General features: G+C 44.4%; 7 protein-coding genes across 14 annotated transcripts; all 7 read left to right on the forward strand.

The window, feature by feature from the left end:
• The first annotated feature begins 654 nt into the window (after window positions 1-654).
• LOC122690682 (EKC/KEOPS complex subunit LAGE3-like) lies at window positions 655-2,028 on the forward strand. Of its 2 annotated transcripts, none has more exons than XM_043897583.1 (3): window positions 655-1,062; window positions 1,389-1,505; window positions 1,716-2,028. In XM_043897583.1, the coding sequence occupies exons 1-3, from the start codon at window positions 722-724 to the stop codon at window positions 1,852-1,854; spliced, it is 597 nt and encodes a 198-aa protein (XP_043753518.1). In that variant the 5' UTR covers window positions 655-721; the 3' UTR covers window positions 1,855-2,028. The 2 variants fall into 2 exon arrangements, with proteins under 2 accessions (XP_043753518.1, XP_043753517.1); XM_043897582.1 differs by having other exon boundaries at window positions 656-1,062; window positions 1,389-1,514.
• Window positions 2,029-11,445: 9,417 nt separating this feature from the next.
• LOC122690673 (EKC/KEOPS complex subunit LAGE3-like) lies at window positions 11,446-12,819 on the forward strand. Of its 2 annotated transcripts, none has more exons than XM_043897567.1 (3): window positions 11,446-11,853; window positions 12,180-12,296; window positions 12,507-12,819. In XM_043897567.1, exons 1-3 carry the CDS (start codon window positions 11,513-11,515, stop codon window positions 12,643-12,645), a joined length of 597 nt encoding a protein of 198 aa, XP_043753502.1. In that variant the 5' UTR covers window positions 11,446-11,512; the 3' UTR covers window positions 12,646-12,819. The 2 variants fall into 2 exon arrangements, with proteins under 2 accessions (XP_043753502.1, XP_043753500.1); XM_043897565.1 differs by having other exon boundaries at window positions 11,447-11,853; window positions 12,180-12,305.
• A 9,415-nt stretch (window positions 12,820-22,234) lies between these two features.
• On the forward strand, window positions 22,235-23,608 carry LOC122690791 (EKC/KEOPS complex subunit LAGE3-like). 2 transcript variants are annotated; one of them, XM_043897734.1, is made up of 3 exons: window positions 22,235-22,642; window positions 22,969-23,085; window positions 23,296-23,608. In XM_043897734.1, exons 1-3 carry the CDS (start codon window positions 22,302-22,304, stop codon window positions 23,432-23,434), a joined length of 597 nt encoding a protein of 198 aa, XP_043753669.1. In that variant the 5' UTR covers window positions 22,235-22,301; the 3' UTR covers window positions 23,435-23,608. The 2 variants fall into 2 exon arrangements, with proteins under 2 accessions (XP_043753669.1, XP_043753668.1); XM_043897733.1 differs by having other exon boundaries at window positions 22,236-22,642; window positions 22,969-23,094.
• Window positions 23,609-33,020: 9,412 nt separating this feature from the next.
• Window positions 33,021-34,394, forward strand: LOC122690677 (EKC/KEOPS complex subunit LAGE3-like). 2 transcript variants are annotated; one of them, XM_043897574.1, is made up of 3 exons: window positions 33,021-33,428; window positions 33,755-33,871; window positions 34,082-34,394. In XM_043897574.1, the coding sequence occupies exons 1-3, from the start codon at window positions 33,088-33,090 to the stop codon at window positions 34,218-34,220; spliced, it is 597 nt and encodes a 198-aa protein (XP_043753509.1). In that variant the 5' UTR covers window positions 33,021-33,087; the 3' UTR covers window positions 34,221-34,394. The 2 variants fall into 2 exon arrangements, with proteins under 2 accessions (XP_043753509.1, XP_043753508.1); XM_043897573.1 differs by having other exon boundaries at window positions 33,022-33,428; window positions 33,755-33,880.
• A 9,420-nt stretch (window positions 34,395-43,814) lies between these two features.
• On the forward strand, window positions 43,815-45,188 carry LOC122690681 (EKC/KEOPS complex subunit LAGE3-like). 2 transcript variants are annotated; one of them, XM_043897581.1, is made up of 3 exons: window positions 43,815-44,222; window positions 44,549-44,665; window positions 44,876-45,188. In XM_043897581.1, exons 1-3 carry the CDS (start codon window positions 43,882-43,884, stop codon window positions 45,012-45,014), a joined length of 597 nt encoding a protein of 198 aa, XP_043753516.1. In that variant the 5' UTR covers window positions 43,815-43,881; the 3' UTR covers window positions 45,015-45,188. The 2 variants fall into 2 exon arrangements, with proteins under 2 accessions (XP_043753516.1, XP_043753515.1); XM_043897580.1 differs by having other exon boundaries at window positions 43,816-44,222; window positions 44,549-44,674.
• Window positions 45,189-54,605: 9,417 nt separating this feature from the next.
• LOC122690674 (EKC/KEOPS complex subunit LAGE3-like) lies at window positions 54,606-55,979 on the forward strand. Of its 2 annotated transcripts, none has more exons than XM_043897569.1 (3): window positions 54,606-55,013; window positions 55,340-55,456; window positions 55,667-55,979. In XM_043897569.1, exons 1-3 carry the CDS (start codon window positions 54,673-54,675, stop codon window positions 55,803-55,805), a joined length of 597 nt encoding a protein of 198 aa, XP_043753504.1. In that variant the 5' UTR covers window positions 54,606-54,672; the 3' UTR covers window positions 55,806-55,979. The 2 variants fall into 2 exon arrangements, with proteins under 2 accessions (XP_043753504.1, XP_043753503.1); XM_043897568.1 differs by having other exon boundaries at window positions 54,607-55,013; window positions 55,340-55,465.
• Window positions 55,980-65,395: 9,416 nt separating this feature from the next.
• On the forward strand, window positions 65,396-66,769 carry LOC122690672 (EKC/KEOPS complex subunit LAGE3-like). 2 transcript variants are annotated; one of them, XM_043897564.1, is made up of 3 exons: window positions 65,396-65,803; window positions 66,130-66,246; window positions 66,457-66,769. In XM_043897564.1, exons 1-3 carry the CDS (start codon window positions 65,463-65,465, stop codon window positions 66,593-66,595), a joined length of 597 nt encoding a protein of 198 aa, XP_043753499.1. In that variant the 5' UTR covers window positions 65,396-65,462; the 3' UTR covers window positions 66,596-66,769. The 2 variants fall into 2 exon arrangements, with proteins under 2 accessions (XP_043753499.1, XP_043753498.1); XM_043897563.1 differs by having other exon boundaries at window positions 65,397-65,803; window positions 66,130-66,255.
• The last annotated feature ends 662 nt before the right edge of the window (window positions 66,770-67,431 follow it).

The following is a 67,431-nucleotide window of genomic DNA, read 5'->3' on the forward strand; positions in this document are numbered from 1 at the left end:
ATCTAGCGGATGTTGGCAATTTGATCTCTGGTTCCTCTGCCTTTTCTAAACCCAGCTTGAACATCCGGAAGTTCAGCGTATGGACTGTAAGAAGTATTAGCTCTCACTACAGATGAAGAGCACAGGTACGGATGTGGAGTGGGCAGAGGGAGGACACTGGTGGGTCGTTTGGCTTAGCCCCTTGCCCTCTAGTCCATTTTAGGTCTAGTGAGCTCCCTTCTACAGCATGACTATTCTTACAAATGTCCCCCCAACCTGACAGAGGGCCCCTGAGGGAGAGATGTGTCCAGGTTCCCTGCTTAGACTGGAAACAGTCACATGCCCTGAGGAGTGGGGCAGGGTCTTTTTGAGCACGCACACTGAGGAGCAGCCCCAACACTGAAGAGTGGAGCGCCACCCAGAGGCCTCACGGTTGAGCCATTTACCAGGTTTCTGGCCTGAGGCAGGGTTGACTTAGAAAGCCCAGACCACGTGGGTGTGTGCCTGCGCACGCACATTGGGGCGACATGGCTCAGGAACACGTGAAACTTCAGCAGGGGGCGCCCACTGCCCTAGAGCCTGCATTCAAGGCGGGAACCAATGATTGGTGGGAACTGATCGTGAGGCAGGACCAGGGTGTGTGTGCGCAGGCGCTCTGCCGATCGGGTCGCATTACAGGGCTGGGATTTGTAGAGACGGTTCAGTCTTTCCCACCGCTGAGGGAGGAGGAGAGCGGTTCAAGATGGAGTCCGAGGCACACGGTGGAGGAGCCATGAGGGCAGCCGATGAAGACGCAGGCGCCGTGGCCTCTGCAGCAGGCACAGCACATGGCCCCCAAGGTGTGCCGGGTGGTGCTGGTGGCCACGATGGCTCTGGCCACCCAGCTGGCCCTGGTGACACCGTCAGTCGAGAAGTCCCCGCCGGCTCCAGCGACATGGCTGATTCCAGAGACCCCAGCACTGCCGGAGAGTCAGGTGGCGCAGCCGCTGCCATTCCGCAGATCCCGGGGGCACGTCACGTTCCAGGGCCTGGTGGAGATGCTGCACCCGGAGCCGGAGTTCTGAGTACCCGAGTCTACCACTTGTATCCTATTCCAGGAGCCCCAGTGGGCCAAGCAGCCACAGAGGTCGGGGTGTGGGCTAGGGGTGGTTTGGGGGGATGCAGGCAATGGGGCTTAAACTGTAGGAGGAGGGTAATCTGGGAGGCTGGAGGGTATGGGTCAGGGGTTGTCTGGCTGCCAGGGTATGGTGGTGAGGGAAAGCAACCCGAAAGGATCCAGAGGGTCGGGAGGTGATAACCAGGGTGTCCAGTGGCGGCCTTGTAGGAGAAGGTGGGTCTCCGTGAGCAGGGAACCTGACTTACAGGCAAAATGACTAGTGTGAATGGTACCTTAACCGTATCTCCACCAGCAGCCTCTCAGTGCCTTTCTCATCACATGCGGAGGCGGACAATGCCCGCCACCTCCTGACTCGACGTACTCAGCTAAGATTGCCGGTTCGGAGGGACCTCTACCTTAGTGGCCGCATGTTGGTTCTGTCAGTACTAAAGGGAGCTGGGGCGAGGGAGGGAGTGGTGAGTGGTGACCAGTCTAAGCTCGGGAAGAGCCATAATGGAGGGTTAAGCCTAGAGGAAAAGTGTGGTGCTCTGGGCTTGTTGGTGTGCGTGGACAGAGGGAGGACATACTCCTCTTCCTCCTTCTCCGCAGGAATTTGAATTTCATTTTCCTTCCCTTTTAGCCGATTGACTGCTGAAGACCCTGGCCTCCTCCAGACGGCCGTCGCCTTCTTTCAGGAGCAGCTTTCCCTGGTGATGCAGACCGTGGAGCATTCTGGGCCCCCCCTTTTCGATCAGTCTCGGAACAGGAGAGGGCCTTAAACCTAGCCTATGTGCCCTAGCCTCAAGTGTCCTTCCCGAGGGCATTGCTTTCTGCAGCAGTTTAATGGGGCTTCACCTTGTGCCTGTGCTGCTGTTTGGGGGCTCAATGTCCACACAGTTTTTTGGTGATTGTTAACTGCAGAAAATAAAACTGAGCTACTATGCTGTCTCTGACATTAGTTTTAGTTTGTTCACTTCTGAATACTGTGTTCATCTTCAGGTTGGAAGGGAGATTCTGAGATCCCAATATTCAAGGAGTACAACATAAGTGAAGACAATGTCAGAAATGGGGGAATAAGAATGTTGTGTACTGCCATTCAGTATTGATTTTGGAATATTTTGTCAGTTTTATAGTTACATTTATATATTAAGATATAATACCAGAACGTTGTTGTTGTTGTTCAGTCTCTGACTTGTGTCCAACTCTTTGCAACCCCATGGACTGTAGCAAACCAGGCTCTGTGTCCCTGTTGTATCTTGGAGTTTGCCCAAGTTCATGTCCACTGAGCGTGTTATGCTGTCAAACCATGTAATCCTCTGTCCTCCCATTCTCCTTTTGCCTTCAATCTCTCCCAACATCAGGGTCTTTTCCAGTGAGTCAGCTTTTCACATCTGCCGGCAAAAGTGTTGAAGCTTCAGCTTCAGCATCAGTCCTTCCAATGAAAATTCAAGACTGATTTCCTTTAGGATTGACTGGTTTGATTTTGCAGTCCAAGGCACTGTCAAGAGTATCCTTGTATCCTGAAACCATGCTAAACTCATTAGTTAATTATAATAGCTCTTTTGTAGATCCCATTGACCTTCCTACATAGACAATCATTTTGTCTGTAAATAAATACACATTTACTTCTTCCTTTCCAACTGATGCATTTCAACTGATTTCTGTTAAAATGAACTCTCCAACACTTTGGCCACCTGACGCGAAGAGCTGATTCATGTGAAAAGACCTTGATGCTGGGAGAGATTGAAGGCAGGAGGAGAAGGGAATGACAAAAGACGAGATGGTTAGATGGCATCATGACTCCTCGGACATGAGTTTGAGCAAGTTCTGGGAGATGGTGAAGGACAGGGAACACTAGTGAGAAGCAGTCCATGGGGTCGCAAAGAGGTAAACTCAACTGAGCAGCTGAACAACAGCACACTGATTTCTGTTACAATGGATTGGAGTTTCCTGCTTCTTTGCCTCCTGATAATTTGACATTTGATGCTAAGCATTATCAAATTTCCCTTGCATGCTTGATATTTTTCTATTCCTAAAAGTATTCTTGAGCTTTATTCTGAAATCATGTTAAGATGCTTGGAAGCAGTTTGATCCTTTTGGGTCTTACTTTTTAAGATTGGCTCTGTAGGACCAGAGCAGATCTTAGTGTAGGATGAACTTAATTAACTGAAATAGTCAATGTCTGAGAAGGCTGTAGTTGGAAACAAAGACTCCTTTTAAAAATTTTATTCATGAAAATTATTTGTTTATTTTTGGCTTTGCCACCTCTTGTTATCTGTGTGCAGGTTTTCTGTGCTTTCAGCCAATGGGGGCTACTCTCTAATTGCAGTGCTCAGGCTTCTCCTGTGTTGGAGCATGGACTCTAGATCAGGGTGAGCTCAGTAGATGTGGCACATGGGCTTAGTTGAGCCAGGCGTGTGCTGTCTTCTTGGCCCAGGGATCAAACCCGTGTGCCCTGCATTGGCAGGCAGATTGTTAACCACTGGACCACCACAGAAGACAAAACAAGGAGTCCTATACAGTATCAGAGTGATAGTAAAATCTATCTGGACATTTGATTGGCACTTTCTATTACAAGATGCTCATATCCTTTGACCCAGTTTTGGGAATCTATTGTAGGAAATTTCTTGTATATGTGAGCAAGGCAGAATCAACCACAGGATAATCACTGCACTGTTTGTCATTGTGAAAAATTGGTAGAATGCAAATCCAGGGGGAAACATTGACTAAATCATGGTAATTCCATCCTGCTGGAATAATATATGGCAATCAGAGAGCAAACCAGAGAGCTGTGAACTAATATGGAAAGAAATGAAAGCAAACTGTAGAATTCTGGGTCTGGCATATTCCTGTCTTTCAGGACTTTCTGAACATATGAACATGTGGGACAATGCTGAGTATAACCACCCAGAATAAGTGCCTCCCCCTCCAATGTCATCACCAGACATTAGGGAGAATCATTTCAGTATTTAGATTTCCATGTTGCCTTAGCTATCTTCATAAAGAATCATGACTTTTGAAATGATGTTGCTTTGGAATAGAGTGGTTTGCTCCATTTCCCCATTGAAAAAAAGCACTGACTTAGAAACTCTAATTCAGCAAAGGTCTGTGAGGGGGCATTGTGAAGAGGACATCCCCAAGAAGTGGATGTGGAACCCCAGCATCAGAGGATGGAAGCTGATGGGAGGGTCAGAAGCAGGGCTGATGCTCACATTAAAGAAGAATCTTTCCTACCTTGGTTTAAAAATATATATATATTAGAAATTGATTTTTAATTTGATGAAAAGTCTATACCACCATCAAGGACATCTATGGGTTTTTTCACCTGGCATCCATTTCCTTCTCTTGGTTCTGGTATCCTCCTGTCACCCTGGGAAATCACCCCTTTCTTTTTCTCTCGCCCATTATGATTATGATAGAGTTGACTTCACCTCCAATTCCAGGAGTGGGCATGTGGCTCAGGCCTGACCTATCAGAGCACTTCTTTCCTCCAGCTGTGGTGATCCCATCCGACCAGTGACACTTTGGGAGTTGTAGGGGAGGCAGGCTGGCAAGGGACAGAGGGGGAGCTGGAGCGAGAAGGCAGATCTCAGGGAACCAAATGTTGGATCCAGCCTTGCCTGAAGAAAGAAACTACCTCTATATCTTGTAGTTACACAGACCCAGAGACTCTCCCTGTGACTTAAACCAAGGTGATTATTTTGTATTCATTTGTTCCTTTTTTCACTTGCAATAGCAAAGTCTTTATTATTGAATTGAGGTAGCACAGTTTTATTTATTACTTAATTTTCTTGCTAAGGGATTGTCTCTTAGGTGAGAAACCACCAAGCCATATTGCTAGGAAAGGAGACAAATGAGAGTTTTTGTGGGTAAATCGCCAAAAAGGGAGGGGAGGGTTTACAACAGGCAGCTGGAGAAAAGGGCAAAAGCTGCAGAAGGGGCACTGGGGATAGCCCTTTCTAGACAATGCTCCCCAAACTGGCAGAGAACGGTGAAGTCAGTTCACCAGGGGGATGGGACTCTCATCTGATTCTCCCTCAGCCAGGAAACTTGGAATCATTCAGCTACTTTGATCCCATACATGGACTGCTGAAGCTGCTAGGTTGCTTTAAAACCTGTCCGGTCCTGTAATTATTCAGTTCCAAATCCTCCAGCGGGCTCCCTCTCAAGAGTTCAAGCCACAGCCTTTCAGTGGACTGTAAAGACCTATGTGGTCCAGCCTGCATCTTTTCTTGTTTCACAACTTCCCTTTCCAGTATCCCTTTGCCTAGTTGGATCCAGACACACAGGGAACCTTGCCCTTTATGAAACATCATGGTACATTTAATAAAACTTGTCATACACAAATTTGTGTGTGAAAACAATGGGAGAAATTGAAGGAAACCTAAAAATATAGAGACACATCACATGCATATTCTTCAATCATGTCTGATGAGAAGATATTGTTCAGGGATCAGTTTCCCCCAAACACATCTATAGAGTCCATGAAAATGGCAGGAAATATTTTTGGAGAAATTGATGAGCTGATTTCTTAAACAAATTCTTACTTTCTTTTTTTCACTGCATCCGGTCTTATTTGGGGAAAGTGGAAACTTCATTGTGTCCCGTGGGATCTTTTGTTGCAGTGCACAGACACTCCAGACACAAAGCCCAGTCTCAGTAGTTGCTCCACTGCATGTAGGATCTTAGTTCCCTGACCAGAGATTGAAGCGACGGCCCCTGCATTGTGAGGCAGGTTCATTTTTAAAAGATTCATTTGTTTGTTTGTTTATGTAATTTTGGCTTGTCTGGGTCTTTGCTGCTGCACACATGGGGTCTTTTTAGTTGTGGTAAGTGGGGGCTACACTCTAGTTACAGGAGATAAGCTTCTCATTGCGATAACTTCTTTTGTTGTGGAGAACAGGCTCTAGGCGCTCCAGCTTTAGTAGTTGCAGCTGGTGGGCTCTAGAGCACAGGATCAGCAGTTGCGGTGCTCTGGCTTAGTGGCCTTTCAGCTTGTGGGATCTTCCAGGAGCAGAGGTCAAACCTGTGTTCCCTGCATTGGCATGTAGAATATCAACCACTGGACAACCAGAGAAGGCCCTGATGAGCTGATATTGAAATTTATGTGAGAACACAACCCTGACGATAGCCTAAAGAATTGTAACTATGCAAAAATAAAGAGACTAACACAGCCTAATTTCATAGCTTACTCTACATGTCCAGTACTGGAGCTGTGGATCCATGGGACAGGACTGACAATCCAGAAGCATTTCCAGACATATATGTGTGGTCAATGGATATTCAGTAGAGGAGTTTAGATAATTCAATGGAGGGAGGATAGTCTTTTTTTGAACAAGTGGTTGTGGAATAGCCATATGGGAAAAAAACAAACCTGTATTTCCTTGTGTACTTACCTTCCATCATTCACAAAGACGTTTAGACCAGTGTAGAACAATTTTTTTGAATAAACAACCAAACCCAAGAAAGAAGCTTCTTGTGCCTTGTGCACTGGATGCTCCCAACCCTAACTGTTACGTATGTGCCAGCAAGCCAGAGGTGACTGTGCAGCTGAATGTTCATAAAGTGACTGTTCTCACCTTACAAGATAAGATTGTGAAAGAAAAATTTGCTATGGTAGCACCAGATGTCCAAATTGAAGATGGAAAAGGAACAATCCTAATATCTTCAGAAGAGGGAGAGACAGAAGCTAATAATCACAAGAAATTGTCAGAATTTGGAATTAGAAATGGGAGCCGACTTCAAGCAGATGACTTCCTTCAGGACTACACTTTATTGATCAACATCCTTCATAGTGAAGACCTAGGAAAGGATGTTGAATTTGAAGTTGTTGGTGATGCCCCAGAAAAAGTGGGGCCCAAGCAAGCTGAAGATGCTGCCAAAAGCATAACCAATGGCAGCGACGACGGAGCTCAGCCTTCTGCATCCACAGCACAAGAGCAAGATGATGTGCTCATAGTTGATTCGGATGAAGAAGGTCCCTCAAATAATGCTGATATCAGTGAAGACGAAAGAAGTCGCAAGAGGAAGCTAGATGAGAAAGAGAGCGTCAGTGCGAAAAGGTCACGCATAGAGCAGGCAGAGGAGCTTGATGAGGTTATAGCATTAGATTGAACAGAACTGCCTCTGAACGGAACCTCTTACTCCATTAAGGCCTTCTGGGCAGAACCAGGTTATTTGTTACGTCCTTTGTTCCAAAGGGAAAAAATTGACACCAGTGACTTGAAGATGATTCTGCTCCCTTTAAAGCATTCATTTTGCTAGAACTATTAGAAACATTGCAGTGTGCTGTACTGAAAGTAGGAATATAGTTTTAAAACCCTTTGAACAAAGTATGTGCATAACCAGTCCATGAGATGAAACAACACAATGCATGTTGCCTTTTTAATGTAAATACCCTTAGGTATCATTTAACAGCTTTAAAATATTGTGGTTTAGTAAAGTTGATACCTGGTTATAAATATTATGCCTTTATTTTTGGTTAGAAGAAGAATTATTTTTAGCCTAGATCTAACCATTTTCATACTCTTAACTTACTGAAACAGATTCAAAGAAGTATCAAGTGCTATGCATTGAAACTTGTTTTTAAATGTTAACTGGCACTATGTATATTAATGTAAAACAGTTGTTAATCTACTCAAGTTTTCAGCTTGCACTGCCTGGTACAAGAAGGCAATTTTTGTGTATTGTTACAGTTTCAGGTTATTTATATTTGATGTTTTGTAAAACTCAAATACAACTATACTGTACTTGCGGACCAAATAAATGACATCTGCATACTTGTTATACATGCCTGCACAGTTCATATTTCTGCTGCCTTACTGGGTTTATACATTGTATTTGCTGCAGGCATACTATATTCTTTCCTTTTAGAAAATTAACTCAGAAATGGATTACCATAGATGAGTACTGTTTACCACAGATGAGTACTTTTAAAAAGACAGCTAGCTTTTAAAGGCATGTTGCTTTTTAAATGATTGTAAACTGTTGGCCTTCTGTTGAGAACATTCAAGTGATCTTTGCTCAGCCCCAGTAACTTGGAGTCGTGGATTTGAGATTCCACATGGCAGGTCTCCTCCACTCTGGGTGTCCCCAGGTCATCCAAGGCCCTTCTTGCATGTACCCTTCCGGGCCCAACTCTGACCAGCACATGTGGCCAGGCCAGGCCGATGGATCAGCACCCACATCTCCTGGACCTCCGAACACCTTGGCCCCTAGGCTGCTCTCCTGCAGATGTGCCTGGAGTTTTCAAATAACAGAAACCCATGAAGCTGTTTTCCCTGTTCTGTACCTCTGCCTTGGTGTTTTTGGCCACAGTCAATGAAATTTCAACTTGGTAATTCATTATGTTGTTCCCCGTTGTGTAATTCTTACTCTGCCATCCAGCTTACGAAGGTTTCATTTTCCTCCAGAAAAGAATTTTTTTTGAAATTACAGAACTGTGTTACAGATAAAAGTGGAATATCCTGAAATACCCTCTCAGAAGCAAATTTTGGTTAACTGGTTGGTCGCTGATGGTTATCTCCGGTTTTGAAATTTTGAAATCTGAAGAGTTCTCGAGAGAATCTGAATTTTGGAAGTCTCCCCATTCCTTAAAACCTCATCCACCCTGCCTTTTTCGACACAGTTATCAACAGTGTATTTCCAGCATTTTATGTTCTTTTTTTTTTTTTTCTTATGTGAATGTATAGTGGCATTAAATGCCAGTGTGATTTGTAGAATGTGTTTCTCTCCTGGCAGCGGTTTTCAGTTTTGCAGCAACTCTATTATTACTTTTCCAGCCGTTTCTGTTTTTATAAAAATCTGGGTTTATCAGCAAAGCAGGCATGGCCACAGTGGTCTTGTTTAACTAGACTAAGATCCAAACTGCAACTATGTCCCTGGAGTGAGTGTGGAGGTACTTTAGATCTGGCCTTTGTATTCATGGTTTTCCCAGGTGAGTCTTCTCAGTTTATGGAGCTGGAAGCAAGGCTCAACAAGCATGTTTCCCCAGCAGCTCCAGCCTGAAACAGTCTGACAAACCATATTCCAGCCTCATTGGGAGCAGTCTGGTGACTCAAGTTTACCTAGACAGTCCCTTCTCCCAAAGATCATGCTGCATACTTGGCAGGTACCATGAAAGGATTCCGTGTTTTAATGAGAGCCTGAACCATTAACGGAATAACTGATCAGGCAAAGATCATCAGTGGATGCAAAACCTAAAAGGCTACTAAGGAGCAGAATCTTTGTGGAGTGCTCAAATGTTGCTATATAAACTTGAAAAGTGTAAAGCTCTTTGTCTTGACAATAGACTGATCTATCATCATTGTAATCAAGTGATCAAACCAGGCATCACTAATGGGACAGCCTGGTATGTGCTTCCTGATAGGAGATGATGATTTGAAGGATCCAACACCTAGGCCCCTCCCCACCCCAAAAAGGTAACTTGAATTTAACATCTAGACTTCCAACCAACAGGAAGCAGAGGAGTAGAGAAGCGAGTTACACATTAAGGGGAAATAATTGGGTGAATATAGAATGTGTGACATTCTAGAACTCAAGTGTAAAATGATTCTTGTGACAATTGGAAATTTGAAAGTGGAACAAATTGGGTGATAATGGATTTCTTAGCTGTGGTATTGTTCTTATAGTTATGTAGGCCATTGTCCTTGAGAGAGATTAGAGATGAAGCTCACAACACCTACAGCTTCTAAATGGCTCAGCAAAATAAAAAATACAGGAAGAAAAACAAAATTAACATTGGATTTCAGTGGAGCCTATATATATTGTTTATTGTGCCATCTAACTTTTCTCTGAGAACTTTAATAAAAGTGGAGATATATTTTGTATTTTCCTTTAGTGCCTCTGTGACTTTTTCAAGTTTTGTACTGAGTATATATCCTGTGATTGGAATCAGAAAAGTAATAAAGATTATCAAAAATGCCAAAAAAAAAAAAAAGAGTCTTCTCCAACACCACAGTTCAAAAGCATCAATTCTGTGCTCAGCTTTCTCTATAGTCCAACTCTCACATCCATACATGACTACTGGAAAAACCATAGCCTTGACTAGATGGACCTTTGTTGGCAAAGTAATCTCTCTCCTTTTTAATATGCTGTTTAGGTTGGTCATAACTTTCCTTTCAAGGAGTAAGTGTCTTTTAATTTCATGGCTGCAATCACCATCTGCAGTGATTTTGGAGCCCCCCAAAATAAAGTCAGCCACTGTTTTCACTGTTTCCCCATCTATTTGCCATGAAGTGATGGGACTGGATGCCATGATCTGAATGTTGAGCTTTACGCCAACATTTTCACTCTTCTCTTTCACTTTCATCAAGAGGCTCTGTAATTCTTCTTCACTTTCTGCCATAAGGGTGGTGTCATCTGCGTATCTGAGGTTATTGATATTTCTCCCGGCACTCTTGGTTCCAGCTTGTGCTTCCTCCAGCCCAGCATTTCTCATGATGTACTCTGCATATAAGTTCAATAAGCAGGGTGACAATATACAGCCTTGATGTACTCCTTTTCCTATTTGGAACCAGTCTGTTGTTCCATGTCCAGTTCTAACTGTTGCTTCCTGACCTGCATACAGGTTTCTCAAGAGGCAGATTGGGTGGTCTGGCACTCCCATCTCCTTCAGTGTTTTCCACAGTTTATTGTCATCCACATAGTCAAAGGCTTTGGCATAGCCAATAAAGTAGAAATAGATGTTTTTCTGAAACTCTCTTGCTTTTTTGATGATCTAGCGGATGTTGGCAATTTGATCTCTGGTTCCTCTGCCTTTTCTAAACCCAGCTTGAACATCCGGAAGTTCAGCGTATGGACTGTAAGAAGTATTAGCTCTCACTACAGATGAAGAGCACAGGTACGGATGTGGAGTGGGCAGAGGGAGGACACTGGTGGGTCGTTTGGCTTAGCCCCTTGCCCTCTAGTCCATTTTAGGTCTAGTGAGCTCCCTTCTACAGCATGACTATTCTTACAAATGTCCCCCCAACCTGACAGAGGGCCCCTGAGGGAGAGATGTGTCCAGGTTCCCTGCTTAGACTGGAAACAGTCACATGCCCTGAGGAGTGGGGCAGGGTCTTTTTGAGCACGCACACTGAGGAGCAGCCCCAACACTGAAGAGTGGAGCGCCACCCAGAGGCCTCACGGTTGAGCCATTTACCAGGTTTCTGGCCTGAGGCAGGGTTGACTCAGAAAGCCCAGACCACGTGGGTGTGTGCCTGCGCACGCACATTGGGGCGACATGGCTCAGGAACACGTGAAACTTCAGCAGGGGGCGCCCACTGCCCTAGAGCCTGCATTCAAGGCGGGAACCAATGATTGGTGGGAACTGATCGTGAGGCAGGACCAGGGTGTGTGTGCGCAGGCGCTCTGCCGATCGGGTCGCATTACAGGGCTGGGATTTGTAGAGACGGTTCAGTCTTTCCCACCGCTGAGGGAGGAGGAGAGCGGTTCAAGATGGAGTCCGAGGCACACGGTGGAGGAGCCATGAGGGCAGCCGATGAAGACGCAGGCGCCGTGGCCTCTGCAGCAGGCACAGCACATGGCCCCCAAGGTGTGCCGGGTGGTGCTGGTGGCCACGATGGCTCTGGCCACCCAGCTGGCCCTGGTGACACCGTCAGTCGAGAAGTCCCCGCCGGCTCCAGCGACATGGCTGATTCCAGAGACCCCAGCACTGCCGGAGAGTCAGGTGGCGCAGCCGCTGCCATTCCGCAGATCCCGGGGGCACGTCACGTTCCAGGGCCTGGTGGAGATGCTGCACCCGGAGCCGGAGTTCTGAGTACCCGAGTCTACCACTTGTATCCTATTCCAGGAGCCCCAGTGGGCCAAGCAGCCACAGAGGTCGGGGTGTGGGCTAGGGGTGGTTTGGGGGGATGCAGGCAATGGGGCTTAAACTGTAGGAGGAGGGTAATCTGGGAGGCTGGAGGGTATGGGTCAGGGGTTGTCTGGCTGCCAGGGTATGGTGGTGAGGGAAAGCAACCCGAAAGGATCCAGAGGGTCGGGAGGTGATAACCAGGGTGTCCAGTGGCGGCCTTGTAGGAGAAGGTGGGTCTCCGTGAGCAGGGAACCTGACTTACAGGCAAAATGACTAGTGTGAATGGTACCTTAACCGTATCTCCACCAGCAGCCTCTCAGTGCCTTTCTCATCACATGCGGAGGCGGACAATGCCCGCCACCTCCTGACTCGACGTACTCAGCTAAGATTGCCGGTTCGGAGGGACCTCTACCTTAGTGGCCGCATGTTGGTTCTGTCAGTACTAAAGGGAGCTGGGGCGAGGGAGGGAGTGGTGAGTGGTGACCAGTCTAAGCTCGGGAAGAGCCATAATGGAGGGTTAAGCCTAGAGGAAAAGTGTGGTGCTCTGGGCTTGTTGGTGTGCGTGGACAGAGGGAGGACATACTCCTCTTCCTCCTTCTCCGCAGGAATTTGAATTTCATTTTCCTTCCCTTTTAGCCGATTGACTGCTGAAGACCCTGGCCTCCTCCAGACGGCCGTCGCCTTCTTTCAGGAGCAGCTTTCCCTGGTGATGCAGACCGTGGAGCATTCTGGGCCCCCCCTTTTCGATCAGTCTCGGAACAGGAGAGGGCCTTAAACCTAGCCTATGTGCCCTAGCCTCAAGTGTCCTTCCCGAGGGCATTGCTTTCTGCAGCAGTTTAATGGGGCTTCACCTTGTGCCTGTGCTGCTGTTTGGGGGCTCAATGTCCACACAGTTTTTTGGTGATTGTTAACTGCAGAAAATAAAACTGAGCTACTATGCTGTCTCTGACATTAGTTTTAGTTTGTTCACTTCTGAATACTGTGTTCATCTTCAGGTTGGAAGGGAGATTCTGAGATCCCAATATTCAAGGAGTACAACATAAGTGAAGACAATGTCAGAAATGGGGGAATAAGAATGTTGTGTACTGCCATTCAGTATTGATTTTGGAATATTTTGTCAGTTTTATAGTTACATTTATATATTAAGATATAATACCAGAACGTTGTTGTTGTTGTTCAGTCTCTGACTTGTGTCCAACTCTTTGCAACCCCATGGACTGTAGCAAACCAGGCTCTGTGTCCCTGTTGTATCTTGGAGTTTGCCCAAGTTCATGTCCACTGAGCGTGTTATGCTGTCAAACCATGTAATCCTCTGTCCTCCCATTCTCCTTTTGCCTTCAATCTCTCCCAACATCAGGGTCTTTTCCAGTGAGTCAGCTTTTCACATCTGCCGGCAAAAGTGTTGAAGCTTCAGCTTCAGCATCAGTCCTTCCAATGAAAATTCAAGACTGATTTCCTTTAGGATTGACTGGTTTGATTTTGCAGTCCAAGGCACTGTCAAGAGTATCCTTGTATCCTGAAACCATGCTAAACTCATTAGTTAATTATAATAGCTCTTTTGTAGATCCCATTGACCTTCCTACATAGACAATCATTTTGTCTGTAAATAAATACACATTTACTTCTTCCTTTCCAACTGATGCATTTCAACTGATTTCTGTTAAAATGAACTCTCCAACACTTTGGCCACCTGACGCGAAGAGCTGATTCATGTGAAAAGACCTTGATGCTGGGAGAGATTGAAGGCAGGAGGAGAAGGGAATGACAAAAGACGAGATGGTTAGATGGCATCATGACTCCTCGGACATGAGTTTGAGCAAGTTCTGGGAGATGGTGAAGGACAGGGAACACTAGTGAGAAGCAGTCCATGGGGTCGCAAAGAGGTAAACTCAACTGAGCAGCTGAACAACAGCACACTGATTTCTGTTACAATGGATTGGAGTTTCCTGCTTCTTTGCCTCCTGATAATTTGACATTTGATGCTAAGCATTATCAAATTTCCCTTGCATGCTTGATATTTTTCTATTCCTAAAAGTATTCTTGAGCTTTATTCTGAAATCATGTTAAGATGCTTGGAAGCAGTTTGATCCTTTTGGGTCTTACTTTTTAAGATTGGCTCTGTAGGACCAGAGCAGATCTTAGTGTAGGATGAACTTAATTAACTGAAATAGTCAATGTCTGAGAAGGCTGTAGTTGGAAACAAAGACTCCTTTTAAAAATTTTATTCATGAAAATTATTTGTTTATTTTTGGCTTTGCCACCTCTTGTTATCTGTGTGCAGGTTTTCTGTGCTTTCAGCCAATGGGGGCTACTCTCTAATTGCAGTGCTCAGGCTTCTCCTGTGTTGGAGCATGGACTCTAGATCAGGGTGAGCTCAGTAGATGTGGCACATGGGCTTAGTTGAGCCAGGCGTGTGCTGTCTTCTTGGCCCAGGGATCAAACCCGTGTGCCCTGCATTGGCAGGCAGATTGTTAACCACTGGACCACCACAGAAGACAAAACAAGGAGTCCTATACAGTATCAGAGTGATAGTAAAATCTATCTGGACATTTGATTGGCACTTTCTATTACAAGATGCTCATATCCTTTGACCCAGTTTTGGGAATCTATTGTAGGAAATTTCTTGTATATGTGAGCAAGGCAGAATCAACCACAGGATTAATCACTGCACTGTTTGTCATTGTGAAAAATTGGTAGAATGCAAATCCAGGGGGAAACATTGACTAAATCATGGTAATTCCATCCTGCTGGAATAATATATGGCAATCAGAGAGCAAACCAGAGAGCTGTGAACTAATATGGAAAGAAATGAAAGCAAACTGTAGAATTCTGGGTCTGGCATATTCCTGTCTTTCAGGACTTTCTGAACATATGAACATGTGGGACAATGCTGAGTATAACCACCCAGAATAAGTGCCTCCCCCTCCAATGTCATCACCAGACATTAGGGAGAATCATTTCAGTATTTAGATTTCCATGTTGCTTAGCTATCTTCATAAAGAATCATGACTTTTGAAATGATGTTGCTTTGGAATAGAGTGGTTTGCTCCATTTCCCCATTGAAAAAAAGCACTGACTTAGAAACTCTAATTCAGCAAAGGTCTGTGAGGGGGCATTGTGAAGAGGACATCCCCAAGAAGTGGATGTGGAACCCCAGCATCAGAGGATGGAAGCTGATGGGAGGGTCAGAAGCAGGGCTGATGCTCACATTAAAGAAGAATCTTTCCTACCTTGGTTTAAAAATATATATATATTAGAAATTGATTTTTAATTTGATGAAAAGTCTATACCACCATCAAGGACATCTATGGGTTTTTTCACCTGGCATCCATTTCCTTCTCTTGGTTCTGGTATCCTCCTGTCACCCTGGGAAATCACCCCTTTCTTTTTCTCTCGCCCATTATGATTATGATAGAGTTGACTTCACCTCCAATTCCAGGAGTGGGCATGTGGCTCAGGCCTGACCTATCAGAGCACTTCTTTCCTCCAGCTGTGGTGATCCCATCCGACCAGTGACACTTTGGGAGTTGTAGGGGAGGCAGGCTGGCAAGGGACAGAGGGGGAGCTGGAGCGAGAAGGCAGATCTCAGGGAACCAAATGTTGGATCCAGCCTTGCCTGAAGAAAGAAACTACCTCTATATCTTGTAGTTACACAGACCCAGAGACTCTCCCTGTGACTTAAACCAAGGTGATTATTTTGTATTCATTTGTTCCTTTTTTCACTTGCAATAGCAAAGTCTTTATTATTGAATTGAGGTAGCACAGTTTTATTTATTACTTAATTTTCTTGCTAAGGGATTGTCTCTTAGGTGAGAAACCACCAAGCCATATTGCTAGGAAAGGAGACAAATGAGAGTTTTTGTGGGTAAATCGCCAAAAAGGGAGGGGAGGGTTTACAACAGGCAGCTGGAGAAAAGGGCAAAAGCTGCAGAAGGGGCACTGGGGATAGCCCTTTCTAGACAATGCTCCCCAAACTGGCAGAGAACGGTGAAGTCAGTTCACCAGGGGGATGGGACTCTCATCTGATTCTCCCTCAGCCAGGAAACTTGGAATCATTCAGCTACTTTGATCCCATACATGGACTGCTGAAGCTGCTAGGTTGCTTTAAAACCTGTCCGGTCCTGTAATTATTCAGTTCCAAATCCTCCAGCGGGCTCCCTCTCAAGAGTTCAAGCCACAGCCTTTCAGTGGACTGTAAAGACCTATGTGGTCCAGCCTGCATCTTTTCTTGTTTCACAACTTCCCTTTCCAGTATCCCTTTGCCTAGTTGGATCCAGACACACAGGGAACCTTGCCCTTTATGAAACATCATGGTACATTTAATAAAACTTGTCATACACAAATTTGTGTGTGAAAACAATGGGAGAAATTGAAGGAAACCTAAAAATATAGAGACACATCACATGCATATTCTTCAATCATGTCTGATGAGAAGATATTGTTCAGGGATCAGTTTCCCCCAAACACATCTATAGAGTCCATGAAAATGGCAGGAAATATTTTTGGAGAAATTGATGAGCTGATTTCTTAAACAAATTCTTACTTTCTTTTTTTCACTGCATCCGGTCTTATTTGGGGAAAGTGGAAACTTCATTGTGTCCCGTGGGATCTTTTGTTGCAGTGCACAGACACTCCAGACACAAAGCCCAGTCTCAGTAGTTGCTCCACTGCATGTAGGATCTTAGTTCCCTGACCAGAGATTGAAGCGACGGCCCCTGCATTGTGAGGCAGGTTCATTTTTAAAAGATTCATTTGTTTGTTTGTTTATGTAATTTTGGCTTGTCTGGGTCTTTGCTGCTGCACACATGGGGTCTTTTTAGTTGTGGTAAGTGGGGGCTACACTCTAGTTACAGGAGATAAGCTTCTCATTGCGATAACTTCTTTTGTTGTGGAGAACAGGCTCTAGGCGCTCCAGCTTTAGTAGTTGCAGCTGGTGGGCTCTAGAGCACAGGATCAGCAGTTGCGGTGCTCTGGCTTAGTGGCCTTTCAGCTTGTGGGATCTTCCAGGAGCAGAGGTCAAACCTGTGTTCCCTGCATTGGCATGTAGAATATCAACCACTGGACAACCAGAGAAGGCCCTGATGAGCTGATATTGAAATTTATGTGAGAACACAACCCTGACGATAGCCTAAAGAATTGTAACTATGCAAAAATAAAGAGACTAACACAGCCTAATTTCATAGCTTACTCTACATGTCCAGTACTGGAGCTGTGGATCCATGGGACAGGACTGACAATCCAGAAGCATTTCCAGACATATATGTGTGGTCAATGGATATTCAGTAGAGGAGTTTAGATAATTCAATGGAGGGAGGATAGTCTTTTTTTGAACAAGTGGTTGTGGAATAGCCATATGGGAAAAAAACAAACCTGTATTTCCTTGTGTACTTACCTTCCATCATTCACAAAGACGTTTAGACCAGTGTAGAACAATTTTTTTGAATAAACAACCAAACCCAAGAAAGAAGCTTCTTGTGCCTTGTGCACTGGATGCTCCCAACCCTAACTGTTACGTATGTGCCAGCAAGCCAGAGGTGACTGTGCAGCTGAATGTTCATAAAGTGACTGTTCTCACCTTACAAGATAAGATTGTGAAAGAAAAATTTGCTATGGTAGCACCAGATGTCCAAATTGAAGATGGAAAAGGAACAATCCTAATATCTTCAGAAGAGGGAGAGACAGAAGCTAATAATCACAAGAAATTGTCAGAATTTGGAATTAGAAATGGGAGCCGACTTCAAGCAGATGACTTCCTTCAGGACTACACTTTATTGATCAACATCCTTCATAGTGAAGACCTAGGAAAGGATGTTGAATTTGAAGTTGTTGGTGATGCCCCAGAAAAAGTGGGGCCCAAGCAAGCTGAAGATGCTGCCAAAAGCATAACCAATGGCAGCGACGACGGAGCTCAGCCTTCTGCATCCACAGCACAAGAGCAAGATGATGTGCTCATAGTTGATTCGGATGAAGAAGGTCCCTCAAATAATGCTGATATCAGTGAAGACGAAAGAAGTCGCAAGAGGAAGCTAGATGAGAAAGAGAGCGTCAGTGCGAAAAGGTCACGCATAGAGCAGGCAGAGGAGCTTGATGAGGTTATAGCATTAGATTGAACAGAACTGCCTCTGAACGGAACCTCTTACTCCATTAAGGCCTTCTGGGCAGAACCAGGTTATTTGTTACGTCCTTTGTTCCAAAGGGAAAAAATTGACACCAGTGACTTGAAGATGATTCTGCTCCCTTTAAAGCATTCATTTTGCTAGAACTATTAGAAACATTGCAGTGTGCTGTACTGAAAGTAGGAATATAGTTTTAAAACCCTTTGAACAAAGTATGTGCATAACCAGTCCATGAGATGAAACAACACAATGCATGTTGCCTTTTTAATGTAAATACCCTTAGGTATCATTTAACAGCTTTAAAATATTGTGGTTTAGTAAAGTTGATACCTGGTTATAAATATTATGCCTTTATTTTTGGTTAGAAGAAGAATTATTTTTAGCCTAGATCTAACCATTTTCATACTCTTAACTTACTGAAACAGATTCAAAGAAGTATCAAGTGCTATGCATTGAAACTTGTTTTTAAATGTTAACTGGCACTATGTATATTAATGTAAAACAGTTGTTAATCTACTCAAGTTTTCAGCTTGCACTGCCTGGTACAAGAAGGCAATTTTTGTGTATTGTTACAGTTTCAGGTTATTTATATTTGATGTTTTGTAAAACTCAAATACAACTATACTGTACTTGCGGACCAAATAAATGACATCTGCATACTTGTTATACATGCCTGCACAGTTCATATTTCTGCTGCCTTACTGGGTTTATACATTGTATTTGCTGCAGGCATACTATATTCTTTCCTTTTAGAAAATTAACTCAGAAATGGATTACCATAGATGAGTACTGTTTACCACAGATGAGTACTTTTAAAAAGACAGCTAGCTTTTAAAGGCATGTTGCTTTTTAAATGATTGTAAACTGTTGGCCTTCTGTTGAGAACATTCAAGTGATCTTTGCTCAGCCCCAGTAACTTGGAGTCGTGGATTTGAGATTCCACATGGCAGGTCTCCTCCACTCTGGGTGTCCCCAGGTCATCCAAGGCCCTTCTTGCATGTACCCTTCCGGGCCCAACTCTGACCAGCACATGTGGCCAGGCCAGGCCGATGGATCAGCACCCACATCTCCTGGACCTCCGAACACCTTGGCCCCTAGGCTGCTCTCCTGCAGATGTGCCTGGAGTTTTCAAATAACAGAAACCCATGAAGCTGTTTTCCCTGTTCTGTACCTCTGCCTTGGTGTTTTTGGCCACAGTCAATGAAATTTCAACTTGGTAATTCATTATGTTGTTCCCCGTTGTGTAATTCTTACTCTGCCATCCAGCTTACGAAGGTTTCATTTTCCTCCAGAAAAGAATTTTTTTTGAAATTACAGAACTGTGTTACAGATAAAAGTGGAATATCCTGAAATACCCTCTCAGAAGCAAATTTTGGTTAACTGGTTGGTCGCTGATGGTTATCTCCGGTTTTGAAATTTTGAAATCTGAAGAGTTCTCGAGAGAATCTGAATTTTGGAAGTCTCCCCATTCCTTAAAACCTCATCCACCCTGCCTTTTTCGACACAGTTATCAACAGTGTATTTCCAGCATTTTATGTTCTTTTTTTTTTTTTTCTTATGTGAATGTATAGTGGCATTAAATGCCAGTGTGATTTGTAGAATGTGTTTCTCTCCTGGCAGCGGTTTTCAGTTTTGCAGCAACTCTATTATTACTTTTCCAGCCGTTTCTGTTTTTATAAAAATCTGGGTTTATCAGCAAAGCAGGCATGGCCACAGTGGTCTTGTTTAACTAGACTAAGATCCAAACTGCAACTATGTCCCTGGAGTGTGGAGGTACTTTAGATCTGGCCTTTGTATTCATGGTTTTCCCAGGTGAGTCTTCTCAGTTTATGGAGCTGGAAGCAAGGCTCAACAAGCATGTTTCCCCAGCAGCTCCAGCCTGAAACAGTCTGACAAACCATATTCCAGCCTCATTGGGAGCAGTCTGGTGACTCAAGTTTACCTAGACAGTCCCTTCTCCCAAAGATCATGCTGCATACTTGGCAGGTACCATGAAAGGATTCCGTGTTTTAATGAGAGCCTGAACCATTAACGGAATAACTGATCAGGCAAAGATCATCAGTGGATGCAAAACCTAAAAGGCTACTAAGGAGCAGAATCTTTGTGGAGTGCTCAAATGTTGCTATATAAACTTGAAAAGTGTAAAGCTCTTTGTCTTGACAATAGACTGATCTATCATCATTGTAATCAAGTGATCAAACCAGGCATCACTAATGGGACAGCCTGGTATGTGCTTCCTGATAGGAGATGATGATTTGAAGGATCCAACACCTAGGCCCCTCCCCACCCCAAAAAGGTAACTTGAATTTAACATCTAGACTTCCAACCAACAGGAAGCAGAGGAGTAGAGAAGCGAGTTACACATTAAGGGGAAATAATTGGGTGAATATAGAATGTGTGACATTCTAGAACTCAAGTGTAAAATGATTCTTGTGACAATTGGAAATTTGAAAGTGGAACAAATTGGGTGATAATGGATTTCTTAGCTGTGGTATTGTTCTTATAGTTATGTAGGCCATTGTCCTTGAGAGAGATTAGAGATGAAGCTCACAACACCTACAGCTTCTAAATGGCTCAGCAAAATAAAAAATACAGGAAGAAAAACAAAATTAACATTGGATTTCAGTGGAGCCTATATATATTGTTTATTGTGCCATCTAACTTTTCTCTGAGAACTTTAATAAAAGTGGAGATATATTTTGTATTTTCCTTTAGTGCCTCTGTGACTTTTTCAAGTTTTGTACTGAGTATATATCCTGTGATTGGAATCAGAAAAGTAATAAAGATTATCAAAAATGCCAAAAAAAAAAAAAAAAGAGTCTTCTCCAACACCACAGTTCAAAAGCATCAATTCTGTGCTCAGCTTTCTCTATAGTCCAACTCTCACATCCATACATGACTACTGGAAAAACCATAGCCTTGACTAGATGGACCTTTGTTGGCAAAGTAATCTCTCTCCTTTTTAATATGCTGTTTAGGTTGGTCATAACTTTCCTTTCAAGGAGTAAGTGTCTTTTAATTTCATGGCTGCAATCACCATCTGCAGTGATTTTGGAGCCCCCCAAAATAAAGTCAGCCACTGTTTTCACTGTTTCCCCATCTATTTGCCATGAAGTGATGGGACTGGATGCCATGATCTGAATGTTGAGCTTTACGCCAACATTTTCACTCTTCTCTTTCACTTTCATCAAGAGGCTCTGTAATTCTTCTTCACTTTCTGCCATAAGGGTGGTGTCATCTGCGTATCTGAGGTTATTGATATTTCTCCCGGCACTCTTGGTTCCAGCTTGTGCTTCCTCCAGCCCAGCATTTCTCATGATGTACTCTGCATATAAGTTCAATAAGCAGGGTGACAATATACAGCCTTGATGTACTCCTTTTCCTATTTGGAACCAGTCTGTTGTTCCATGTCCAGTTCTAACTGTTGCTTCCTGACCTGCATACAGGTTTCTCAAGAGGCAGATTGGGTGGTCTGGCACTCCCATCTCCTTCAGTGTTTTCCACAGTTTATTGTCATCCACATAGTCAAAGGCTTTGGCATAGCCAATAAAGTAGAAATAGATGTTTTTCTGAAACTCTCTTGCTTTTTTGATGATCTAGCGGATGTTGGCAATTTGATCTCTGGTTCCTCTGCCTTTTCTAAACCCAGCTTGAACATCCGGAAGTTCAGCGTATGGACTGTAAGAAGTATTAGCTCTCACTACAGATGAAGAGCACAGGTACGGATGTGGAGTGGGCAGAGGGAGGACACTGGTGGGTCGTTTGGCTTAGCCCCTTGCCCTCTAGTCCATTTTAGGTCTAGTGAGCTCCCTTCTACAGCATGACTATTCTTACAAATGTCCCCCCAACCTGACAGAGGGCCCCTGAGGGAGAGATGTGTCCAGGTTCCCTGCTTAGACTGGAAACAGTCACATGCCCTGAGGAGTGGGGCAGGGTCTTTTTGAGCACGCACACTGAGGAGCAGCCCCAACACTGAAGAGTGGAGCGCCACCCAGAGGCCTCACGGTTGAGCCATTTACCAGGTTTCTGGCCTGAGGCAGGGTTGACTTAGAAAGCCCAGACCACGTGGGTGTGTGCCTGCGCACGCACATTGGGGCGACATGGCTCAGGAACACGTGAAACTTCAGCAGGGGGCGCCCACTGCCCTAGAGCCTGCATTCAAGGCGGGAACCAATGATTGGTGGGAACTGATCGTGAGGCAGGACCAGGGTGTGTGTGCGCAGGCGCTCTGCCGATCGGGTCGCATTACAGGGCTGGGATTTGTAGAGACGGTTCAGTCTTTCCCACCGCTGAGGGAGGAGGAGAGCGGTTCAAGATGGAGTCCGAGGCACACGGTGGAGGAGCCATGAGGGCAGCCGATGAAGACGCAGGCGCCGTGGCCTCTGCAGCAGGCACAGCACATGGCCCCCAAGGTGTGCCGGGTGGTGCTGGTGGCCACGATGGCTCTGGCCACCCAGCTGGCCCTGGTGACACCGTCAGTCGAGAAGTCCCCGCCGGCTCCAGCGACATGGCTGATTCCAGAGACCCCAGCACTGCCGGAGAGTCAGGTGGCGCAGCCGCTGCCATTCCGCAGATCCCGGGGGCACGTCACGTTCCAGGGCCTGGTGGAGATGCTGCACCCGGAGCCGGAGTTCTGAGTACCCGAGTCTACCACTTGTATCCTATTCCAGGAGCCCCAGTGGGCCAAGCAGCCACAGAGGTCGGGGTGTGGGCTAGGGGTGGTTTGGGGGGATGCAGGCAATGGGGCTTAAACTGTAGGAGGAGGGTAATCTGGGAGGCTGGAGGGTATGGGTCAGGGGTTGTCTGGCTGCCAGGGTATGGTGGTGAGGGAAAGCAACCCGAAAGGATCCAGAGGGTCGGGAGGTGATAACCAGGGTGTCCAGTGGCGGCCTTGTAGGAGAAGGTGGGTCTCCGTGAGCAGGGAACCTGACTTACAGGCAAAATGACTAGTGTGAATGGTACCTTAACCGTATCTCCACCAGCAGCCTCTCAGTGCCTTTCTCATCACATGCGGAGGCGGACAATGCCCGCCACCTCCTGACTCGACGTACTCAGCTAAGATTGCCGGTTCGGAGGGACCTCTACCTTAGTGGCCGCATGTTGGTTCTGTCAGTACTAAAGGGAGCTGGGGCGAGGGAGGGAGTGGTGAGTGGTGACCAGTCTAAGCTCGGGAAGAGCCATAATGGAGGGTTAAGCCTAGAGGAAAAGTGTGGTGCTCTGGGCTTGTTGGTGTGCGTGGACAGAGGGAGGACATACTCCTCTTCCTCCTTCTCCGCAGGAATTTGAATTTCATTTTCCTTCCCTTTTAGCCGATTGACTGCTGAAGACCCTGGCCTCCTCCAGACGGCCGTCGCCTTCTTTCAGGAGCAGCTTTCCCTGGTGATGCAGACCGTGGAGCATTCTGGGCCCCCCCTTTTCGATCAGTCTCGGAACAGGAGAGGGCCTTAAACCTAGCCTATGTGCCCTAGCCTCAAGTGTCCTTCCCGAGGGCATTGCTTTCTGCAGCAGTTTAATGGGGCTTCACCTTGTGCCTGTGCTGCTGTTTGGGGGCTCAATGTCCACACAGTTTTTTGGTGATTGTTAACTGCAGAAAATAAAACTGAGCTACTATGCTGTCTCTGACATTAGTTTTAGTTTGTTCACTTCTGAATACTGTGTTCATCTTCAGGTTGGAAGGGAGATTCTGAGATCCCAATATTCAAGGAGTACAACATAAGTGAAGACAATGTCAGAAATGGGGGAATAAGAATGTTGTGTACTGCCATTCAGTATTGATTTTGGAATATTTTGTCAGTTTTATAGTTACATTTATATATTAAGATATAATACCAGAACGTTGTTGTTGTTCAGTCTCTGACTTGTGTCCAACTCTTTGCAACCCCATGGACTGTAGCAAACCAGGCTCTGTGTCCCTGTTGTATCTTGGAGTTTGCCCAAGTTCATGTCCACTGAGCGTGTTATGCTGTCAAACCATGTAATCCTCTGTCCTCCCATTCTTCTTTTGCCTTCAATCTCTCCCAACATCAGGGTCTTTTCCAGTGAGTCAGCTTTTCACATCTGCCGGCAAAAGTGTTGAAGCTTCAGCTTCAGCATCAGTCCTTCCAATGAAAATTCAAGACTGATTTCCTTTAGGATTGACTGGTTTGATTTTGCAGTCCAAGGCACTGTCAAGAGTATCCTTGTATCCTGAAACCATGCTAAACTCATTAGTTAATTATAATAGCTCTTTTGTAGATCCCATTGACCTTCCTACATAGACAATCATTTTGTCTGTAAATAAATACACATTTACTTCTTCCTTTCCAACTGATGCATTTCAACTGATTTCTGTTAAAATGAACTCTCCAACACTTTGGCCACCTGACGCGAAGAGCTGATTCATGTGAAAAGACCTTGATGCTGGGAGAGATTGAAGGCAGGAGGAGAAGGGAATGACAAAAGACGAGATGGTTAGATGGCATCATGACTCCTCGGACATGAGTTTGAGCAAGTTCTGGGAGATGGTGAAGGACAGGGAACACTAGTGAGAAGCAGTCCATGGGGTCGCAAAGAGGTAAACTCAACTGAGCAGCTGAACAACAGCACACTGATTTCTGTTACAATGGATTGGAGTTTCCTGCTTCTTTGCCTCCTGATAATTTGACATTTGATGCTAAGCATTATCAAATTTCCCTTGCATGCTTGATATTTTTCTATTCCTAAAAGTATTCTTGAGCTTTATTCTGAAATCATGTTAAGATGCTTGGAAGCAGTTTGATCCTTTTGGGTCTTACTTTTTAAGATTGGCTCTGTAGGACCAGAGCAGATCTTAGTGTAGGATGAACTTAATTAACTGAAATAGTCAATGTCTGAGAAGGCTGTAGTTGGAAACAAAGACTCCTTTTAAAAATTTTATTCATGAAAATTATTTGTTTATTTTTGGCTTTGCCACCTCTTGTTATCTGTGTGCAGGTTTTCTGTGCTTGCAGCCAATGGGGGCTACTCTCTAATTGCAGTGCTCAGGCTTCTCCTGTGTTGGAGCATGGACTCTAGATCAGGGTGAGCTCAGTAGATGTGGCACATGGGCTTAGTTGAGCCAGGCGTGTGCTGTCTTCTTGGCCCAGGGATCAAACCCGTGTGCCCTGCATTGGCAGGCAGATTGTTAACCACTGGACCACCACAGAAGACAAAACAAGGAGTCCTATACAGTATCAGAGTGATAGTAAAATCTATCTGGACATTTGATTGGCACTTTCTATTACAAGATGCTCATATCCTTTGACCCAGTTTTGGGAATCTATTGTAGGAAATTTCTTGTATATGTGAGCAAGGCAGAATCAACCACAGGATTAATCACTGCACTGTTTGTCATTGTGAAAAATTGGTAGAATGCAAATCCAGGGGGAAACATTGACTAAATCATGGTAATTCCATCCTGCTGGAATAATATATGGCAATCAGAGAGCAAACCAGAGAGCTGTGAACTAATATGGAAAGAAATGAAAGCAAACTGTAGAATTCTGGGTCTGGCATATTCCTGTCTTTCAGGACTTTCTGAACATATGAACATGTGGGACAATGCTGAGTATAACCACCCAGAATAAGTGCCTCCCCCTCCAATGTCATCACCAGACATTAGGGAGAATCATTTCAGTATTTAGATTTCCATGTTGCTTAGCTATCTTCATAAAGAATCATGACTTTTGAAATGATGTTGCTTTGGAATAGAGTGGTTTGCTCCATTTCCCCATTGAAAAAAAGCACTGACTTAGAAACTCTAATTCAGCAAAGGTCTGTGAGGGGGCATTGTGAAGAGGACATCCCCAAGAAGTGGATGTGGAACCCCAGCATCAGAGGATGGAAGCTGATGGGAGGGTCAGAAGCAGGGCTGATGCTCACATTAAAGAAGAATCTTTCCTACCTTGGTTTAAAAATATATATATATTAGAAATTGATTTTTAATTTGATGAAAAGTCTATACCACCATCAAGGACATCTATGGGTTTTTTCACCTGGCATCCATTTCCTTCTCTTGGTTCTGGTATCCTCCTGTCACCCTGGGAAATCACCCCTTTCTTTTTCTCTCGCCCATTATGATTATGATAGAGTTGACTTCACCTCCAATTCCAGGAGTGGGCATGTGGCTCAGGCCTGACCTATCAGAGCACTTCTTTCCTCCAGCTGTGGTGATCCCATCCGACCAGTGACACTTTGGGAGTTGTAGGGGAGGCAGGCTGGCAAGGGACAGAGGGGGAGCTGGAGCGAGAAGGCAGATCTCAGGGAACCAAATGTTGGATCCAGCCTTGCCTGAAGAAAGAAACTACCTCTATATCTTGTAGTTACACAGACCCAGAGACTCTCCCTGTGACTTAAACCAAGGTGATTATTTTGTATTCATTTGTTCCTTTTTTCACTTGCAATAGCAAAGTCTTTATTATTGAATTGAGGTAGCACAGTTTTATTTATTACTTAATTTTCTTGCTAAGGGATTGTCTCTTAGGTGAGAAACCACCAAGCCATATTGCTAGGAAAGGAGACAAATGAGAGTTTTTGTGGGTAAATCGCCAAAAAGGGAGGGGAGGGTTTACAACAGGCAGCTGGAGAAAAGGGCAAAAGCTGCAGAAGGGGCACTGGGGATAGCCCTTTCTAGACAATGCTCCCCAAACTGGCAGAGAACGGTGAAGTCAGTTCACCAGGGGGATGGGACTCTCATCTGATTCTCCCTCAGCCAGGAAACTTGGAATCATTCAGCTACTTTGATCCCATACATGGACTGCTGAAGCTGCTAGGTTGCTTTAAAACCTGTCCGGTCCTGTAATTATTCAGTTCCAAATCCTCCAGCGGGCTCCCTCTCAAGAGTTCAAGCCACAGCCTTTCAGTGGACTGTAAAGACCTATGTGGTCCAGCCTGCATCTTTTCTTGTTTCACAACTTCCCTTTCCAGTATCCCTTTGCCTAGTTGGATCCAGACACACAGGGAACCTTGCCCTTTATGAAACATCATGGTACATTTAATAAAACTTGTCATACACAAATTTGTGTGTGAAAACAATGGGAGAAATTGAAGGAAACCTAAAAATATAGAGACACATCACATGCATATTCTTCAATCATGTCTGATGAGAAGATATTGTTCAGGGATCAGTTTCCCCCAAACACATCTATAGAGTCCATGAAAATGGCAGGAAATATTTTTGGAGAAATTGATGAGCTGATTTCTTAAACAAATTCTTACTTTCTTTTTTTCACTGCATCCGGTCTTATTTGGGGAAAGTGGAAACTTCATTGTGTCCCGTGGGATCTTTTGTTGCAGTGCACAGACACTCCAGACACAAAGCCCAGTCTCAGTAGTTGCTCCACTGCATGTAGGATCTTAGTTCCCTGACCAGAGATTGAAGCGACGGCCCCTGCATTGTGAGGCAGGTTCATTTTTAAAAGATTCATTTGTTTGTTTGTTTATGTAATTTTGGCTTGTCTGGGTCTTTGCTGCTGCACACATGGGGTCTTTTTAGTTGTGGTAAGTGGGGGCTACACTCTAGTTACAGGAGATAAGCTTCTCATTGCGATAACTTCTTTTGTTGTGGAGAACAGGCTCTAGGCGCTCCAGCTTTAGTAGTTGCAGCTGGTGGGCTCTAGAGCACAGGATCAGCAGTTGCGGTGCTCTGGCTTAGTGGCCTTTCAGCTTGTGGGATCTTCCAGGAGCAGAGGTCAAACCTGTGTTCCCTGCATTGGCATGTAGAATATCAACCACTGGACAACCAGAGAAGGCCCTGATGAGCTGATATTGAAATTTATGTGAGAACACAACCCTGACGATAGCCTAAAGAATTGTAACTATGCAAAAATAAAGAGACTAACACAGCCTAATTTCATAGCTTACTCTACATGTCCAGTACTGGAGCTGTGGATCCATGGGACAGGACTGACAATCCAGAAGCATTTCCAGACATATATGTGTGGTCAATGGATATTCAGTAGAGGAGTTTAGATAATTCAATGGAGGGAGGATAGTCTTTTTTTGAACAAGTGGTTGTGGAATAGCCATATGGGAAAAAAACAAACCTGTATTTCCTTGTGTACTTACCTTCCATCATTCACAAAGACGTTTAGACCAGTGTAGAACAATTTTTTTGAATAAACAACCAAACCCAAGAAAGAAGCTTCTTGTGCCTTGTGCACTGGATGCTCCCAACCCTAACTGTTACGTATGTGCCAGCAAGCCAGAGGTGACTGTGCAGCTGAATGTTCATAAAGTGACTGTTCTCACCTTACAAGATAAGATTGTGAAAGAAAAATTTGCTATGGTAGCACCAGATGTCCAAATTGAAGATGGAAAAGGAACAATCCTAATATCTTCAGAAGAGGGAGAGACAGAAGCTAATAATCACAAGAAATTGTCAGAATTTGGAATTAGAAATGGGAGCCGACTTCAAGCAGATGACTTCCTTCAGGACTACACTTTATTGATCAACATCCTTCATAGTGAAGACCTAGGAAAGGATGTTGAATTTGAAGTTGTTGGTGATGCCCCAGAAAAAGTGGGGCCCAAGCAAGCTGAAGATGCTGCCAAAAGCATAACCAATGGCAGCGACGACGGAGCTCAGCCTTCTGCATCCACAGCACAAGAGCAAGATGATGTGCTCATAGTTGATTCGGATGAAGAAGGTCCCTCAAATAATGCTGATATCAGTGAAGACGAAAGAAGTCGCAAGAGGAAGCTAGATGAGAAAGAGAGCGTCAGTGCGAAAAGGTCACGCATAGAGCAGGCAGAGGAGCTTGATGAGGTTATAGCATTAGATTGAACAGAACTGCCTCTGAACGGAACCTCTTACTCCATTAAGGCCTTCTGGGCAGAACCAGGTTATTTGTTACGTCCTTTGTTCCAAAGGGAAAAAATTGACACCAGTGACTTGAAGATGATTCTGCTCCCTTTAAAGCATTCATTTTGCTAGAACTATTAGAAACATTGCAGTGTGCTGTACTGAAAGTAGGAATATAGTTTTAAAACCCTTTGAACAAAGTATGTGCATAACCAGTCCATGAGATGAAACAACACAATGCATGTTGCCTTTTTAATGTAAATACCCTTAGGTATCATTTAACAGCTTTAAAATATTGTGGTTTAGTAAAGTTGATACCTGGTTATAAATATTATGCCTTTATTTTTGGTTAGAAGAAGAATTATTTTTAGCCTAGATCTAACCATTTTCATACTCTTAACTTACTGAAACAGATTCAAAGAAGTATCAAGTGCTATGCATTGAAACTTGTTTTTAAATGTTAACTGGCACTATGTATATTAATGTAAAACAGTTGTTAATCTACTCAAGTTTTCAGCTTGCACTGCCTGGTACAAGAAGGCAATTTTTGTGTATTGTTACAGTTTCAGGTTATTTATATTTGATGTTTTGTAAAACTCAAATACAACTATACTGTACTTGCGGACCAAATAAATGACATCTGCATACTTGTTATACATGCCTGCACAGTTCATATTTCTGCTGCCTTACTGGGTTTATACATTGTATTTGCTGCAGGCATACTATATTCTTTCCTTTTAGAAAATTAACTCAGAAATGGATTACCATAGATGAGTACTGTTTACCACAGATGAGTACTTTTAAAAAGACAGCTAGCTTTTAAAGGCATGTTGCTTTTTAAATGATTGTAAACTGTTGGCCTTCTGTTGAGAACATTCAAGTGATCTTTGCTCAGCCCCAGTAACTTGGAGTCGTGGATTTGAGATTCCACATGGCAGGTCTCCTCCACTCTGGGTGTCCCCAGGTCATCCAAGGCCCTTCTTGCATGTACCCTTCCGGGCCCAACTCTGACCAGCACATGTGGCCAGGCCAGGCCGATGGATCAGCACCCACATCTCCTGGACCTCCGAACACCTTGGCCCCTAGGCTGCTCTCCTGCAGATGTGCCTGGAGTTTTCAAATAACAGAAACCCATGAAGCTGTTTTCCCTGTTCTGTACCTCTGCCTTGGTGTTTTTGGCCACAGTCAATGAAATTTCAACTTGGTAATTCATTATGTTGTTCCCCGTTGTGTAATTCTTACTCTGCCATCCAGCTTACGAAGGTTTCATTTTCCTCCAGAAAAGAATTTTTTTTGAAATTACAGAACTGTGTTACAGATAAAAGTGGAATATCCTGAAATACCCTCTCAGAAGCAAATTTTGGTTAACTGGTTGGTCGCTGATGGTTATCTCCGGTTTTGAAATTTTGAAATCTGAAGAGTTCTCGAGAGAATCTGAATTTTGGAAGTCTCCCCATTCCTTAAAACCTCATCCACCCTGCCTTTTTCGACACAGTTATCAACAGTGTATTTCCAGCATTTTATGTTCTTTTTTTTTTTTTTCTTATGTGAATGTATAGTGGCATTAAATGCCAGTGTGATTTGTAGAATGTGTTTCTCTCCTGGCAGCGGTTTTCAGTTTTGCAGCAACTCTATTATTACTTTTCCAGCCGTTTCTGTTTTTATAAAAATCTGGGTTTATCAGCAAAGCAGGCATGGCCACAGTGGTCTTGTTTAACTAGACTAAGATCCAAACTGCAACTATGTCCCTGGAGTGTGGAGGTACTTTAGATCTGGCCTTTGTATTCATGGTTTTCCCAGGTGAGTCTTCTCAGTTTATGGAGCTGGAAGCAAGGCTCAACAAGCATGTTTCCCCAGCAGCTCCAGCCTGAAACAGTCTGACAAACCATATTCCAGCCTCATTGGGAGCAGTCTGGTGACTCAAGTTTACCTAGACAGTCCCTTCTCCCAAAGATCATGCTGCATACTTGGCAGGTACCATGAAAGGATTCCGTGTTTTAATGAGAGCCTGAACCATTAACGGAATAACTGATCAGGCAAAGATCATCAGTGGATGCAAAACCTAAAAGGCTACTAAGGAGCAGAATCTTTGTGGAGTGCTCAAATGTTGCTATATAAACTTGAAAAGTGTAAAGCTCTTTGTCTTGACAATAGACTGATCTATCATCATTGTAATCAAGTGATCAAACCAGGCATCACTAATGGGACAGCCTGGTATGTGCTTCCTGATAGGAGATGATGATTTGAAGGATCCAACACCTAGGCCCCTCCCCACCCCAAAAAGGTAACTTGAATTTAACATCTAGACTTCCAACCAACAGGAAGCAGAGGAGTAGAGAAGCGAGTTACACATTAAGGGGAAATAATTGGGTGAATATAGAATGTGTGACATTCTAGAACTCAAGTGTAAAATGATTCTTGTGACAATTGGAAATTTGAAAGTGGAACAAATTGGGTGATAATGGATTTCTTAGCTGTGGTATTGTTCTTATAGTTATGTAGGCCATTGTCCTTGAGAGAGATTAGAGATGAAGCTCACAACACCTACAGCTTCTAAATGGCTCAGCAAAATAAAAAATACAGGAAGAAAAACAAAATTAACATTGGATTTCAGTGGAGCCTATATATATTGTTTATTGTGCCATCTAACTTTTCTCTGAGAACTTTAATAAAAGTGGAGATATATTTTGTATTTTCCTTTAGTGCCTCTGTGACTTTTTCAAGTTTTGTACTGAGTATATATCCTGTGATTGGAATCAGAAAAGTAATAAAGATTATCAAAAATGCCAAAAAAAAAAAAAAAAGAGTCTTCTCCAACACCACAGTTCAAAAGCATCAATTCTGTGCTCAGCTTTCTCTATAGTCCAACTCTCACATCCATACATGACTACTGGAAAAACCATAGCCTTGACTAGATGGACCTTTGTTGGCAAAGTAATCTCTCTCCTTTTTAATATGCTGTTTAGGTTGGTCATAACTTTCCTTTCAAGGAGTAAGTGTCTTTTAATTTCATGGCTGCAATCACCATCTGCAGTGATTTTGGAGCCCCCCAAAATAAAGTCAGCCACTGTTTTCACTGTTTCCCCATCTATTTGCCATGAAGTGATGGGACTGGATGCCATGATCTGAATGTTGAGCTTTACGCCAACATTTTCACTCTTCTCTTTCACTTTCATCAAGAGGCTCTGTAATTCTTCTTCACTTTCTGCCATAAGGGTGGTGTCATCTGCGTATCTGAGGTTATTGATATTTCTCCCGGCACTCTTGGTTCCAGCTTGTGCTTCCTCCAGCCCAGCATTTCTCATGATGTACTCTGCATATAAGTTCAATAAGCAGGGTGACAATATACAGCCTTGATGTACTCCTTTTCCTATTTGGAACCAGTCTGTTGTTCCATGTCCAGTTCTAACTGTTGCTTCCTGACCTGCATACAGGTTTCTCAAGAGGCAGATTGGGTGGTCTGGCACTCCCATCTCCTTCAGTGTTTTCCACAGTTTATTGTCATCCACATAGTCAAAGGCTTTGGCATAGCCAATAAAGTAGAAATAGATGTTTTTCTGAAACTCTCTTGCTTTTTTGATGATCTAGCGGATGTTGGCAATTTGATCTCTGGTTCCTCTGCCTTTTCTAAACCCAGCTTGAACATCCGGAAGTTCAGCGTATGGACTGTAAGAAGTATTAGCTCTCACTACAGATGAAGAGCACAGGTACGGATGTGGAGTGGGCAGAGGGAGGACACTGGTGGGTCGTTTGGCTTAGCCCCTTGCCCTCTAGTCCATTTTAGGTCTAGTGAGCTCCCTTCTACAGCATGACTATTCTTACAAATGTCCCCCCAACCTGACAGAGGGCCCCTGAGGGAGAGATGTGTCCAGGTTCCCTGCTTAGACTGGAAACAGTCACATGCCCTGAGGAGTGGGGCAGGGTCTTTTTGAGCACGCACACTGAGGAGCAGCCCCAACACTGAAGAGTGGAGCGCCACCCAGAGGCCTCACGGTTGAGCCATTTACCAGGTTTCTGGCCTGAGGCAGGGTTGACTTAGAAAGCCCAGACCACGTGGGTGTGTGCCTGCGCACGCACATTGGGGCGACATGGCTCAGGAACACGTGAAACTTCAGCAGGGGGCGCCCACTGCCCTAGAGCCTGCATTCAAGGCGGGAACCAATGATTGGTGGGAACTGATCGTGAGGCAGGACCAGGGTGTGTGTGCGCAGGCGCTCTGCCGATCGGGTCGCATTACAGGGCTGGGATTTGTAGAGACGGTTCAGTCTTTCCCACCGCTGAGGGAGGAGGAGAGCGGTTCAAGATGGAGTCCGAGGCACACGGTGGAGGAGCCATGAGGGCAGCCGATGAAGACGCAGGCGCCGTGGCCTCTGCAGCAGGCACAGCACATGGCCCCCAAGGTGTGCCGGGTGGTGCTGGTGGCCACGATGGCTCTGGCCACCCAGCTGGCCCTGGTGACACCGTCAGTCGAGAAGTCCCCGCCGGCTCCAGCGACATGGCTGATTCCAGAGACCCCAGCACTGCCGGAGAGTCAGGTGGCGCAGCCGCTGCCATTCCGCAGATCCCGGGGGCACGTCACGTTCCAGGGCCTGGTGGAGATGCTGCACCCGGAGCCGGAGTTCTGAGTACCCGAGTCTACCACTTGTATCCTATTCCAGGAGCCCCAGTGGGCCAAGCAGCCACAGAGGTCGGGGTGTGGGCTAGGGGTGGTTTGGGGGGATGCAGGCAATGGGGCTTAAACTGTAGGAGGAGGGTAATCTGGGAGGCTGGAGGGTATGGGTCAGGGGTTGTCTGGCTGCCAGGGTATGGTGGTGAGGGAAAGCAACCCGAAAGGATCCAGAGGGTCGGGAGGTGATAACCAGGGTGTCCAGTGGCGGCCTTGTAGGAGAAGGTGGGTCTCCGTGAGCAGGGAACCTGACTTACAGGCAAAATGACTAGTGTGAATGGTACCTTAACCGTATCTCCACCAGCAGCCTCTCAGTGCCTTTCTCATCACATGCGGAGGCGGACAATGCCCGCCACCTCCTGACTCGACGTACTCAGCTAAGATTGCCGGTTCGGAGGGACCTCTACCTTAGTGGCCGCATGTTGGTTCTGTCAGTACTAAAGGGAGCTGGGGCGAGGGAGGGAGTGGTGAGTGGTGACCAGTCTAAGCTCGGGAAGAGCCATAATGGAGGGTTAAGCCTAGAGGAAAAGTGTGGTGCTCTGGGCTTGTTGGTGTGCGTGGACAGAGGGAGGACATACTCCTCTTCCTCCTTCTCCGCAGGAATTTGAATTTCATTTTCCTTCCCTTTTAGCCGATTGACTGCTGAAGACCCTGGCCTCCTCCAGACGGCCGTCGCCTTCTTTCAGGAGCAGCTTTCCCTGGTGATGCAGACCGTGGAGCATTCTGGGCCCCCCCTTTTCGATCAGTCTCGGAACAGGAGAGGGCCTTAAACCTAGCCTATGTGCCCTAGCCTCAAGTGTCCTTCCCGAGGGCATTGCTTTCTGCAGCAGTTTAATGGGGCTTCACCTTGTGCCTGTGCTGCTGTTTGGGGGCTCAATGTCCACACAGTTTTTTGGTGATTGTTAACTGCAGAAAATAAAACTGAGCTACTATGCTGTCTCTGACATTAGTTTTAGTTTGTTCACTTCTGAATACTGTGTTCATCTTCAGGTTGGAAGGGAGATTCTGAGATCCCAATATTCAAGGAGTACAACATAAGTGAAGACAATGTCAGAAATGGGGGAATAAGAATGTTGTGTACTGCCATTCAGTATTGATTTTGGAATATTTTGTCAGTTTTATAGTTACATTTATATATTAAGATATAATACCAGAACGTTGTTGTTGTTGTTCAGTCTCTGACTTGTGTCCAACTCTTTGCAACCCCATGGACTGTAGCAAACCAGGCTCTGTGTCCCTGTTGTATCTTGGAGTTTGCCCAAGTTCATGTCCACTGAGCGTGTTATGCTGTCAAACCATGTAATCCTCTGTCCTCCCATTCTCCTTTTGCCTTCAATCTCTCCCAACATCAGGGTCTTTTCCAGTGAGTCAGCTTTTCACATCTGCCGGCAAAAGTGTTGAAGCTTCAGCTTCAGCATCAGTCCTTCCAATGAAAATTCAAGACTGATTTCCTTTAGGATTGACTGGTTTGATTTTGCAGTCCAAGGCACTGTCAAGAGTATCCTTGTATCCTGAAACCATGCTAAACTCATTAGTTAATTATAATAGCTCTTTTGTAGATCCCATTGACCTTCCTACATAGACAATCATTTTGTCTGTAAATAAATACACATTTACTTCTTCCTTTCCAACTGATGCATTTCAACTGATTTCTGTTAAAATGAACTCTCCAACACTTTGGCCACCTGACGCGAAGAGCTGATTCATGTGAAAAGACCTTGATGCTGGGAGAGATTGAAGGCAGGAGGAGAAGGGAATGACAAAAGACGAGATGGTTAGATGGCATCATGACTCCTCGGACATGAGTTTGAGCAAGTTCTGGGAGATGGTGAAGGACAGGGAACACTAGTGAGAAGCAGTCCATGGGGTCGCAAAGAGGTAAACTCAACTGAGCAGCTGAACAACAGCACACTGATTTCTGTTACAATGGATTGGAGTTTCCTGCTTCTTTGCCTCCTGATAATTTGACATTTGATGCTAAGCATTATCAAATTTCCCTTGCATGCTTGATATTTTTCTATTCCTAAAAGTATTCTTGAGCTTTATTCTGAAATCATGTTAAGATGCTTGGAAGCAGTTTGATCCTTTTGGGTCTTACTTTTTAAGATTGGCTCTGTAGGACCAGAGCAGATCTTAGTGTAGGATGAACTTAATTAACTGAAATAGTCAATGTCTGAGAAGGCTGTAGTTGGAAACAAAGACTCCTTTTAAAAATTTTATTCATGAAAATTATTTGTTTATTTTTGGCTTTGCCACCTCTTGTTATCTGTGTGCAGGTTTTCTGTGCTTGCAGCCAATGGGGGCTACTCTCTAATTGCAGTGCTCAGGCTTCTCCTGTGTTGGAGCATGGACTCTAGATCAGGGTGAGCTCAGTAGATGTGGCACATGGGCTTAGTTGAGCCAGGCGTGTGCTGTCTTCTTGGCCCAGGGATCAAACCCGTGTGCCCTGCATTGGCAGGCAGATTGTTAACCACTGGACCACCACAGAAGACAAAACAAGGAGTCCTATACAGTATCAGAGTGATAGTAAAATCTATCTGGACATTTGATTGGCACTTTCTATTACAAGATGCTCATATCCTTTGACCCAGTTTTGGGAATCTATTGTAGGAAATTTCTTGTATATGTGAGCAAGGCAGAATCAACCACAGGATTAATCACTGCACTGTTTGTCATTGTGAAAAATTGGTAGAATGCAAATCCAGGGGGAAACATTGACTAAATCATGGTAATTCCATCCTGCTGGAATAATATATGGCAATCAGAGAGCAAACCAGAGAGCTGTGAACTAATATGGAAAGAAATGAAAGCAAACTGTAGAATTCTGGGTCTGGCATATTCCTGTCTTTCAGGACTTTCTGAACATATGAACATGTGGGACAATGCTGAGTATAACCACCCAGAATAAGTGCCTCCCCCTCCAATGTCATCACCAGACATTAGGGAGAATCATTTCAGTATTTAGATTTCCATGTTGCTTAGCTATCTTCATAAAGAATCATGACTTTTGAAATGATGTTGCTTTGGAATAGAGTGGTTTGCTCCATTTCCCCATTGAAAAAAAGCACTGACTTAGAAACTCTAATTCAGCAAAGGTCTGTGAGGGGGCATTGTGAAGAGGACATCCCCAAGAAGTGGATGTGGAACCCCAGCATCAGAGGATGGAAGCTGATGGGAGGGTCAGAAGCAGGGCTGATGCTCACATTAAAGAAGAATCTTTCCTACCTTGGTTTAAAAATATATATATATTAGAAATTGATTTTTAATTTGATGAAAAGTCTATACCACCATCAAGGACATCTATGGGTTTTTTCACCTGGCATCCATTTCCTTCTCTTGGTTCTGGTATCCTCCTGTCACCCTGGGAAATCACCCCTTTCTTTTTCTCTCGCCCATTATGATTATGATAGAGTTGACTTCACCTCCAATTCCAGGAGTGGGCATGTGGCTCAGGCCTGACCTATCAGAGCACTTCTTTCCTCCAGCTGTGGTGATCCCATCCGACCAGTGACACTTTGGGAGTTGTAGGGGAGGCAGGCTGGCAAGGGACAGAGGGGGAGCTGGAGCGAGAAGGCAGATCTCAGGGAACCAAATGTTGGATCCAGCCTTGCCTGAAGAAAGAAACTACCTCTATATCTTGTAGTTACACAGACCCAGAGACTCTCCCTGTGACTTAAACCAAGGTGATTATTTTGTATTCATTTGTTCCTTTTTTCACTTGCAATAGCAAAGTCTTTATTATTGAATTGAGGTAGCACAGTTTTATTTATTACTTAATTTTCTTGCTAAGGGATTGTCTCTTAGGTGAGAAACCACCAAGCCATATTGCTAGGAAAGGAGACAAATGAGAGTTTTTGTGGGTAAATCGCCAAAAAGGGAGGGGAGGGTTTACAACAGGCAGCTGGAGAAAAGGGCAAAAGCTGCAGAAGGGGCACTGGGGATAGCCCTTTCTAGACAATGCTCCCCAAACTGGCAGAGAACGGTGAAGTCAGTTCACCAGGGGGATGGGACTCTCATCTGATTCTCCCTCAGCCAGGAAACTTGGAATCATTCAGCTACTTTGATCCCATACATGGACTGCTGAAGCTGCTAGGTTGCTTTAAAACCTGTCCGGTCCTGTAATTATTCAGTTCCAAATCCTCCAGCGGGCTCCCTCTCAAGAGTTCAAGCCACAGCCTTTCAGTGGACTGTAAAGACCTATGTGGTCCAGCCTGCATCTTTTCTTGTTTCACAACTTCCCTTTCCAGTATCCCTTTGCCTAGTTGGATCCAGACACACAGGGAACCTTGCCCTTTATGAAACATCATGGTACATTTAATAAAACTTGTCATACACAAATTTGTGTGTGAAAACAATGGGAGAAATTGAAGGAAACCTAAAAATATAGAGACACATCACATGCATATTCTTCAATCATGTCTGATGAGAAGATATTGTTCAGGGATCAGTTTCCCCCAAACACATCTATAGAGTCCATGAAAATGGCAGGAAATATTTTTGGAGAAATTGATGAGCTGATTTCTTAAACAAATTCTTACTTTCTTTTTTTCACTGCATCCGGTCTTATTTGGGGAAAGTGGAAACTTCATTGTGTCCCGTGGGATCTTTTGTTGCAGTGCACAGACACTCCAGACACAAAGCCCAGTCTCAGTAGTTGCTCCACTGCATGTAGGATCTTAGTTCCCTGACCAGAGATTGAAGCGACGGCCCCTGCATTGTGAGGCAGGTTCATTTTTAAAAGATTCATTTGTTTGTTTGTTTATGTAATTTTGGCTTGTCTGGGTCTTTGCTGCTGCACACATGGGGTCTTTTTAGTTGTGGTAAGTGGGGGCTACACTCTAGTTACAGGAGATAAGCTTCTCATTGCGATAACTTCTTTTGTTGTGGAGAACAGGCTCTAGGCGCTCCAGCTTTAGCAGTTGCAGCTGGTGGGCTCTAGAGCACAGGATCAGCAGTTGCGGTGCTCTGGCTTAGTGGCCTTTCAGCTTGTGGGATCTTCCAGGAGCAGAGGTCAAACCTGTGTTCCCTGCATTGGCATGTAGAATATCAACCACTGGACAACCAGAGAAGGCCCTGATGAGCTGATATTGAAATTTATGTGAGAACACAACCCTGACGATAGCCTAAAGAATTGTAACTATGCAAAAATAAAGAGACTAACACAGCCTAATTTCATAGCTTACTCTACATGTCCAGTACTGGAGCTGTGGATCCATGGGACAGGACTGACAATCCAGAAGCATTTCCAGACATATATGTGTGGTCAATGGATATTCAGTAGAGGAGTTTAGATAATTCAATGGAGGGAGGATAGTCTTTTTTTGAACAAGTGGTTGTGGAATAGCCATATGGGAAAAAAACAAACCTGTATTTCCTTGTGTACTTACCTTCCATCATTCACAAAGACGTTTAGACCAGTGTAGAACAATTTTTTTGAATAAACAACCAAACCCAAGAAAGAAGCTTCTTGTGCCTTGTGCACTGGATGCTCCCAACCCTAACTGTTACGTATGTGCCAGCAAGCCAGAGGTGACTGTGCAGCTGAATGTTCATAAAGTGACTGTTCTCACCTTACAAGATAAGATTGTGAAAGAAAAATTTGCTATGGTAGCACCAGATGTCCAAATTGAAGATGGAAAAGGAACAATCCTAATATCTTCAGAAGAGGGAGAGACAGAAGCTAATAATCACAAGAAATTGTCAGAATTTGGAATTAGAAATGGGAGCCGACTTCAAGCAGATGACTTCCTTCAGGACTACACTTTATTGATCAACATCCTTCATAGTGAAGACCTAGGAAAGGATGTTGAATTTGAAGTTGTTGGTGATGCCCCAGAAAAAGTGGGGCCCAAGCAAGCTGAAGATGCTGCCAAAAGCATAACCAATGGCTGCGACGACGGAGCTCAGCCTTCTGCATCCACAGCACAAGAGCAAGATGATGTGCTCATAGTTGATTCGGATGAAGAAGGTCCCTCAAATAATGCTGATATCAGTGAAGACGAAAGAAGTCGCAAGAGGAAGCTAGATGAGAAAGAGAGCGTCAGTGCGAAAAGGTCACGCATAGAGCAGGCAGAGGAGCTTGATGAGGTTATAGCATTAGATTGAACAGAACTGCCTCTGAACGGAACCTCTTACTCTATTAAGGCCTTCTGGGCAGAACCAGGTTATTTGTTACGTCCTTTGTTCCAAAGGGAAAAAATTGACACCAGTGACTTGAAGATGATTCTGCTCCCTTTAAAGCATTCATTTTGCTAGAACTATTAGAAACATTGCAGTGTGCTGTACTGAAAGTAGGAATATAGTTTTAAAACCCTTTGAACAAAGTATGTGCATAACCAGTCCATGAGATGAAACAACACAATGCATGTTGCCTTTTTAATGTAAATACCCTTAGGTATCATTTAACAGCTTTAAAATATTGTGGTTTAGTAAAGTTGATACCTGGTTATAAATATTATGCCTTTATTTTTGGTTAGAAGAAGAATTATTTTTAGCCTAGATCTAACCATTTTCATACTCTTAACTTACTGAAACAGATTCAAAGAAGTATCAAGTGCTATGCATTGAAACTTGTTTTTAAATGTTAACTGGCACTATGTATATTAATGTAAAACAGTTGTTAATCTACTCAAGTTTTCAGCTTGCACTGCCTGGTACAAGAAGGCAATTTTTGTGTATTGTTACAGTTTCAGGTTATTTATATTTGATGTTTTGTAAAACTCAAATACAACTATACTGTACTTGCGGACCAAATAAATGACATCTGCATACTTGTTATACATGCCTGCACAGTTCATATTTCTGCTGCCTTACTGGGTTTATACATTGTATTTGCTGCAGGCATACTATATTCTTTCCTTTTAGAAAATTAACTCAGAAATGGATTACCATAGATGAGTACTGTTTACCACAGATGAGTACTTTTAAAAAGACAGCTAGCTTTTAAAGGCATGTTGCTTTTTAAATGATTGTAAACTGTTGGCCTTCTGTTGAGAACATTCAAGTGATCTTTGCTCAGCCCCAGTAACTTGGAGTCGTGGATTTGAGATTCCACATGGCAGGTCTCCTCCACTCTGGGTGTCCCCAGGTCATCCAAGGCCCTTCTTGCATGTACCCTTCCGGGCCCAACTCTGACCAGCACATGTGGCCAGGCCAGGCCGATGGATCAGCACCCACATCTCCTGGACCTCCGAACACCTTGGCCCCTAGGCTGCTCTCCTGCAGATGTGCCTGGAGTTTTCAAATAACAGAAACCCATGAAGCTGTTTTCCCTGTTCTGTACCTCTGCCTTGGTGTTTTTGGCCACAGTCAATGAAATTTCAACTTGGTAATTCATTATGTTGTTCCCCGTTGTGTAATTCTTACTCTGCCATCCAGCTTACGAAGGTTTCATTTTCCTCCAGAAAAGAATTTTTTTTGAAATTACAGAACTGTGTTACAGATAAAAGTGGAATATCCTGAAATACCCTCTCAGAAGCAAATTTTGGTTAACTGGTTGGTCGCTGATGGTTATCTCCGGTTTTGAAATTTTGAAATCTGAAGAGTTCTCGAGAGAATCTGAATTTTGGAAGTCTCCCCATTCCTTAAAACCTCATCCACCCTGCCTTTTTCGACACAGTTATCAACAGTGTATTTCCAGCATTTTATGTTCTTTTTTTTTTTTTTCTTATGTGAATGTATAGTGGCATTAAATGCCAGTGTGATTTGTAGAATGTGTTTCTCTCCTGGCAGCGGTTTTCAGTTTTGCAGCAACTCTATTATTACTTTTCCAGCCGTTTCTGTTTTTATAAAAATCTGGGTTTATCAGCAAAGCAGGCATGGCCACAGTGGTCTTGTTTAACTAGACTAAGATCCAAACTGCAACTATGTCCCTGGAGTGAGTGTGGAGGTACTTTAGATCTGGCCTTTGTATTCATGGTTTTCCCAGGTGAGTCTTCTCAGTTTATGGAGCTGGAAGCAAGGCTCAACAAGCATGTTTCCCCAGCAGCTCCAGCCTGAAACAGTCTGACAAACCATATTCCAGCCTCATTGGGAGCAGTCTGGTGACTCAAGTTTACCTAGACAGTCCCTTCTCCCAAAGATCATGCTGCATACTTGGCAGGTACCATGAAAGGATTCCGTGTTTTAATGAGAGCCTGAACCATTAACGGAATAACTGATCAGGCAAAGATCATCAGTGGATGCAAAACCTAAAAGGCTACTAAGGAGCAGAATCTTTGTGGAGTGCTCAAATGTTGCTATATAAACTTGAAAAGTGTAAAGCTCTTTGTCTTGACAATAGACTGATCTATCATCATTGTAATCAAGTGATCAAACCAGGCATCACTAATGGGACAGCCTGGTATGTGCTTCCTGATAGGAGATGATGATTTGAAGGATCCAACACCTAGGCCCCTCCCCACCCCAAAAAGGTAACTTGAATTTAACATCTAGACTTCCAACCAACAGGAAGCAGAGGAGTAGAGAAGCGAGTTACACATTAAGGGGAAATAATTGGGTGAATATAGAATGTGTGACATTCTAGAACTCAAGTGTAAAATGATTCTTGTGACAATTGGAAATTTGAAAGTGGAACAAATTGGGTGATAATGGATTTCTTAGCTGTGGTATTGTTCTTATAGTTATGTAGGCCATTGTCCTTGAGAGAGATTAGAGATGAAGCTCACAACACCTACAACTTCTAAATGGCTCAGCAAAATAAAAAATACAGGAAGAAAAACAAAATTAACATTGGATTTCAGTGGAGCCTATATATATTGTTTATTGTGCCATCTAACTTTTCTCTGAGAACTTTAATAAAAGTGGAGATATATTTTGTATTTTCCTTTAGTGCCTCTGTGACTTTTTCAAGTTTTGTACTGAGTATATATCCTGTGATTGGAATCAGAAAAGTAATAAAGATTATCAAAAATGCCAAAAAAAAAAAAAAAAAGAGTCTTCTCCAACACCACAGTTCAAAAGCATCAATTCTGTGCTCAGCTTTCTCTATAGTCCAACTCTCACATCCATACATGACTACTGGAAAAACCATAGCCTTGACTAGATGGACCTTTGTTGGCAAAGTAATCTCTCTCCTTTTTAATATGCTGTTTAGGTTGGTCATAACTTTCCTTTCAAGGAGTAAGTGTCTTTTAATTTCATGGCTGCAATCACCATCTGCAGTGATTTTGGAGCCCCCCAAAATAAAGTCAGCCACTGTTTTCACTGTTTCCCCATCTATTTGCCATGAAGTGATGGGACTGGATGCCATGATCTGAATGTTGAGCTTTACGCCAACATTTTCACTCTTCTCTTTCACTTTCATCAAGAGGCTCTGTAATTCTTCTTCACTTTCTGCCATAAGGGTGGTGTCATCTGCGTATCTGAGGTTATTGATATTTCTCCCGGCACTCTTGGTTCCAGCTTGTGCTTCCTCCAGCCCAGCATTTCTCATGATGTACTCTGCATATAAGTTCAATAAGCAGGGTGACAATATACAGCCTTGATGTACTCCTTTTCCTATTTGGAACCAGTCTGTTGTTCCATGTCCAGTTCTAACTGTTGCTTCCTGACCTGCATACAGGTTTCTCAAGAGGCAGATTGGGTGGTCTGGCACTCCCATCTCCTTCAGTGTTTTCCACAGTTTATTGTCATCCACATAGTCAAAGGCTTTGGCATAGCCAATAAAGTAGAAATAGATGTTTTTCTGAAACTCTCTTGCTTTTTTGATGATCTAGCGGATGTTGGCAATTTGATCTCTGGTTCCTCTGCCTTTTCTAAACCCAGCTTGAACATCCGGAAGTTCAGCGTATGGACTGTAAGAAGTATTAGCTCTCACTACAGATGAAGAGCACAGGTACGGATGTGGAGTGGGCAGAGGGAGGACACTGGTGGGTCGTTTGGCTTAGCCCCTTGCCCTCTAGTCCATTTTAGGTCTAGTGAGCTCCCTTCTACAGCATGACTATTCTTACAAATGTCCCCCCAACCTGACAGAGGGCCCCTGAGGGAGAGATGTGTCCAGGTTCCCTGCTTAGACTGGAAACAGTCACATGCCCTGAGGAGTGGGGCAGGGTCTTTTTGAGCACGCACACTGAGGAGCAGCCCCAACACTGAAGAGTGGAGCGCCACCCAGAGGCCTCACGGTTGAGCCATTTACCAGGTTTCTGGCCTGAGGCAGGGTTGACTCAGAAAGCCCAGACCACGTGGGTGTGTGCCTGCGCACGCACATTGGGGCGACATGGCTCAGGAACACGTGAAACTTCAGCAGGGGGCGCCCACTGCCCTAGAGCCTGCATTCAAGGCGGGAACCAATGATTGGTGGGAACTGATCGTGAGGCAGGACCAGGGTGTGTGTGCGCAGGCGCTCTGCCGATCGGGTCGCATTACAGGGCTGGGATTTGTAGAGACGGTTCAGTCTTTCCCACCGCTGAGGGAGGAGGAGAGCGGTTCAAGATGGAGTCCGAGGCACACGGTGGAGGAGCCATGAGGGCAGCCGATGAAGACGCAGGCGCCGTGGCCTCTGCAGCAGGCACAGCACATGGCCCCCAAGGTGTGCCGGGTGGTGCTGGTGGCCACGATGGCTCTGGCCACCCAGCTGGCCCTGGTGACACCGTCAGTCGAGAAGTCCCCGCCGGCTCCAGCGACATGGCTGATTCCAGAGACCCCAGCACTGCCGGAGAGTCAGGTGGCGCAGCCGCTGCCATTCCGCAGATCCCGGGGGCACGTCACGTTCCAGGGCCTGGTGGAGATGCTGCACCCGGAGCCGGAGTTCTGAGTACCCGAGTCTACCACTTGTATCCTATTCCAGGAGCCCCAGTGGGCCAAGCAGCCACAGAGGTCGGGGTGTGGGCTAGGGGTGGTTTGGGGGGATGCAGGCAATGGGGCTTAAACTGTAGGAGGAGGGTAATCTGGGAGGCTGGAGGGTATGGGTCAGGGGTTGTCTGGCTGCCAGGGTATGGTGGTGAGGGAAAGCAACCCGAAAGGATCCAGAGGGTCGGGAGGTGATAACCAGGGTGTCCAGTGGCGGCCTTGTAGGAGAAGGTGGGTCTCCGTGAGCAGGGAACCTGACTTACAGGCAAAATGACTAGTGTGAATGGTACCTTAACCGTATCTCCACCAGCAGCCTCTCAGTGCCTTTCTCATCACATGCGGAGGCGGACAATGCCCGCCACCTCCTGACTCGACGTACTCAGCTAAGATTGCCGGTTCGGAGGGACCTCTACCTTAGTGGCCGCATGTTGGTTCTGTCAGTACTAAAGGGAGCTGGGGCGAGGGAGGGAGTGGTGAGTGGTGACCAGTCTAAGCTCGGGAAGAGCCATAATGGAGGGTTAAGCCTAGAGGAAAAGTGTGGTGCTCTGGGCTTGTTGGTGTGCGTGGACAGAGGGAGGACATACTCCTCTTCCTCCTTCTCCGCAGGAATTTGAATTTCATTTTCCTTCCCTTTTAGCCGATTGACTGCTGAAGACCCTGGCCTCCTCCAGACGGCCGTCGCCTTCTTTCAGGAGCAGCTTTCCCTGGTGATGCAGACCGTGGAGCATTCTGGGCCCCCCCTTTTCGATCAGTCTCGGAACAGGAGAGGGCCTTAAACCTAGCCTATGTGCCCTAGCCTCAAGTGTCCTTCCCGAGGGCATTGCTTTCTGCAGCAGTTTAATGGGGCTTCACCTTGTGCCTGTGCTGCTGTTTGGGGGCTCAATGTCCACACAGTTTTTTGGTGATTGTTAACTGCAGAAAATAAAACTGAGCTACTATGCTGTCTCTGACATTAGTTTTAGTTTGTTCACTTCTGAATACTGTGTTCATCTTCAGGTTGGAAGGGAGATTCTGAGATCCCAATATTCAAGGAGTACAACATAAGTGAAGACAATGTCAGAAATGGGGGAATAAGAATGTTGTGTACTGCCATTCAGTATTGATTTTGGAATATTTTGTCAGTTTTATAGTTACATTTATATATTAAGATATAATACCAGAACGTTGTTGTTGTTGTTCAGTCTCTGACTTGTGTCCAACTCTTTGCAACCCCATGGACTGTAGCAAACCAGGCTCTGTGTCCCTGTTGTATCTTGGAGTTTGCCCAAGTTCATGTCCACTGAGCGTGTTATGCTGTCAAACCATGTAATCCTCTGTCCTCCCATTCTCCTTTTGCCTTCAATCTCTCCCAACATCAGGGTCTTTTCCAGTGAGTCAGCTTTTCACATCTGCCGGCAAAAGTGTTGAAGCTTCAGCTTCAGCATCAGTCCTTCCAATGAAAATTCAAGACTGATTTCCTTTAGGATTGACTGGTTTGATTTTGCAGTCCAAGGCACTGTCAAGAGTATCCTTGTATCCTGAAACCATGCTAAACTCATTAGTTAATTATAATAGCTCTTTTGTAGATCCCATTGACCTTCCTACATAGACAATCATTTTGTCTGTAAATAAATACACATTTACTTCTTCCTTTCCAACTGATGCATTTCAACTGATTTCTGTTAAAATGAACTCTCCAACACTTTGGCCACCTGACGCGAAGAGCTGATTCATGTGAAAAGACCTTGATGCTGGGAGAGATTGAAGGCAGGAGGAGAAGGGAATGACAAAAGACGAGATGGTTAGATGGCATCATGACTCCTCGGACATGAGTTTGAGCAAGTTCTGGGAGATGGTGAAGGACAGGGAACACTAGTGAGAAGCAGTCCATGGGGTCGCAAAGAGGTAAACTCAACTGAGCAGCTGAACAACAGCACACTGATTTCTGTTACAATGGATTGGAGTTTCCTGCTTCTTTGCCTCCTGATAATTTGACATTTGATGCTAAGCATTATCAAATTTCCCTTGCATGCTTGATATTTTTCTATTCCTAAAAGTATTCTTGAGCTTTATTCTGAAATCATGTTAAGATGCTTGGAAGCAGTTTGATCCTTTTGGGTCTTACTTTTTAAGATTGGCTCTGTAGGACCAGAGCAGATCTTAGTGTAGGATGAACTTAATTAACTGAAATAGTCAATGTCTGAGAAGGCTGTAGTTGGAAACAAAGACTCCTTTTAAAAATTTTATTCATGAAAATTATTTGTTTATTTTTGGCTTTGCCACCTCTTGTTATCTGTGTGCAGGTTTTCTGTGCTTGCAGCCAATGGGGGCTACTCTCTAATTGCAGTGCTCAGGCTTCTCCTGTGTTGGAGCATGGACTCTAGATCAGGGTGAGCTCAGTAGATGTGGCACATGGGCTTAGTTGAGCCAGGCGTGTGCTGTCTTCTTGGCCCAGGGATCAAACCCGTGTGCCCTGCATTGGCAGGCAGATTGTTAACCACTGGACCACCACAGAAGACAAAACAAGGAGTCCTATACAGTATCAGAGTGATAGTAAAATCTATCTGGACATTTGATTGGCACTTTCTATTACAAGATGCTCATATCCTTTGACCCAGTTTTGGGAATCTATTGTAGGAAATTTCTTGTATATGTGAGCAAGGCAGAATCAACCACAGGATTAATCACTGCACTGTTTGTCATTGTGAAAAATTGGTAGAATGCAAATCCAGGGGGAAACATTGACTAAATCATGGTAATTCCATCCTGCTGGAATAATATATGGCAATCAGAGAGCAAACCAGAGAGCTGTGAACTAATATGGAAAGAAATGAAAGCAAACTGTAGAATTCTGGGTCTGGCATATTCCTGTCTTTCAGGACTTTCTGAACATATGAACATGTGGGACAATGCTGAGTATAACCACCCAGAATAAGTGCCTCCCCCTCCAATGTCATCACCAGACATTAGGGAGAATCATTTCAGTATTTAGATTTCCATGTTGCTTAGCTATCTTCATAAAGAATCATGACTTTTGAAATGATGTTGCTTTGGAATAGAGTGGTTTGCTCCATTTCCCCATTGAAAAAAAGCACTGACTTAGAAACTCTAATTCAGCAAAGGTCTGTGAGGGGGCATTGTGAAGAGGACATCCCCAAGAAGTGGATGTGGAACCCCAGCATCAGAGGATGGAAGCTGATGGGAGGGTCAGAAGCAGGGCTGATGCTCACATTAAAGAAGAATCTTTCCTACCTTGGTTTAAAAATATATATATATTAGAAATTGATTTTTAATTTGATGAAAAGTCTATACCACCATCAAGGACATCTATGGGTTTTTTCACCTGGCATCCATTTCCTTCTCTTGGTTCTGGTATCCTCCTGTCACCCTGGGAAATCACCCCTTTCTTTTTCTCTCGCCCATTATGATTATGATAGAGTTGACTTCACCTCCAATTCCAGGAGTGGGCATGTGGCTCAGGCCTGACCTATCAGAGCACTTCTTTCCTCCAGCTGTGGTGATCCCATCCGACCAGTGACACTTTGGGAGTTGTAGGGGAGGCAGGCTGGCAAGGGACAGAGGGGGAGCTGGAGCGAGAAGGCAGATCTCAGGGAACCAAATGTTGGATCCAGCCTTGCCTGAAGAAAGAAACTACCTCTATATCTTGTAGTTACACAGACCCAGAGACTCTCCCTGTGACTTAAACCAAGGTGATTATTTTGTATTCATTTGTTCCTTTTTTCACTTGCAATAGCAAAGTCTTTATTATTGAATTGAGGTAGCACAGTTTTATTTATTACTTAATTTTCTTGCTAAGGGATTGTCTCTTAGGTGAGAAACCACCAAGCCATATTGCTAGGAAAGGAGACAAATGAGAGTTTTTGTGGGTAAATCGCCAAAAAGGGAGGGGAGGGTTTACAACAGGCAGCTGGAGAAAAGGGCAAAAGCTGCAGAAGGGGCACTGGGGATAGCCCTTTCTAGACAATGCTCCCCAAACTGGCAGAGAACGGTGAAGTCAGTTCACCAGGGGGATGGGACTCTCATCTGATTCTCCCTCAGCCAGGAAACTTGGAATCATTCAGCTACTTTGATCCCATACATGGACTGCTGAAGCTGCTAGGTTGCTTTAAAACCTGTCCGGTCCTGTAATTATTCAGTTCCAAATCCTCCAGCGGGCTCCCTCTCAAGAGTTCAAGCCACAGCCTTTCAGTGGACTGTAAAGACCTATGTGGTCCAGCCTGCATCTTTTCTTGTTTCACAACTTCCCTTTCCAGTATCCCTTTGCCTAGTTGGATCCAGACACACAGGGAACCTTGCCCTTTATGAAACATCATGGTACATTTAATAAAACTTGTCATACACAAATTTGTGTGTGAAAACAATGGGAGAAATTGAAGGAAACCTAAAAATATAGAGACACATCACATGCATATTCTTCAATCATGTCTGATGAGAAGATATTGTTCAGGGATCAGTTTCCCCCAAACACATCTATAGAGTCCATGAAAATGGCAGGAAATATTTTTGGAGAAATTGATGAGCTGATTTCTTAAACAAATTCTTACTTTCTTTTTTTCACTGCATCCGGTCTTATTTGGGGAAAGTGGAAACTTCATTGTGTCCCGTGGGATCTTTTGTTGCAGTGCACAGACACTCCAGACACAAAGCCCAGTCTCAGTAGTTGCTCCACTGCATGTAGGATCTTAGTTCCCTGACCAGAGATTGAAGCGACGGCCCCTGCATTGTGAGGCAGGTTCATTTTTAAAAGATTCATTTGTTTGTTTGTTTATGTAATTTTGGCTTGTCTGGGTCTTTGCTGCTGCACACATGGGGTCTTTTTAGTTGTGGTAAGTGGGGGCTACACTCTAGTTACAGGAGATAAGCTTCTCATTGCGATAACTTCTTTTGTTGTGGAGAACAGGCTCTAGGCGCTCCAGCTTTAGTAGTTGCAGCTGGTGGGCTCTAGAGCACAGGATCAGCAGTTGCGGTGCTCTGGCTTAGTGGCCTTTCAGCTTGTGGGATCTTCCAGGAGCAGAGGTCAAACCTGTGTTCCCTGCATTGGCATGTAGAATATCAACCACTGGACAACCAGAGAAGGCCCTGATGAGCTGATATTGAAATTTATGTGAGAACACAACCCTGACGATAGCCTAAAGAATTGTAACTATGCAAAAATAAAGAGACTAACACAGCCTAATTTCATAGCTTACTCTACATGTCCAGTACTGGAGCTGTGGATCCATGGGACAGGACTGACAATCCAGAAGCATTTCCAGACATATATGTGTGGTCAATGGATATTCAGTAGAGGAGTTTAGATAATTCAATGGAGGGAGGACAGTCTTTTTTTGAACAAGTGGTTGTGGAATAGCCATATGGGAAAAAAACAAACCTGTATTTCCTTGTGTACTTACCTTCCATCATTCACAAAGACGTTTAGACCAGTGTAGAACAATTTTTTTGAATAAACAACCAAACCCAAGAAAGAAGCTTCTTGTGCCTTGTGCACTGGATGCTCCCAACCCTAACTGTTACGTATGTGCCAGCAAGCCAGAGGTGACTGTGCAGCTGAATGTTCATAAAGTGACTGTTCTCACCTTACAAGATAAGATTGTGAAAGAAAAATTTGCTATGGTAGCACCAGATGTCCAAATTGAAGATGGAAAAGGAACAATCCTAATATCTTCAGAAGAGGGAGAGACAGAAGCTAATAATCACAAGAAATTGTCAGAATTTGGAATTAGAAATGGGAGCCGACTTCAAGCAGATGACTTCCTTCAGGACTACACTTTATTGATCAACATCCTTCATAGTGAAGACCTAGGAAAGGATGTTGAATTTGAAGTTGTTGGTGATGCCCCAGAAAAAGTGGGGCCCAAGCAAGCTGAAGATGCTGCCAAAAGCATAACCAATGGCAGCGACGACGGAGCTCAGCCTTCTGCATCCACAGCACAAGAGCAAGATGATGTGCTCATAGTTGATTCGGATGAAGAAGGTCCCTCAAATAATGCTGATATCAGTGAAGACGAAAGAAGTCGCAAGAGGAAGCTAGATGAGAAAGAGAGCGTCAGTGCGAAAAGGTCACGCATAGAGCAGGCAGAGGAGCTTGATGAGGTTATAGCATTAGATTGAACAGAACTGCCTCTGAACGGAACCTCTTACTCCATTAAGGCCTTCTGGGCAGAACCAGGTTATTTGTTACGTCCTTTGTTCCAAAGGGAAAAAATTGACACCAGTGACTTGAAGATGATTCTGCTCCCTTTAAAGCATTCATTTTGCTAGAACTATTAGAAACATTGCAGTGTGCTGTACTGAAAGTAGGAATATAGTTTTAAAACCCTTTGAACAAAGTATGTGCATAACCAGTCCATGAGATGAAACAACACAATGCATGTTGCCTTTTTAATGTAAATACCCTTAGGTATCATTTAACAGCTTTAAAATATTGTGGTTTAGTAAAGTTGATACCTGGTTATAAATATTATGCCTTTATTTTTGGTTAGAAGAAGAATTATTTTTAGCCTAGATCTAACCATTTTCATACTCTTAACTTACTGAAACAGATTCAAAGAAGTATCAAGTGCTATGCATTGAAACTTGTTTTTAAATGTTAACTGGCACTATGTATATTAATGTAAAACAGTTGTTAATCTACTCAAGTTTTCAGCTTGCACTGCCTGGTACAAGAAGGCAATTTTTGTGTATTGTTACAGTTTCAGGTTATTTATATTTGATGTTTTGTAAAACTCAAATACAACTATACTGTACTTGCGGACCAAATAAATGACATCTGCATACTTGTTATACATGCCTGCACAGTTCATATTTCTGCTGCCTTACTGGGTTTATACATTGTATTTGCTGCAGGCATACTATATTCTTTCCTTTTAGAAAATTAACTCAGAAATGGATTACCATAGATGAGTACTGTTTACCACAGATGAGTACTTTTAAAAAGACAGCTAGCTTTTAAAGGCATGTTGCTTTTTAAATGATTGTAAACTGTTGGCCTTCTGTTGAGAACATTCAAGTGATCTTTGCTCAGCCCCAGTAACTTGGAGTCGTGGATTTGAGATTCCACATGGCAGGTCTCCTCCACTCTGGGTGTCCCCAGGTCATCCAAGGCCCTTCTTGCATGTACCCTTCCGGGCCCAACTCTGACCAGCACATGTGGCCAGGCCAGGCCGATGGATCAGCACCCACATCTCCTGGACCTCCGAACACCTTGGCCCCTAGGCTGCTCTCCTGCAGATGTGCCTGGAGTTTTCAAATAACAGAAACCCATGAAGCTGTTTTCCCTGTTCTGTACCTCTGCCTTGGTGTTTTTGGCCACAGTCAATGAAATTTCAACTTGGTAATTCATTATGTTGTTCCCCGTTGTGTAATTCTTACTCTGCCATCCAGCTTACGAAGGTTTCATTTTCCTCCAGAAAAGAATTTTTTTTGAAATTACAGAACTGTGTTACAGATAAAAGTGGAATATCCTGAAATACCCTCTCAGAAGCAAATTTTGGTTAACTGGTTGGTCGCTGATGGTTATCTCCGGTTTTGAAATTTTGAAATCTGAAGAGTTCTCGAGAGAATCTGAATTTTGGAAGTCTCCCCATTCCTTAAAACCTCATCCACCCTGCCTTTTTCGACACAGTTATCAACAGTGTATTTCCAGCATTTTATGTTCTTTTTTTTTTTTTTCTTATGTGAATGTATAGTGGCATTAAATGCCAGTGTGATTTGTAGAATGTGTTTCTCTCCTGGCAGCGGTTTTCAGTTTTGCAGCAACTCTATTATTACTTTTCCAGCCGTTTCTGTTTTTATAAAAATCTGGGTTTATCAGCAAAGCAGGCATGGCCACAGTGGTCTTGTTTAACTAGACTAAGATCCAAACTGCAACTATGTCCCTGGAGTGAGTGTGGAGGTACTTTAGATCTGGCCTTTGTATTCATGGTTTTCCCAGGTGAGTCTTCTCAGTTTATGGAGCTGGAAGCAAGGCTCAACAAGCATGTTTCCCCAGCAGCTCCAGCCTGAAACAGTCTGACAAACCATATTCCAGCCTCATTGGGAGCAGTCTGGTGACTCAAGTTTACCTAGACAGTCCCTTCTCCCAAAGATCATGCTGCATACTTGGCAGGTACCATGAAAGGATTCCGTGTTTTAATGAGAGCCTGAACCATTAACGGAATAACTGATCAGGCAAAGATCATCAGTGGATGCAAAACCTAAAAGGCTACTAAGGAGCAGAATCTTTGTGGAGTGCTCAAATGTTGCTATATAAACTTGAAAAGTGTAAAGCTCTTTGTCTTGACAATAGACTGATCTATCATCATTGTAATCAAGTGATCAAACCAGGCATCACTAATGGGACAGCCTGGTATGTGCTTCCTGATAGGAGATGATGATTTGAAGGATCCAACACCTAGGCCCCTCCCCACCCCAAAAAGGTAACTTGAATTTAACATCTAGACTTCCAACCAACAGGAAGCAGAGGAGTAGAGAAGCGAGTTACACATTAAGGGGAAATAATTGGGTGAATATAGAATGTGTGACATTCTAGAACTCAAGTGTAAAATGATTCTTGTGACAATTGGAAATTTGAAAGTGGAACAAATTGGGTGATAATGGATTTCTTAGCTGTGGTATTGTTCTTATAGTTATGTAGGCCATTGTCCTTGAGAGAGATTAGAGATGAAGCTCACAACACCTACAACTTCTAAATGGCTCAGCAAAATAAAAAATACAGGAAGAAAAACAAAATTAACATTGGATTTCAGTGGAGCCTATATATATTGTTTATTGTGCCATCTAACTTTTCTCTGAGAACTTTAATAAAAGTGGAGATATATTTTGTATTTTCCTTTAGTGCCTCTGTGACTTTTTCAAGTTTTGTACTGAGTATATATCCTGTGATTGGAATCAGAAAAGTAATAAAGATTATCAAAAATGCCAAAAAAAAAAAAAAGAGTCTTCTCCAACACCACAGTTCAAAAGCATCAATTCTGTGCTCAGCTTTCTCTATAGTCCAACTCTCACATCCATACATGACTACTGGAAAAACCATAGCCTTGACTAGATGGACCTTTGTTGGCAAAGTAATCTCTCTCCTTTTTAATATGCTGTTTAGGTTGGTCATAACTTTCCTTTCAAGGAGTAAGTGTCTTTTAATTTCATGGCTGCAATCACCATCTGCAGTGATTTTGGAGCCCCCCAAAATAAAGTCAGCCACTGTTTTCACTGTTTCCCCATCTATTTGCCATGAAGTGATGGGACTGGATGCCATGATCTGAATGTTGAGCTTTACGCCAACATTTTCACTCTTCTCTTTCACTTTCATCAAGAGGCTCTGTAATTCTTCTTCACTTTCTGCCATAAGGGTGGTGTCATCTGCGTATCTGAGGTTATTGATATTTCTCCCGGCACTCTTGGTTCCAGCTTGTGCTTCCTCCAGCCCAGCATTTCTCATGATGTACTCTGCATATAAGTTCAATAAGCAGGGTGACAATATACAGCCTTGATGTACTCCTTTTCCTATTTGGAACCAGTCTGTTGTTCCATGTCCAGTTCTAACTGTTGCTTCCTGACCTGCATACAGGTTTCTCAAGAGGCAGATTGGGTGGTCTGGCACTCCCATCTCCTTCAGTGTTTTCCACAGTTTATTGCCATCCACATAGTCAAAGGCTTTGGCATAGCCAATAAAGTAGAAATAGATGTTTTTCTGAAACTCTCTTGCTTTTTTGATGATCTAGCGGATGTTGGCAATTTGATCTCTGGTTCCTCTGCCTTTTCTAAACCCAGCTTGAACATCCGGAAGTTCAGCGTATGGACTGTAAGAAGTATTAGCTCTCACTACAGATGAAGAGCACAGGTACGGATGTGGAGTGGGCAGAGGGAGGACACTGGTGGGTCGTTTGGCTTAGCCCCTTGCCCTCTAGTCCATTTTAGGTCTAGTGAGCTCCCTTCTACAGCATGACTATTCTTACAAATGTCCCCCCAACCTGACAGAGGGCCCCTGAGGGAGAGATGTGTCCAGGTTCCCTGCTTAGACTGGAAACAGTCACATGCCCTGAGGAGTGGGGCAGGGTCTTTTTGAGCACGCACACTGAGGAGCAGCCCCAACACTGAAGAGTGGAGCGCCACCCAGAGGCCTCACGGTTGAGCCATTTACCAGGTTTCTGGCCTGAGGCAGGGTTGACTTAGAAAGCCCAGACCACGTGGGTGTGTGCCTGCGCACGCACATTGGGGCGACATGGCTCAGGAACACGTGAAACTTCAGCAGGGGGCGCCCACTGCCCTAGAGCCTGCATTCAAGGCGGGAACCAATGATTGGTGGGAACTGATCGTGAGGCAGGACCAGGGTGTGTGTGCGCAGGCGCTCTGCCGATCGGGTCGCATTACAGGGCTGGGATTTGTAGAGACGGTTCAGTCTTTCCCACCGCTGAGGGAGGAGGAGAGCGGTTCAAGATGGAGTCCGAGGCACACGGTGGAGGAGCCATGAGGGCAGCCGATGAAGACGCAGGCGCCGTGGCCTCTGCAGCAGGCACAGCACATGGCCCCCAAGGTGTGCCGGGTGGTGCTGGTGGCCACGATGGCTCTGGCCACCCAGCTGGCCCTGGTGACACCGTCAGTCGAGAAGTCCCCGCCGGCTCCAGCGACATGGCTGATTCCAGAGACCCCAGCACTGCCGGAGAGTCAGGTGGCGCAGCCGCTGCCATTCCGCAGATCCCGGGGGCACGTCACGTTCCAGGGCCTGGTGGAGATGCTGCACCCGGAGCCGGAGTTCTGAGTACCCGAGTCTACCACTTGTATCCTATTCCAGGAGCCCCAGTGGGCCAAGCAGCCACAGAGGTCGGGGTGTGGGCTAGGGGTGGTTTGGGGGGATGCAGGCAATGGGGCTTAAACTGTAGGAGGAGGGTAATCTGGGAGGCTGGAGGGTATGGGTCAGGGGTTGTCTGGCTGCCAGGGTATGGTGGTGAGGGAAAGCAACCCGAAAGGATCCAGAGGGTCGGGAGGTGATAACCAGGGTGTCCAGTGGCGGCCTTGTAGGAGAAGGTGGGTCTCCGTGAGCAGGGAACCTGACTTACAGGCAAAATGACTAGTGTGAATGGTACCTTAACCGTATCTCCACCAGCAGCCTCTCAGTGCCTTTCTCATCACATGCGGAGGCGGACAATGCCCGCCACCTCCTGACTCGACGTACTCAGCTAAGATTGCCGGTTCGGAGGGACCTCTACCTTAGTGGCCGCATGTTGGTTCTGTCAGTACTAAAGGGAGCTGGGGCGAGGGAGGGAGTGGTGAGTGGTGACCAGTCTAAGCTCGGGAAGAGCCATAATGGAGGGTTAAGCCTAGAGGAAAAGTGTGGTGCTCTGGGCTTGTTGGTGTGCGTGGACAGAGGGAGGACATACTCCTCTTCCTCCTTCTCCGCAGGAATTTGAATTTCATTTTCCTTCCCTTTTAGCCGATTGACTGCTGAAGACCCTGGCCTCCTCCAGACGGCCGTCGCCTTCTTTCAGGAGCAGCTTTCCCTGGTGATGCAGACCGTGGAGCATTCTGGGCCCCCCCTTTTCGATCAGTCTCGGAACAGGAGAGGGCCTTAAACCTAGCCTATGTGCCCTAGCCTCAAGTGTCCTTCCCGAGGGCATTGCTTTCTGCAGCAGTTTAATGGGGCTTCACCTTGTGCCTGTGCTGCTGTTTGGGGGCTCAATGTCCACACAGTTTTTTGGTGATTGTTAACTGCAGAAAATAAAACTGAGCTACTATGCTGTCTCTGACATTAGTTTTAGTTTGTTCACTTCTGAATACTGTGTTCATCTTCAGGTTGGAAGGGAGATTCTGAGATCCCAATATTCAAGGAGTACAACATAAGTGAAGACAATGTCAGAAATGGGGGAATAAGAATGTTGTGTACTGCCATTCAGTATTGATTTTGGAATATTTTGTCAGTTTTATAGTTACATTTATATATTAAGATATAATACCAGAACGTTGTTGTTGTTGTTCAGTCTCTGACTTGTGTCCAACTCTTTGCAACCCCATGGACTGTAGCAAACCAGGCTCTGTGTCCCTGTTGTATCTTGGAGTTTGCCCAAGTTCATGTCCACTGAGCGTGTTATGCTGTCAAACCATGTAATCCTCTGTCCTCCCATTCTCCTTTTGCCTTCAATCTCTCCCAACATCAGGGTCTTTTCCAGTGAGTCAGCTTTTCACATCTGCCGGCAAAAGTGTTGAAGCTTCAGCTTCAGCATCAGTCCTTCCAATGAAAATTCAAGACTGATTTCCTTTAGGATTGACTGGTTTGATTTTGCAGTCCAAGGCACTGTCAAGAGTATCCTTGTATCCTGAAACCATGCTAAACTCATTAGTTAATTATAATAGCTCTTTTGTAGATCCCATTGACCTTCCTACATAGACAATCATTTTGTCTGTAAATAAATACACATTTACTTCTTCCTTTCCAACTGATGCATTTCAACTGATTTCTGTTAAAATGAACTCTCCAACACTTTGGCCACCTGACGCGAAGAGCTGATTCATGTGAAAAGACCTTGATGCTGGGAGAGATTGAAGGCAGGAGGAGAAGGGAATGACAAAAGACGAGATGGTTAGATGGCATCATGACTCCTCGGACATGAGTTTGAGCAAGTTCTGGGAGATGGTGAAGGACAGGGAACACTAGTGAGAAGCAGTCCATGGGGTCGCAAAGAGGTAAACTCAACTGAGCAGCTGAACAACAGCACACTGATTTCTGTTACAATGGATTGGAGTTTCCTGCTTCTTTGCCTCCTGATAATTTGACATTTGATGCTAAGCATTATCAAATTTCCCTTGCATGCTTGATATTTTTCTATTCCTAAAAGTATTCTTGAGCTTTATTCTGAAATCATGTTAAGATGCTTGGAAGCAGTTTGATCCTTTTGGGTCTTACTTTTTAAGATTGGCTCTGTAGGACCAGAGCAGATCTTAGTGTAGGATGAACTTAATTAACTGAAATAGTCAATGTCTGAGAAGGCTGTAGTTGGAAACAAAGACTCCTTTTAAAAATTTTATTCATGAAAATTATTTGTTTATTTTTGGCTTTGCCACCTCTTGTTATCTGTGTGCAGGTTTTCTGTGCTTGCAGCCAATGGGGGCTACTCTCTAATTGCAGTGCTCAGGCTTCTCCTGTGTTGGAGCATGGACTCTAGATCAGGGTGAGCTCAGTAGATGTGGCACATGGGCTTAGTTGAGCCAGGCGTGTGCTGTCTTCTTGGCCCAGGGATCAAACCCGTGTGCCCTGCATTGGCAGGCAGATTGTTAACCACTGGACCACCACAGAAGACAAAACAAGGAGTCCTATACAGTATCAGAGTGATAGTAAAATCTATCTGGACATTTGATTGGCACTTTCTATTACAAGATGCTCATATCCTTTGACCCAGTTTTGGGAATCTATTGTAGGAAATTTCTTGTATATGTGAGCAAGGCAGAATCAACCACAGGATTAATCACTGCACTGTTTGTCATTGTGAAAAATTGGTAGAATGCAAATCCAGGGGGAAACATTGACTAAATCATGGTAATTCCATCCTGCTGGAATAATATATGGCAATCAGAGAGCAAACCAGAGAGCTGTGAACTAATATGGAAAGAAATGAAAGCAAACTGTAGAATTCTGGGTCTGGCATATTCCTGTCTTTCAGGACTTTCTGAACATATGAACATGTGGGACAATGCTGAGTATAACCACCCAGAATAAGTGCCTCCCCCTCCAATGTCATCACCAGACATTAGGGAGAATCATTTCAGTATTTAGATTTCCATGTTGCTTAGCTATCTTCATAAAGAATCATGACTTTTGAAATGATGTTGCTTTGGAATAGAGTGGTTTGCTCCATTTCCCCATTGAAAAAAAGCACTGACTTAGAAACTCTAATTCAGCAAAGGTCTGTGAGGGGGCATTGTGAAGAGGACATCCCCAAGAAGTGGATGTGGAACCCCAGCATCAGAGGATGGAAGCTGATGGGAGGGTCAGAAGCAGGGCTGATGCTCACATTAAAGAAGAATCTTTCCTACCTTGGTTTAAAAATATATATATATTAGAAATTGATTTTTAATTTGATGAAAAGTCTATACCACCATCAAGGACATCTATGGGTTTTTTCACCTGGCATCCATTTCCTTCTCTTGGTTCTGGTATCCTCCTGTCACCCTGGGAAATCACCCCTTTCTTTTTCTCTCGCCCATTATGATTATGATAGAGTTGACTTCACCTCCAATTCCAGGAGTGGGCATGTGGCTCAGGCCTGACCTATCAGAGCACTTCTTTCCTCCAGCTGTGGTGATCCCATCCGACCAGTGACACTTTGGGAGTTGTAGGGGAGGCAGGCTGGCAAGGGACAGAGGGGGAGCTGGAGCGAGAAGGCAGATCTCAGGGAACCAAATGTTGGATCCAGCCTTGCCTGAAGAAAGAAACTACCTCTATATCTTGTAGTTACACAGACCCAGAGACTCTCCCTGTGACTTAAACCAAGGTGATTATTTTGTATTCATTTGTTCCTTTTTTCACTTGCAATAGCAAAGTCTTTATTATTGAATTGAGGTAGCACAGTTTTATTTATTACTTAATTTTCTTGCTAAGGGATTGTCTCTTAGGTGAGAAACCACCAAGCCATATTGCTAGGAAAGGAGACAAATGAGAGTTTTTGTGGGTAAATCGCCAAAAAGGGAGGGGAGGGTTTACAACAGGCAGCTGGAGAAAAGGGCAAAAGCTGCAGAAGGGGCACTGGGGATAGCCCTTTCTAGACAATGCTCCCCAAACTGGCAGAGAACGGTGAAGTCAGTTCACCAGGGGGATGGGACTCTCATCTGATTCTCCCTCAGCCAGGAAACTTGGAATCATTCAGCTACTTTGATCCCATACATGGACTGCTGAAGCTGCTAGGTTGCTTTAAAACCTGTCCGGTCCTGTAATTATTCAGTTCCAAATCCTCCAGCGGGCTCCCTCTCAAGAGTTCAAGCCACAGCCTTTCAGTGGACTGTAAAGACCTATGTGGTCCAGCCTGCATCTTTTCTTGTTTCACAACTTCCCTTTCCAGTATCCCTTTGCCTAGTTGGATCCAGACACACAGGGAACCTTGCCCTTTATGAAACATCATGGTACATTTAATAAAACTTGTCATACACAAATTTGTGTGTGAAAACAATGGGAGAAATTGAAGGAAACCTAAAAATATAGAGACACATCACATGCATATTCTTCAATCATGTCTGATGAGAAGATATTGTTCAGGGATCAGTTTCCCCCAAACACATCTATAGAGTCCATGAAAATGGCAGGAAATATTTTTGGAGAAATTGATGAGCTGATTTCTTAAACAAATTCTTACTTTCTTTTTTTCACTGCATCCGGTCTTATTTGGGGAAAGTGGAAACTTCATTGTGTCCCGTGGGATCTTTTGTTGCAGTGCACAGACACTCCAGACACAAAGCCCAGTCTCAGTAGTTGCTCCACTGCATGTAGGATCTTAGTTCCCTGACCAGAGATTGAAGCGACGGCCCCTGCATTGTGAGGCAGGTTCATTTTTAAAAGATTCATTTGTTTGTTTGTTTATGTAATTTTGGCTTGTCTGGGTCTTTGCTGCTGCACACATGGGGTCTTTTTAGTTGTGGTAAGTGGGGGCTACACTCTAGTTACAGGAGATAAGCTTCTCATTGCGATAACTTCTTTTGTTGTGGAGAACAGGCTCTAGGCGCTCCAGCTTTAGTAGTTGCAGCTGGTGGGCTCTAGAGCACAGGATCAGCAGTTGCGGTGCTCTGGCTTAGTGGCCTTTCAGCTTGTGGGATCTTCCAGGAGCAGAGGTCAAACCTGTGTTCCCTGCATTGGCATGTAGAATATCAACCACTGGACAACCAGAGAAGGCCCTGATGAGCTGATATTGAAATTTATGTGAGAACACAACCCTGACGATAGCCTAAAGAATTGTAACTATGCAAAAATAAAGAGACTAACACAGCCTAATTTCATAGCTTACTCTACATGTCCAGTACTGGAGCTGTGGATCCATGGGACAGGACTGACAATCCAGAAGCATTTCCAGACATATATGTGTGGTCAATGGATATTCAGTAGAGGAGTTTAGATAATTCAATGGAGGGAGGATAGTCTTTTTTTGAACAAGTGGTTGTGGAATAGCCATATGGGAAAAAAACAAACCTGTATTTCCTTGTGTACTTACCTTCCATCATTCACAAAGACGTTTAGACCAGTGTAGAACAATTTTTTTGAATAAACAACCAAACCCAAGAAAGAAGCTTCTTGTGCCTTGTGCACTGGATGCTCCCAACCCTAACTGTTACGTATGTGCCAGCAAGCCAGAGGTGACTGTGCAGCTGAATGTTCATAAAGTGACTGTTCTCACCTTACAAGATAAGATTGTGAAAGAAAAATTTGCTATGGTAGCACCAGATGTCCAAATTGAAGATGGAAAAGGAACAATCCTAATATCTTCAGAAGAGGGAGAGACAGAAGCTAATAATCACAAGAAATTGTCAGAATTTGGAATTAGAAATGGGAGCCGACTTCAAGCAGATGACTTCCTTCAGGACTACACTTTATTGATCAACATCCTTCATAGTGAAGACCTAGGAAAGGATGTTGAATTTGAAGTTGTTGGTGATGCCCCAGAAAAAGTGGGGCCCAAGCAAGCTGAAGATGCTGCCAAAAGCATAACCAATGGCAGCGACGACGGAGCTCAGCCTTCTGCATCCACAGCACAAGAGCAAGATGATGTGCTCATAGTTGATTCGGATGAAGAAGGTCCCTCAAATAATGCTGATATCAGTGAAGACGAAAGAAGTCGCAAGAGGAAGCTAGATGAGAAAGAGAGCGTCAGTGCGAAAAGGTCACGCATAGAGCAGGCAGAGGAGCTTGATGAGGTTATAGCATTAGATTGAACAGAACTGCCTCTGAACGGAACCTCTTACTCCATTAAGGCCTTCTGGGCAGAACCAGGTTATTTGTTACGTCCTTTGTTCCAAAGGGAAAAAATTGACACCAGTGACTTGAAGATGATTCTGCTCCCTTTAAAGCATTCATTTTGCTAGAACTATTAGAAACATTGCAGTGTGCTGTACTGAAAGTAGGAATATAGTTTTAAAACCCTTTGAACAAAGTATGTGCATAACCAGTCCATGAGATGAAACAACACAATGCATGTTGCCTTTTTAATGTAAATACCCTTAGGTATCATTTAACAGCTTTAAAATATTGTGGTTTAGTAAAGTTGATACCTGGTTATAAATATTATGCCTTTATTTTTGGTTAGAAGAAGAATTATTTTTAGCCTAGATCTAACCATTTTCATACTCTTAACTTACTGAAACAGATTCAAAGAAGTATCAAGTGCTATGCATTGAAACTTGTTTTTAAATGTTAACTGGCACTATGTATATTAATGTAAAACAGTTGTTAATCTACTCAAGTTTTCAGCTTGCACTGCCTGGTACAAGAAGGCAATTTTTGTGTATTGTTACAGTTTCAGGTTATTTATATTTGATGTTTTGTAAAACTCAAATACAACTATACTGTACTTGCGGACCAAATAAATGACATCTGCATACTTGTTATACATGCCTGCACAGTTCATATTTCTGCTGCCTTACTGGGTTTATACATTGTATTTGCTGCAGGCATACTATATTCTTTCCTTTTAGAAAATTAACTCAGAAATGGATTACCATAGATGAGTACTGTTTACCACAGATGAGTACTTTTAAAAAGACAGCTAGCTTTTAAAGGCATGTTGCTTTTTAAATGATTGTAAACTGTTGGCCTTCTGTTGAGAACATTCAAGTGATCTTTGCTCAGCCCCAGTAACTTGGAGTCGTGGATTTGAGATTCCACATGGCAGGTCTCCTCCACTCTGGGTGTCCCCAGGTCATCCAAGGCCCTTCTTGCATGTACCCTTCCGGGCCCAACTCTGACCAGCACATGTGGCCAGGCCAGGCCGATGGATCAGCACCCACATCTCCTGGACCTCCGAACACCTTGGCCCCTAGGCTGCTCTCCTGCAGATGTGCCTGGAGTTTTCAAATAACAGAAACCCATGAAGCTGTTTTCCCTGTTCTGTACCTCTGCCTTGGTGTTTTTGGCCACAGTCAATGAAATTTCAACTTGGTAATTCATTATGTTGTTCCCCGTTGTGTAATTCTTACTCTGCCATCCAGCTTACGAAGGTTTCATTTTCCTCCAGAAAAGAATTTTTTTTGAAATTACAGAACTGTGTTACAGATAAAAGTGGAATATCCTGAAATACCCTCTCAGAAGCAAATTTTGGTTAACTGGTTGGTCGCTGATGGTTATCTCCGGTTTTGAAATTTTGAAATCTGAAGAGTTCTCGAGAGAATCTGAATTTTGGAAGTCTCCCCATTCCTTAAAACCTCATCCACCCTGCCTTTTTCGACACAGTTATCAACAGTGTATTTCCAGCATTTTATGTTCTTTTTTTTTTTTTTCTTATGTGAATGTATAGTGGCATTAAATGCCAGTGTGATTTGTAGAATGTGTTTCTCTCCTGGCAGCGGTTTTCAGTTTTGCAGCAACTCTATTATTACTTTTCCAGCCGTTTCTGTTTTTATAAAAATCTGGGTTTATCAGCAAAGCAGGCATGGCCACAGTGGTCTTGTTTAACTAGACTAAGATCCAAACTGCAACTATGTCCCTGGAGTGTGGAGGTACTTTAGATCTGGCCTTTGTATTCATGGTTTTCCCAGGTGAGTCTTCTCAGTTTATGGAGCTGGAAGCAAGGCTCAACAAGCATGTTTCCCCAGCAGCTCCAGCCTGAAACAGTCTGACAAACCATATTCCAGCCTCATTGGGAGCAGTCTGGTGACTCAAGTTTACCTAGACAGTCCCTTCTCCCAAAGATCATGCTGCATACTTGGCAGGTACCATGAAAGGATTCCGTGTTTTAATGAGAGCCTGAACCATTAACGGAATAACTGATCAGGCAAAGATCATCAGTGGATGCAAAACCTAAAAGGCTACTAAGGAGCAGAATCTTTGTGGAGTGCTCAAATGTTGCTATATAAACTTGAAAAGTGTAAAGCTCTTTGTCTTGACAATAGACTGATCTATCATCATTGTAATCAAGTGATCAAACCAGGCATCACTAATGGGACAGCCTGGTATGTGCTTCCTGATAGGAGATGATGATTTGAAGGATCCAACACCTAGGCCCCTCCCCACCCCAAAAAGGTAACTTGAATTTAACATCTAGACTTCCAACCAACAGGAAGCAGAGGAGTAGAGAAGCGAGTTACACATTAAGGGGAAATAATTGGGTGAATATAGAATGTGTGACATTCTAGAACTCAAGTGTAAAATGATTCTTGTGACAATTGGAAATTTGAAAGTGGAACAAATTGGGTGATAATGGATTTCTTAGCTGTGGTATTGTTCTTATAGTTATGTAGGCCATTGTCCTTGAGAGAGATTAGAGATGAAGCTCACAACACCTACAACTTCTAAATGGCTCAGCAAAATAAAAAATACAGGAAGAAAAACAAAATTAACATTGGATTTCAGTGGAGCCTATATATATTGTTTATTGTGCCATCTAACTTTTCTCTGAGAACTTTAATAAAAGTGGAGATATATTTTGTATTTTCCTTTAGTGCCTCTGTGACTTTTTCAAGTTTTGTACTGAGTATATATCCTGTGATTGGAATCAGAAAAGTAATAAAGATTATCAAAAATGCCAAAAAAAAAAAAAAAAAGAGTCTTCTCCAACACCACAGTTCAAAAGCATCAATTCTGTGCTCAGCTTTCTCTATAGTCCAACTCTCACATCCATACATGACTACTGGAAAAACCATAGCCTTGACTAGATGGACCTTTGTTGGCAAAGTAATCTCTCTCCTTTTTAATATGCTGTTTAGGTTGGTCATAACTTTCCTTTCAAGGAGTAAGTGTCTTTTAATTTCATGGCTGCAATCACCATCTGCAGTGATTTTGGAGCCCCCCAAAATAAAGTCAGCCACTGTTTTCACTGTTTCCCCATCTATTTGCCATGAAGTGATGGGACTGGATGCCATGATCTGAATGTTGAGCTTTACGCCAACATTTTCACTCTTCTCTTTCACTTTCATCAAGAGGCTCTGTAATTCTTCTTCACTTTCTGCCATAAGGGTGGTGTCATCTGCGTATCTGAGGTTATTGATATTTCTCCCGGCACTCTTGGTTCCAGCTTGTGCTTCCTCCAGCCCAGCATTTCTCATGATGTACTCTGCATATAAGTTCAATAAGCAGGGTGACAATATACAGCCTTGATGTACTCCTTTTCCTATTTGGAACCAGTCTGTTGTTCCATGTCCAGTTCTAACTGTTGCTTCCTGACCTGCATACAGGTTTCTCAAGAGGCAGATTGGGTGGTCTGGCACTCCCATCTCCTTCAGTGTTTTCCACAGTTTATTGTCATCCACATAGTCAAAGGCTTTGGCATAGCCAATAAAGTAGAAATAGATGTTTTTCTGAAACTCTCTTGCTTTTTTGATGATCTAGCGGATGTTGGCAATTTGATCTCTGGTTCCTCTGCCTTTTCTAAACCCAGCTTGAACATCCGGAAGTTCAGCGTATGGACTGTAAGAAGTATTAGCTCTCACTACAGATGAAGAGCACAGGTACGGATGTGGAGTGGGCAGAGGGAGGACACTGGTGGGTCGTTTGGCTTAGCCCCTTGCCCTCTAGTCCATTTTAGGTCTAGTGAGCTCCCTTCTACAGCATGACTATTCTTACAAATGTCCCCCCAACCTGACAGAGGGCCCCTGAGGGAGAGATGTGTCCAGGTTCCCTGCTTAGACTGGAAACAGTCACATGCCCTGAGGAGTGGGGCAGGGTCTTTTTGAGCACGCACACTGAGGAGCAGCCCCAACACTGAAGAGTGGAGCGCCACCCAGAGGCCTCACGGTTGAGCCATTTACCAGGTTTCTGGCCTGAGGCAGGGTTGACTTAGAAAGCCCAGACCACGTGGGTGTGTGCCTGCGCACGCACATTGGGGCGACATGGCTCAGGAACACGTGAAACTTCAGCAGGGGGCGCCCACTGCCCTAGAGCCTGCATTCAAGGCGGGAACCAATGATTGGTGGGAACTGATCGTGAGGCAGGACCAGGGTGTGTGTGCGCAGGCGCTCTGCCGATCGGGTCGCATTACAGGGCTGGGATTTGTAGAGACGGTTCAGTCTTTCCCACCGCTGAGGGAGGAGGAGAGCGGTTCAAGATGGAGTCCGAGGCACACGGTGGAGGAGCCATGAGGGCAGCCGATGAAGACGCAGGCGCCGTGGCCTCTGCAGCAGGCACAGCACATGGCCCCCAAGGTGTGCCGGGTGGTGCTGGTGGCCACGATGGCTCTGGCCACCCAGCTGGCCCTGGTGACACCGTCAGTCGAGAAGTCCCCGCCGGCTCCAGCGACATGGCTGATTCCAGAGACCCCAGCACTGCCGGAGAGTCAGGTGGCGCAGCCGCTGCCATTCCGCAGATCCCGGGGGCACGTCACGTTCCAGGGCCTGGTGGAGATGCTGCACCCGGAGCCGGAGTTCTGAGTACCCGAGTCTACCACTTGTATCCTATTCCAGGAGCCCCAGTGGGCCAAGCAGCCACAGAGGTCGGGGTGTGGGCTAGGGGTGGTTTGGGGGGATGCAGGCAATGGGGCTTAAACTGTAGGAGGAGGGTAATCTGGGAGGCTGGAGGGTATGGGTCAGGGGTTGTCTGGCTGCCAGGGTATGGTGGTGAGGGAAAGCAACCCGAAAGGATCCAGAGGGTCGGGAGGTGATAACCAGGGTGTCCAGTGGCGGCCTTGTAGGAGAAGGTGGGTCTCCGTGAGCAGGGAACCTGACTTACAGGCAAAATGACTAGTGTGAATGGTACCTTAACCGTATCTCCACCAGCAGCCTCTCAGTGCCTTTCTCATCACATGCGGAGGCGGACAATGCCCGCCACCTCCTGACTCGACGTACTCAGCTAAGATTGCCGGTTCGGAGGGACCTCTACCTTAGTGGCCGCATGTTGGTTCTGTCAGTACTAAAGGGAGCTGGGGCGAGGGAGGGAGTGGTGAGTGGTGACCAGTCTAAGCTCGGGAAGAGCCATAATGGAGGGTTAAGCCTAGAGGAAAAGTGTGGTGCTCTGGGCTTGTTGGTGTGCGTGGACAGAGGGAGGACATACTCCTCTTCCTCCTTCTCCGCAGGAATTTGAATTTCATTTTCCTTCCCTTTTAGCCGATTGACTGCTGAAGACCCTGGCCTCCTCCAGACGGCCGTCGCCTTCTTTCAGGAGCAGCTTTCCCTGGTGATGCAGACCGTGGAGCATTCTGGGCCCCCCCTTTTCGATCAGTCTCGGAACAGGAGAGGGCCTTAAACCTAGCCTATGTGCCCTAGCCTCAAGTGTCCTTCCCGAGGGCATTGCTTTCTGCAGCAGTTTAATGGGGCTTCACCTTGTGCCTGTGCTGCTGTTTGGGGGCTCAATGTCCACACAGTTTTTTGGTGATTGTTAACTGCAGAAAATAAAACTGAGCTACTATGCTGTCTCTGACATTAGTTTTAGTTTGTTCACTTCTGAATACTGTGTTCATCTTCAGGTTGGAAGGGAGATTCTGAGATCCCAATATTCAAGGAGTACAACATAAGTGAAGACAATGTCAGAAATGGGGGAATAAGAATGTTGTGTACTGCCATTCAGTATTGATTTTGGAATATTTTGTCAGTTTTATAGTTACATTTATATATTAAGATATAATACCAGAACGTTGTTGTTGTTGTTCAGTCTCTGACTTGTGTCCAACTCTTTGCAACCCCATGGACTGTAGCAAACCAGGCTCTGTGTCCCTGTTGTATCTTGGAGTTTGCCCAAGTTCATGTCCACTGAGCGTGTTATGCTGTCAAACCATGTAATCCTCTGTCCTCCCATTCTCCTTTTGCCTTCAATCTCTCCCAACATCAGGGTCTTTTCCAGTGAGTCAGCTTTTCACATCTGCCGGCAAAAGTGTTGAAGCTTCAGCTTCAGCATCAGTCCTTCCAATGAAAATTCAAGACTGATTTCCTTTAGGATTGACTGGTTTGATTTTGCAGTCCAAGGCACTGTCAAGAGTATCCTTGTATCCTGAAACCATGCTAAACTCATTAGTTAATTATAATAGCTCTTTTGTAGATCCCATTGACCTTCCTACATAGACAATCATTTTGTCTGTAAATAAA

Source organism: Cervus elaphus, chromosome X (genome assembly GCF_910594005.1).
Source record: "Cervus elaphus chromosome X, mCerEla1.1, whole genome shotgun sequence".
Classification (NCBI taxonomy): domain Eukaryota; kingdom Metazoa; phylum Chordata; class Mammalia; order Artiodactyla; family Cervidae; genus Cervus; species Cervus elaphus.

Excerpts from the sequence above, each read along its gene's own strand:
- LOC122690673 (XM_043897565.1), top strand. The coding sequence starts at position 11,513 with ATGGAGTCCGAGGCACACGGTGGAGGAGCCATGAGGGCAGCCGATGAA. Across the intron at positions 11,854-12,179 it reads AGTACCCGAGTCTACCACTT|CAGCCTCTCAGTGCCTTTCT; the intron begins GTATCCTATTCC and ends TATCTCCACCAG. Across the intron at positions 12,306-12,506 it reads AGTGGCCGCATGTTGGTTCT|CCGATTGACTGCTGAAGACC; the intron begins GTCAGTACTAAA and ends CTTCCCTTTTAG.
- LOC122690672 (XM_043897563.1), top strand. The coding sequence starts at position 65,463 with ATGGAGTCCGAGGCACACGGTGGAGGAGCCATGAGGGCAGCCGATGAA. Across the intron at positions 65,804-66,129 it reads AGTACCCGAGTCTACCACTT|CAGCCTCTCAGTGCCTTTCT; the intron begins GTATCCTATTCC and ends TATCTCCACCAG. Across the intron at positions 66,256-66,456 it reads AGTGGCCGCATGTTGGTTCT|CCGATTGACTGCTGAAGACC; the intron begins GTCAGTACTAAA and ends CTTCCCTTTTAG.
- LOC122690791 (XM_043897733.1), top strand. The coding sequence starts at position 22,302 with ATGGAGTCCGAGGCACACGGTGGAGGAGCCATGAGGGCAGCCGATGAA. Across the intron at positions 22,643-22,968 it reads AGTACCCGAGTCTACCACTT|CAGCCTCTCAGTGCCTTTCT; the intron begins GTATCCTATTCC and ends TATCTCCACCAG. Across the intron at positions 23,095-23,295 it reads AGTGGCCGCATGTTGGTTCT|CCGATTGACTGCTGAAGACC; the intron begins GTCAGTACTAAA and ends CTTCCCTTTTAG.
- LOC122690681 (XM_043897580.1), top strand. The coding sequence starts at position 43,882 with ATGGAGTCCGAGGCACACGGTGGAGGAGCCATGAGGGCAGCCGATGAA. Across the intron at positions 44,223-44,548 it reads AGTACCCGAGTCTACCACTT|CAGCCTCTCAGTGCCTTTCT; the intron begins GTATCCTATTCC and ends TATCTCCACCAG. Across the intron at positions 44,675-44,875 it reads AGTGGCCGCATGTTGGTTCT|CCGATTGACTGCTGAAGACC; the intron begins GTCAGTACTAAA and ends CTTCCCTTTTAG.
- LOC122690674 (XM_043897568.1), top strand. The coding sequence starts at position 54,673 with ATGGAGTCCGAGGCACACGGTGGAGGAGCCATGAGGGCAGCCGATGAA. Across the intron at positions 55,014-55,339 it reads AGTACCCGAGTCTACCACTT|CAGCCTCTCAGTGCCTTTCT; the intron begins GTATCCTATTCC and ends TATCTCCACCAG. Across the intron at positions 55,466-55,666 it reads AGTGGCCGCATGTTGGTTCT|CCGATTGACTGCTGAAGACC; the intron begins GTCAGTACTAAA and ends CTTCCCTTTTAG.
- LOC122690682 (XM_043897582.1), top strand. The coding sequence starts at position 722 with ATGGAGTCCGAGGCACACGGTGGAGGAGCCATGAGGGCAGCCGATGAA. Across the intron at positions 1,063-1,388 it reads AGTACCCGAGTCTACCACTT|CAGCCTCTCAGTGCCTTTCT; the intron begins GTATCCTATTCC and ends TATCTCCACCAG. Across the intron at positions 1,515-1,715 it reads AGTGGCCGCATGTTGGTTCT|CCGATTGACTGCTGAAGACC; the intron begins GTCAGTACTAAA and ends CTTCCCTTTTAG.
- LOC122690677 (XM_043897573.1), top strand. The coding sequence starts at position 33,088 with ATGGAGTCCGAGGCACACGGTGGAGGAGCCATGAGGGCAGCCGATGAA. Across the intron at positions 33,429-33,754 it reads AGTACCCGAGTCTACCACTT|CAGCCTCTCAGTGCCTTTCT; the intron begins GTATCCTATTCC and ends TATCTCCACCAG. Across the intron at positions 33,881-34,081 it reads AGTGGCCGCATGTTGGTTCT|CCGATTGACTGCTGAAGACC; the intron begins GTCAGTACTAAA and ends CTTCCCTTTTAG.